This window comes from Nicotiana tabacum, chromosome 2 (assembly GCF_000715075.1).
Source record: "Nicotiana tabacum cultivar K326 chromosome 2, ASM71507v2, whole genome shotgun sequence".
NCBI classification, from domain to species: domain Eukaryota; kingdom Viridiplantae; phylum Streptophyta; class Magnoliopsida; order Solanales; family Solanaceae; genus Nicotiana; species Nicotiana tabacum.
In genome coordinates this window covers 6,953,576-7,025,664 of record NC_134081.1, presented here as the reverse complement: position 1 = coordinate 7,025,664, position 72,089 = coordinate 6,953,576, and the positions used below count along the sequence as shown (strand labels likewise).

At 38.2% G+C, this 72,089-nt stretch overlaps 3 protein-coding genes across 5 annotated transcripts; 1 reads left to right on the top strand and 2 right to left on the bottom strand.

Annotated features, from left to right (window-relative positions):
* The first annotated feature begins 26,689 nt into the window (after positions 1-26,689).
* Positions 26,690-29,304, top strand: LOC107778097 (UDP-glycosyltransferase 73C3-like). Its single transcript, XM_075230228.1, has one exon. It carries the CDS (start codon positions 27,050-27,052, stop codon positions 28,421-28,423), a length of 1,374 nt encoding a protein of 457 aa, XP_075086329.1. The 5' UTR covers positions 26,690-27,049; the 3' UTR covers positions 28,424-29,304.
* Positions 29,305-29,411: 107 nt separating this feature from the next.
* On the bottom strand, positions 29,412-33,263 carry LOC107778098 (putative pectinesterase 14). Of its 2 annotated transcripts, XM_075230232.1 has the most exons (6): positions 32,753-33,262; positions 32,301-32,472; positions 31,666-31,872; positions 30,992-31,242; positions 29,722-29,871; positions 29,412-29,641 (listed from the first exon to the last, which is right to left on the bottom strand). In XM_075230232.1, exons 1-6 carry the CDS (start codon positions 33,193-33,195, stop codon positions 29,638-29,640), a joined length of 1,227 nt encoding a protein of 408 aa, XP_075086333.1. In that variant the 5' UTR covers positions 33,196-33,262; the 3' UTR covers positions 29,412-29,637. The 2 variants fall into 2 exon arrangements, with proteins under 2 accessions (XP_075086333.1, XP_075086337.1); XM_075230236.1 differs by having other exon boundaries at positions 29,632-29,871; positions 32,888-33,263.
* Positions 33,264-35,948: 2,685 nt separating this feature from the next.
* On the bottom strand, positions 35,949-46,474 carry LOC107778093 (uncharacterized). Of its 2 annotated transcripts, none has more exons than XM_016598283.2 (21): positions 45,639-46,474; positions 44,677-44,748; positions 44,358-44,562; positions 44,161-44,269; positions 43,071-43,163; positions 42,863-42,955; positions 42,634-42,726; positions 42,448-42,540; positions 42,287-42,368; positions 42,130-42,189; positions 41,959-42,011; positions 41,669-41,835; positions 39,184-39,397; positions 39,043-39,100; positions 38,906-38,962; positions 38,490-38,735; positions 37,881-37,945; positions 37,734-37,790; positions 37,549-37,642; positions 36,630-36,770; positions 35,949-36,289 (listed from the first exon to the last, which is right to left on the bottom strand). In XM_016598283.2, the coding sequence occupies exons 1-21, from the start codon at positions 46,275-46,277 to the stop codon at positions 36,161-36,163; spliced, it is 2,820 nt and encodes a 939-aa protein (XP_016453769.1). In that variant the 5' UTR covers positions 46,278-46,474; the 3' UTR covers positions 35,949-36,160. The 2 variants fall into 2 exon arrangements, with proteins under 2 accessions (XP_016453769.1, XP_016453770.1); XM_016598284.2 differs by having other exon boundaries at positions 44,364-44,562; positions 45,639-46,446.
* Between the last annotated feature and the right edge of the window lie 25,615 nt (positions 46,475-72,089).

The window sequence follows — 72,089 nt, the reverse complement described above, 5'->3', positions numbered from 1 at the left end:
AGATTCAAGAATTAGCTTTGTTGATTATTTTATTCTATTGAGCCGTGGGGTTGGACACCAAGAATGAAAATTGAAGTTATCATGTTAATTGTGTTACTTGATTTGCTTGGATCGCTCGTAGCATGCTAGGCCGTACGTTCATTATGCAAACTTTAGGAGTTTCTATTTTAGTATCGAGGCAAGAGGTTGTCCACCTAAGTATATTATCATCCGGGGAATGCCTTGAAGAATTTATACATATTTTATCCAGGGTATACCCCGTAGTACATGTAGTTGGAGGCCATGACGGGTATCGTGGATGAAGCATTAGTATAGGCTAGCGTTAATTAAATAAATCATCACGGCTATGGGTACGGTTCCTGTGTCATAGTCGTGATACATAATCCCCAATTTTGGTGCATATATCATGTGACCCGACCGTAACTTCAAATAATAATAAAAAAAATATGTTGTAGATCGTAGGTACAGTTCACGTGACGCGATTCGCAATGTGTACAAAAACAAACAAGTACGCGACATCGCGAGTTGTTCAAACAAATTCCATACATACTAAAAGTGGTTTTAAAAGGTAAAAATGCACAATAGGTCTCAAATGTGTATTAAATCAGAGAATTAGGCCAATTATTAATAGTTGAGCAACCGTGCTAAAATAACAGAATGCGGGAATGCCTCACACCTTCTCTCGGATTAACAGAATTTCTTACCCGATCTTCTGTGTTCGCAGACCATAAATAAGAGTCAGAATTTCCTCGATTTGGGATTTAAAATGAACCGGTGACTTGGGACACCATAAATTATTTCAAGTGGCGACTCTGATTAAATAAATAATCTCTTTTCGATTAATGTCACTTTAATTGGAAAAACTCCCATACCCCCTCGGGAAAAAGGAAGTGTGACAGCTCTGGTGACTCTGCTGGAGAACAAGAACCCAGAACTTCTGGTTCAGGGTTCAAAATTCGAGCTTTGAATAACTGTTATAGTTGGCTTTTGCTTAATATATAATTTGTATGTATCTGGGCTGAATGTGCTACTTGTCCACATTTTACCTCTTTAATATTGTTGAACTGTACAAATAAATTGTATCCTCTCTCGCGCCCCTCTGAGTCTTTTGATAGTTAGTTATCTTGTGTTTGCCTACCAGCATCACAAAATTTCTGTCTTGAGCCAGTTAGCCTACCAACTTCTGGTGAAGGATTTAGTCACACATGTTTAGGCGGGAGAGCTGTTAGCTAGCCAGTGCTGTTCTACTACTGGTGACGCTTGACGCTCCTCGGCTCGGGCTGTCCGTCCGGGTAAGCCAGGTCTAGATACCATTTCTTTAGGATTTTTAAACCTAGAAGAAGAAACCTCATGCCGGATATCCCTAGTAGCTTCGCTTTATTTGCATCATGTGCATTTGACTTAGCAGCACTCGACACATGGGCCGAGTTCTATTTTAAGACAGGTACCTTGTTGAGACCATTATGCCATGTCATGTGCTACTTGTTGCATTATTTAGGAGGTTTGCATATCGACCGACTTTAGCATAAATCAGTTGAACGAAAAGAGAAAAAAGGATGTGGTCTAGCGCATATGGTTTTAAAGATTAATTTTCATTAAAAAAAAAGGAACATAGTCGGTTTTGACCAAACTACGCGGGTCTGATTCTCACCGGATGTGAGATACATAGGCAAACCTCATCGGTTCAAGCTCCCAATTTTTAAAAATAAAAAAAAACATTTTTTTTAATTACTTCTTTAGAAATCTTTCTTTGCGACGTCAAATCCAAAAATCCAAAAATATTTTCTTCCTTTTTAAAAAAAAAAAGTCTTTTCTCCCAAACTTCAAAAAAAAAAAAAAAATCTTCTGTCTTTTTAAATTTACAAAAAAAAAATGAAAATCCAAAATATTTTCTTTTTTAAAAAAAAATCTTTCTTTATAAGAAAAAAAAAACTTTGTTTAGAAGTTTTCTTTCAAAAAAAAAAATTAATATCCAAAATATTTTTCTTGTTAGGAGCTTTTTATGGGATTATTTGTATATGAGTAAAAAATAAGAGTTAGTTTATTTACTTTATTCCCGATTTTTTCGAACTACGCAAGATCTGATTCATGTTCCCACATGATACGTAGGCAACCCACATCAGGCTTGATCGACCATTAAAAATAAAGTGTTAAAAATGATGATGATCATAATAAGGACCGACTAAGTCCATTCTAACGTGTCTCTTATTTTGAATTGTAAAGAAAGGTTGAGGTGGTCAGTGTAACGACCCGGTCGTTCGTTCTGAGAGTTATAACCCCATTTCCCCCATCTATCCTTATTTATGTGTTGTTCAGATGTGTTGAGTTGTATCGGGTTAGTTGGTTCGGGTCCGAAAGGAACTCAGAGTGAAATAAGACACTTAGTCTCATAATTGAGAAATTTAAGTTAGAAAAGTGGACCGGATATGGATCTATGTGTAATCGACCTCGGAATTTAATTTTGATAATTCCAATAACTCCGTATGATATTTTAGGACTTATTGGTATATGTGGTTAAGGTCCCAAAGGGCTCGGGATGATTTCGGATGGTTAATGAGAAGTTTGGAAGTTGGAAATTTCATAAGATTAACGTTTCAAGTGAGTTCGCATAAGACCTAAATTCCATTGAGCATAACTCTCATTATAAGAAGTTTTATATGGTGTATTACCTATCAAATGAAATATCTTTGAGTCTAGTTTCCAACGCTTCAAACCGTTCGTCATTTGGACATTCCTACAAGAAGTTATGACCAAATTACCAAAGGCTGGCGGAGGAGCCTGCGGATGCGAAGCATCCGAGGTCGCGTCCGAAAGAGAGGCTGGCAGTGAAGTGACGCCATAGCGTCCAGGTCCGCATCCGACCTTCAAAGAGGAGTGAAGTGGGGATGCGAAGCATCCAGGGCTGCATCCGAAACCCAGAAATCTGGGCCTATAAATACAAGGTCGGGGAAGGGGGATATTTTGAGTATTTGGGGGTTAGGGTTCTTGAGGTGAAGGGACGATTTTGAGCTCAAATCAAGTCCAATCAACCAAGGTAAGCTGATAATGATGTTTTGGGTTGATTATTACTCAATATACATGATTTCTAACATCATTCTTACATCCAAATACAAGATTTCATCATCAAATCCTCAAGAACACAAAAATCACCAAAGTTGTGATTTTTCAAGATTGATCTACTAGAGGTAATTCCAATGCTTCAAACTCGTTTATTATGAGTAGTTAGAAGTATTTGAAGCATTTGTTACAAGTTTTAATGGTTGAAAGATTGGATTATAAAACTCTAGTTCATGGCATGAATAGTACTTTTGAGAAAATAAGAGAGAAGGTGAATGGTAATCTTGGCGATGAAATTTATGAATACAATGAACCTATGGGATTTGTTACTAATATTGGTCCCAATGGATGTTGATATTGTAGATTGAAGTTGCTTAGTATAGTAGATCTAAATGGCTTAAACTATGGAATGTGTTACTAATGTTGGTCCCAATAGATGTTGATATTGTAGATTGAAGTTGCTTAGTATAGTAGATCGTTGTATTATCATTAAGGGGTGAATTTCAGTTTAGGATTGTTGGCATTGAATTGAGGAGACAAGAGGGCTTTCAGAGGTGGATACGCATGGAGTGGAAATTTCCTGAGTATTGATTAGCTTGCTCGACGTTGGGTTCATCTTGTTGAGGTAAGTAACGATTGTAAATCTAGTCCTGAGGGTATGAAACCCCGAATTTTGTATCATTCTATTATTTTAAAGTGACACACATGCTAGGTGACGGGCGTGTGGGCGTGCACTGTTGGGGATTTGTGACTTGGTCCGCCCCGTAGCAACTGTAAAGTTGCATACTTTGTTAAAACCGTTGATACTTATATGATTTAGAAAGAATTTCTGTAAATTGGACTGAATGCCATGTTTGGGCCTTGTGCCAATGCTATTTGGACCCTTAGGGGCTGTTTTGTATCATCCTCTCACTGTTTTCGATTGAAAATCTATACTCAGTCATGGTTATACTTGTTTAATGCATAACTCAGTCTTATGACTCTATTTTGATGCATATAAATGTTTTGGGCCAAATGCCCTGTTTTACTGAAATGCCCGAGTGGCTTGAAATATTTATGACTGAGTGTGGCCGAGGGCCTGATTTGTGAGGATGAGTGTGGATCGGGGCTGCCCGCCTGCAGCATACCTGAGTGAGGCCGAGGGCCTAAATTGTGAGGATGAGTGTGGATCGGGGCTGCCCGCCTGCAGCATACCTGAGTGATTTATGCCATGATTTGGCTTGATATAGCGCTTGGGATGAAGGATCCCCTCCGGAGTCTGTACACACCCCCAGTGAGCGCAGGTACCTACTGAGTGCGAGTGCCGAGTGCCGAGTGATGAGTGATTGTGAGGTATGCCCGAGTGGCAAGAGTGATTGTGAGGAATGCCCGAGTGGCAAGAGTGATTGTGAGGTATGCCCGAGTGGCAAGAGTGATTGTGAGGAATGCCCGAGTGGCAAGAGTGATTGTGAGGTATGCCCGAGTGGCAAGAGTGACTGTGAGGTTTGCCCGAGGGGCTGTTTATGATTTCATCATTTTTACTCACATTTGCATTGAGCCTTTGTTTGAAAAAAACTGTTGGAAAAATGTATTTAAAATGATTTTATTGGAATTGGGTTTAAACGAGATGTTTGCATCCTGATTTTTAAGAGAATGTGGTATTTTGCTGAGATTTCCTGATATGAACATTACATGCTTTATTGCTCGTCACTACTGCTCAGTCTTTATTTATTATTGTTACTTACTGAGTTGGCGTACTCACGTTACTCCCTGCACCTTGTGTGCAGATTCAGGTGTAGTTGGACACGGTAGCGGTTATTGAGTGTTCTGGTTGTAGGTTTTCTCGGAAATAGTAAGGTAGCTGTTTGGCGATCGCAGCCCCTGCTCTTCTCCCTCTTATCTTCCTCTAGTTGTATTTAGCTATTTTCCAGGCTGAGTTAGCCTTGACATTGTTAGACAGATCGTAGTAGATGCTCATGACTAGTGACACCCCAATGTCGGGCTTTTCTTTTCCGCACTTTTGTTTTTCTTTGATTTGAACTCTTTAAATGGAGGTTTTTACCTTGAAATTATCTTTGAAATGAATATATTGGTTTGTTTTGGAAATGAGCCGGCTTGCCTAGTTCCACGATAGGCGCCATCACGACAGGGTTAGTTTTGGGTCGTGCCAGATTGGTATCAAAGCCTAGGTTACATAGGTCTCATGAGTCATGAGCGAGTTTAGTAGAGTCTTGCGGATCGGTACAGAGACGTTTGTACTTATCTTCGAGAGGCTGCAGAACCCTTAGGAAAATTTCACTTTCTTGTGTTCTATCGTGCGAAAATGATTCAGCTTGAGACATAACTCTTTGAATTCCTTCCACGCATCTCGTACGCGCACATGAGCGCTAGGTATCAGTTGTGCATCGCCGGCTTGTGATTCTATGAACAAGGTTGAGATGTGTATTCTGTGTTATGGTGGTGGGCCAGTCTGGAGGACTTGAGGCCATGGTTAGACCGCAGCTTAGGCTCGGTAGCTTCAGTTGTAACCTTTATATTTGGACTCATATGTCCGATAATGTCACTACAAGTTGAATTATGGCTCGATGAGCAGTGAAATGGCTTTGTGGTGAGTATGACGTGACTGTGGGAAGTGTTAAAACTATGTGAATGTGATGAGAAGTGTTTTCTTGAAATGTAAAGGAAGGCCATTGGGTGCTTGGATTTTTGTTTTGATGCGACATATCGTCTCGAGTGTGAATGTTTTGAAGGATCTTTCACGTTGTTAAACTTTGGGGCAAATTAAATTCTCATGTATGTCAATGAGTTTGAACTCAAGAAGAGTAAATGGTTGTGTAGTAATGGTGGTTGCGAATGGGTATTTTGATGTTGATGGCTCGGTAAAGATAATCTGTGAAGAGACTTAGAGTCGGTAATATTTTATTGGTTCAGGTGCGACAAAAATACATTTCGATTTGATACAGTAGTTGGGTAGCAAAGTATGAGGGAAGACATGACGGGAAGTGTTCCGCGGTGGTTGAAGTACTAGCAGGTCAAGTAAGAGAAGTAGAGGTTGAGGAGTTTCTTAAAGGAGATGATTTAACCGAAGTAAGAGTGGCAAATTAGCATATGAATTCACTAGTAGGGTAGTCGTGCGCCTTGAGAAAATGTAGAATGGTTTGGAATCATGTTAACATGTGAATCATTCTGCAGACTCTATTTGGAGTGATGGTTAGTGTACAAAGGAAAATTTAATATGGAAGAAAGGAGTGTATTTGAAATGAATAGAGGCGTGGAGATCTGATTATCGTGTCAGGTGAAATATGACTTGAGTTCGGAAGGTATTGTTGACGTACAATTGATGTCAATAGGGAAAGTGCAGACTTATACAAATGGTGGGCGAGCATGAACTCAGGAGAATTTACGGATTTAGTGGTCGTTGCACTCAGTGCAGTGTCATTGGGAGATGTCGGTAAGGAATTCCACATGTGGGTTATCTCCTGTGTGCAGCTAGCGGTGGTGTGATGTTGATGAAGCTTTGCGAGGAATATTACTTGCTACCAGGTAGGAGGTCGCGTGTGTGATTTTGGCTGGAGATTCAGAATATTCATGAAAGGCTTAATAAAAGACTTCGAGAAGTCTGGCAGGTTAACGGTGTGAGACCTTGGTAATTGAAAAGGAGAAATCCTTACAGGTTCTAATTTTATATAATTGCAGCTTAAGGCTAAGTGGGGGAGTCTGCTATCGACGAGTTGATTGCACGGTTATGGGTCGTATTAGTTTCGGTTCGGGGTATACCGGTGAATCAGTTATGAATTGCAGAGGTCGAGGTCGAGGATGACTTGGGTAAAGAAATTTCTGGACATAAGTTGTATTACACTTTATGGTTATAGGAGGACCATAAAATAATTGAGTGGTTATTCGCAGAGAATGTAGTGTACATGGAGCGGGAATTTGCTCGGTTACGTAGGAGTGTGGGTTACTCTTTATTCCCTTAGGTGTTGGTGTGCTAATGGGGCACAGGTCGTTTCAGTTCATTTGGTTGGTTAATTCGAGAATTGAGTAGAGTGGATGATTCTCGAGAATGGTTCCAATGAATTCAAGATTTATAAATATGGCTAGAAAACAAGGAGTTGCATTGAACGGTGTTGAGACTCGTGGCATCTTATATCATTGTGAATTATGCATTTCAGTATCAAGAAGGTAAAGGAAACTCTTTTAGATTCACCTAAAGTCTCTTCGGAGTAAGCATTTTTGGTTATGGAACCTTTGGAATACATAAAAAGGGAATTCAGTGGCTTATAAGCCTTAGGGCGGTGTGATTCTATGCTAGAGTTCGCAGGGCAAGTTTTAGTTAAGGATAGTAGTGTTCTAATAAGGAAATAAAATAGCAATTTGAAGGCAATTTAGAAAGGACTTGGAGAAATAGGACAGCTTGGTAGTAGGTTGGGTTAGCACAATAATGGGTATGATCGGTTCTTTGGGTACTTATGATGTGGCTAGTATCTACAGGTGTTTCGTGGCAATACTCTCGAATTTGGCAATCTGTGTGGCTTGGTGAAGTTAGAGGAATTCGGTTCAGATAGCTTGATTATGTGCAAATGGATTTCAAAGTGTTCATGATGGGTTCTACCATGGTTTAAACCGGATAATTTCTACCGATGTACGGAGCGTGTTGTGTGTTATGATTTTCTCCTAGAAAGAAGCAAGAAAGAGGTTTCTGACTAATAAGGTATGTAATTTGCTAGTGACTTAGAGTTGATAATGGAATTCTTATGCTTGTCACATGATGGCATAACAGATGTGGTGTGTTGTGCGGGAATAGGATTTACATGTACCAGGTCACAGTTCAGTTTTGAAGGGAAGGACATAAATTCTTAGGCAGCATGAATGGTTTCCGATGACTAGGTGGCACGGAAGAAGTTTCAAAGTATTTCTCGTGGGAGGATTGTGTATGAGAGAGGTGTTAGGCATTCAGACGATGGAGGTGGAATCAAATAGGGTGATTCATGTATTCTATGGAATTGAAGATTGGGAGTTCTCATGAGCAGATTGTTTCATGGTGGTGGACTGTGAAGTTGTGGACGGAGCTAGCCAGATGATAGAAGGTGTTATGATTCCGTCATTGTGATGTTCGGAGGTTGTTTATCTATTGGTGGCTGACCATAGTTGATTCGGGGCCCATTGGTAGGCCCAATTAGGATGTGTATTCTACACCGATCCGGATTGATTAGCTCCATACTGCTATTGTTGAAGGATGTGCCATTCGGTTGATGTGAAGCTTATTCTGTTCTGGAATGATATGTGAGTTACTCTTCTATGCTACTAAGAGTTGTGATTCGTTGGTTATATGCACATATGGTGCGGTTCTATTATGGCCTTATAGGAGAATTTGAGCGAGAATAGTATTGGATATTGCTTGGTTGATGACGTATTGGTCACGTTCTTTCAGATTTTATGTGGCATGGTGTCGTTTGCTTCTCTGTGGTTATAGTAATGTACTTTGGGTACTTGATGTCAAATTACGCATGGTTATTGATTTTAGCAGGGTGACTTGAGGTATTTCATATGGACCAGTATTTGGATAGGGTCGCGTATTGCAATAGAGTTATGTGGAAATATGATCCCTCGTGTAAGATTCGTGTGTTATGGTTCTGCGGTGTGTAATGGGTTATTAGCATTGCGTCGGGGTGGTACTCGTCGAGCTTGCGGAACGGTTCTCTTGTTTGGGTCATTATTACGATTGGGTACATTTGAAATGTTGCTATCTGGTGCACGGATTGCACGGGTTGTGGCTTTAAATTGTATTGATGTGTCATGTCACTAGAGTGGTCGTGCTAGAGGATACGAGGTCATTGGGCCTAGAATGGATGCTATCAGATTGATTGTGGTATAATTAGGAGGATAATATCGGAAGTCGGCTTTGAAATTGGCTATAGTTCTTGTAGAAGGAACGGGAGCTCCATGACCTGTTGGTCTAATGAATGGTTATGAATTCGGTATGTTTCTTTTATCATCGGCAGTGTACGAAGGTTTTAGAACGAGGTTTTGTCTGATATGAGGTTTATTACCAGCACTTGTTGATTTGAGTCGATACTGTGATTTGAAATCATTGCTTCAAGCATTCGAGCTATGCGGTATTTGAATTTGAGTATTTTAGTTATGATTACAGCTTTTGGTACAGATTGTTCAGACTTATACGGTATGTAGATGCAAACTTTTCATCTTATAGGAAATTTCTGATGTTGGAAATTTGATTCGAAGGCTTGTAGGCTAGGTTGAATTGAGAAATTTCAGTTATGCTATGCTATCGGACCTGTATGGGTTAGAGTGATGTGGGATAAGCCCCGGGTATGTGCATGGGAAAGTTACACAGTGATTTGATGGCTTTTGGAACAACTCTGGGCACGTTCGAGGACGAACGTATGTTTAAGTGGGGGAGAATGTAACGACCCGGTCGTTCGTTCTGAGAGTTATAACCCCATTTCCCCCATCTATCCTTATTTATGTGTTGTTCAGCTGTGTTGAGTTGTATCGGGTTAGTTGGTTCGGGTCCGAAAGGAACTCAGAGTGAAATAAGACACTTAGTCTCATAATTGAGAAATTTAAGTTAGAAAAGTGGACCGGATATGGATCTATGTGTAATCGACCTCGGAATTTAATTTTGATAATTAAAATAGCTCCGTATGATATTTTAGGACTTATTGGTATATGTGGTTAAGGTCCCGAAGGGCTCGGGATGATTTTGGATGGTTAATGAGAAGTTTGGAAGTTGGAAATTTCATAAGATTAACGTTTCAAGTGAGTTCGCATAAGACCTAAATTCCATTGAGCATAACTCTCATTATAAGAAGTGTTATATGGTGTATTACCTATCAAATGAAATATCTTTGAGTCTAGTTTCCAACTCTTCAAACCGTTCGTCATTTGGACATTCCTACAAGAAGTTATGACCAAATTACCAAAGGCTGGCGGAGGAGCCTGCGGATGCGAAGCATCCGAGGTCGCGTCCGAAAGAGAGGCTGGCAGTGAAGTGACGCCATAGCGTCCAGGTCCGCATCCGACCTTCAAAGAGGAGTGAAGTGGGGATGCGAAGCATCCAGGGCTGCATCCGAAACCCAGAAATCTGGGCCTATAAATACAAGGTCGGGGAAGGGGGATATTTTGAGTATTTGGGGGTTAGGGTTCTTGAGGTGAAGGGACGATTTTGAGCTCAAATCAAGTCCAATCAACCAAGGTAAGCTGTTAATGATGTTTTGGGTTGATTATTACTCAATATACATGATTTCTAACATCATTCTTACATCCAAATACAAGATTTCATCATCAAATCCTCAAGAACACAAAAATCACCAAAGTTGTGATTTTTCAAGATTGATCTACTAGAGGTAATTCCAATGCTTCAAACTCGTTTATTATGAGTAATTAGAAGTATTTGAAGCATTTGTTACATGTTGTAATGGTTGAAAGATTTGGATTATAAAACTCTAGTTCATGGCATGAATAGTACTTTTGAGAATGGTTGGTCACACATGTGATGTTAGCATTATAAGTTGTTAAAGAATGATGGTGGGATGAATTGTTGATAAGTGATGGGAGTTGCAAGAACTAATTCTATGGTTAAGAAATGTATAAATGTATGCCCACTAGGTGTTTGGTAGATTGTCTAAATGGCTTAAACTATGGAATGGGTTACTAATGTTGGTCCTAATGGATGTTGATATTGTAGATTGAAGTTGCTTAGTATAGTAGATCGTTATATTATCATTAAGGGGTGAATTTCAGTTTAGGATTGTTGGCATTGAATTGAGGAGACAAGAGGGCTTTCAGAGGTGGATACACATGGAGTGGAAATTTCCTGAGTATTGATTAGCTTGCTCGACGTTGGGTTCATCTTGTTGAGGTAAGTAACGATTGTAAATCTAGTCCTGAGGGTATGAAACCCCGGATTTTGTATCATTCTATTATTTTAAAGTGACACACATGCTAGGTGACGGGCGTGTGGGCGTGCACTGTTGGGGATTTGTGACTTGGTCCGCCCTGTAGCAACTGTAAAGTTGCATACTTTGTTGAAACCGTTGATACTTATATGATTTAGAAAGAATTTCTGTAAATTGGACTGAATGCCATGTTTGGGCCTTGCGCCAATGCTGTTTGGACCCTAGGGGCTGTTTTGTATCATCCTCTCACTGTTTTCGATTGAAAATCTATACTCAGTCATGGTTATACTTGTTTAATGCATAACTCAGTCTTATGACTCTATTTTGATGCATATAAATGTTTTGGGCCGAATGCCCTGTTTTACTGAAATGCCCGAGTGGCTTGAAATATTTATGACTGAGTGTGGCCGAGGGCCTGATTTGTGAGGATGAGTGTGGATCGGGGCTGCCCGCCTGCAGCATACCTGAGTGAGGCCGAGGGCCTAAATTGTGAGGATGAGTGTGGATCGGGGCTGCCCGCCTGCAGCATACCTGAGTGATTTATGCCATGATTTGGCTTGATATAGCGCTTGGGATGAAGGATCCCCTCCGGAGTCTGTACACACCCCCAGTGAGCGCAGGTACCTACTGAGTGCGAGTGCCGAGTGCCGAGTGATGAGTGATTGTGAGGTATGCCCGAGTGGCAAGAGTGATTGTGAGGAATGCCCGAGTGGCAAGAGTGATTGTGAGGTATGCCCGAGTGGCAAGAGTGATTGTGAGGAATGCCCGAGTGGCAAGAGTGATTGTGAGGTATGCCCGAGTGGCAAGAGTGACTGTGAGGTTTGCCCGAGGGGCTGTTTATGATTTCATCATTTTTACTCACATTTGCATTGAGCCTTTGTTTGAAAAAAACTGTTGGAAAAATGTATTTAAAATGATTTTATTGGAATTGGGTTTAAACGAGATGTTTGATTCAAATCCTGATTTTTAAGAGAATGTGTTATTTTGCTGAGATTTCCTGATATGAACATTACATGCTTTATTGCTCGTCACTACTGCTCAGTCTTTATTTATTGTTGTTACTTACTGAGTTGGCGTACTCACGTTACTCCCTGCACCTTGTGTGCAGATTCAGGTGTAGTTGGACACGATAGCGGTTATTGAGTGTTCTGGTTGCAGGTTTTCTCGGAGATAGTAAGGTAGCTGTTTGGCGATCGCAGCCCCTGCTCTTCTCCCTCTTATCTTCCTCTAGTTGTATTTAGCTATTTTTCAGGCTGAGTTAGCCTTGACATTGTTAGACAGATCGTAGTAGATGCTCATGACTAGTGACACCCCGATGTCGGGCTTTTCTTTTCCGCACTTTTGTTTTTCTTTGATTTGAACTCTTTAAATGGAGGTTTTTACCTTGAAATTATCTTTGAAATGAATATATTGGTTTGTTTTGGAAATGAGTCGGCTTGCCTAGTTCCACGATAGGCGCCATCACGACAGGGTTAGTTTTGGGTCGTGACAGTCAGTTTGTGGTAAGCTGACAACACAAGATCCAAGGAAAAATGATAACTGACATTGATGTTGTTACGAGTGCTCAAGAGGCTCAGACTGAAATGTGTCAAGCCTGGGCCAATGGTCAAGGACCGCCTTTTTCTATTCATGGTTTCCCAGAGTTCACATCCATCTCGACTACTACCATTCCAGTCTCATTGTCTGATCAATCCTATCCACCTGGGCTCAGTCTTTATCCTAACTATACGACTACAAATGGAATTTCTGTTGCGCGCTCCCAAAGTGTGCCATTGACAACCAATCAGACAATCACTACTGTTATGCCTATCTTCACCATCCCACAACCGACGGTAGTGCAGAGGAAAACTCATGAGTCACAATTTGCTACCCAGCAAGAACAGTACCACTTTCCTGACTAACACTCGTACTTATTTGATCTTCCTGCAAAGATTGAAAAGCCTGCCCGAAAGATGGTACATGAAGAAATGACCTAAAGAATAAAAATCTTAGAACAACAGTTGAAAAACGTGCAAGGGTTGACAGTTCAGAAGAGTATTGCCTTCAAGGATCTATGTATGTTCCATGATGTCCACTTGCCACCTGGTTTCAAGACTCCCAGATTTGAAAAGTATGATGGACATGGAGACCCCATAGCCCACCTAAAAAGGTATTGCAATCAACTAAGAGGTGCGAGAAGAAAGGAAAAATTATTGATGGCTTATTTTGGGGAAAGTCTTACGGGAGTAGCCTCTGAATGGTTTATGGATCAAGACACATCTCGCTGGTATGTTTGGGATGACATGGCTCAGGCCTTTGTCAAACAGTTCCAATACAACATCGACATCGCCCCAGACCGCAATTCCCTCTCCAACCTGAAGAAGAAACCAACTAAAAGTTTTAGGGAATATGCCATTAATTGGAGAGAGCAAGCGGCTAGAGTTAAGACACCTATGGATGACCACGAGCTAATCAGTGTCTTCCTTAAATCACAAGAGCCAGATTATTTTCAAAACATGATGTCCGCAGTTGGCAAATCCTTTTCGGAAGCAATCAAAATTGGGGAAATGGTTGAGAATGGCCTAAAGACAGGAAGAATTATAAGTCAAGCAGTTCTCAAAGCCGCAACTCAGGCTGTCCAGATTGGATCTGTTAATTTTAGTGACACGAATGAGAAGGACGAAGAAACCATGATGACATCAGGGTCGAGAAGAGGTCTAGGAGAACATCTCAAAGGTTTGACCAGCCTCGTCTGGTTTCCGATGATTCCTCTGAGCACTACTATCTACCTCAGAACCCACAATACTCTGTTGCTCCATTCCAGTATGTTGTCCAGCCGCAAAGACACCCCAGAAAGCGAGCGCCAGCACCGCAAAATCTCCACCCGCCTCTACAAAATTTTCAAGTGCCCTATAACCCACATCCAAGCCAAGGGTATAGAGGGTAACAAAGGTTGAAAGATAATTTTACACCAATAAGAGAGTCATATGCAAGCTTGTTTGAGAAATTAAAGCATTATGATATGATTGCACCTATTCTTCCAAATCATGTGGACCCACGTGCAAGAAGCTTTGACCTTTTTAAAAGGTTTGAATACCATTCCAATGCCCAGGGGCATAATGTTGAAAGCTATCGGGATTTGAAAAGAGAAATAGAAAGGTTGATCCAGGAAAACCTGATTGTGATCCAAGACAGTGACACTCAGAATATCGCGCAGAATTCTTTACCTACATATGATGATGCACACTTTGTGGGGATGATGCGTGGTGACAGGGAGTTTGAGAATCCTCTCAGGAACTTGCTGATTGAAGTTAATGATATTGAAAATTGAGAAGGTCCTAGTGATTCTAATGAGCAATTTTGTGGCTAAATGTCAAGCTTGGCAATTGAAAAGGCATCCCCTCCTTACTAGGAAGGAATCTTGGTAGCTTGTTTTGATATTTTTTCTATTATCTGGGTTATTTCAAGGTTGTGATCCAGATTTTATTTGTTTAATTGAGTCAAACCCTTCTATCCCTCTATTTTGTTTGTGTGAGTCTTGTTTGTCTGTTATGTTGCTATTTTCATTATTCGGGTTATTTTAGGATCATAACTCGGATTTTAGGTTGTTTGTCTTGCTGTTAAACCTTTTCATCCTTTACTCAATGAAATACAGTTTGTCCTTTTGTGTCATTCCATGCTTAGCTCTTTCGCCGATAGTTCTAATGACATGACATGACATACATGCAGAATTTTTGGCCAGATCTTAGAAAATTGATTTAATCTTGAATTGGATAACTGAGAAAAAGACATTTTGAGGATGAATAAAGAGTCGAAACACTTTGGAATTAAGCTCAAGTAAAATTCACATGGAACTAGAATAGTCATGCCCGCTGAGGTTAAAAAGTTCACCTTCAAATCATTGCGAAGATCGGATTTGAGGAAGAACCTATTGAAGTTCGGTGGAAAGTTTGAGATTAATGGATGGAAAGTGTTCTTCGACCACGACACACCAAGAAGACAGACATGCTCATCAATGCTTTGATCACGAAAGGATACATGATTGGCATTCTCGAGGCTCGGAGGCCCTTTATCTGCTATCCAAACACTTTATACCCTTTATTACCCCTTTTGAGCATGTGTTATTTTCTTTGACTACCCTCTTTTGGAATCAAGTTTTGAGTTAAAAGTCCAAAAAAAAAATGAAAAGAAAAGTTCATGCTCCAAGAGTACAAATTGGGGAAACTCATTGAAAGTTCAAGTGAAAAAGAAAAAAAAAGAACAAAAAAAGAACAGTCAAAGGTCCATGCCCCCGAAAAATAAAGGTTGGGGCAACTTTTTTTGAAAAGAAAAAAAAAGAAAAAAAAAATTAAAAAAAAAGGAAAAGACAAAGAACGAAAGATGAAAAAAAAAGAATTAGTTAGGTCAGATGTTTGAACTACGTTTGACCTGATTCCTTTAAAAAGGGATACATAGGTAGCCTTACACGGTTCGGTCCAACCAAATAAGAATTCAAAAAAAAAATCCAAAAATCCCAGTATCAGAAACTGGGACAAAGATTTTATTCCACTTTTGAAAGAGTCGATTCCAAGAGTTGTAAGTCTACAACCCCTCATTTTGAGTGTACTTTGAGCCTTACGCCGTCCTTTCTTTCCAATCCTATCCAAAAACCTTCCGAATAAAGACATCCTGATATGCCTTCAAGAATGCCAAGAGAAGCATGCAATGAGCGACAATTGTCACGTAACATAAAACATTATCAATTTCTCACACTAGAAAGCAAAAGAAAAGGAAAAATAAAGAAGAAGAAATGAGAGAGTTTTACTAAGGAAAACCCTCACGGGCATTGTAAGACGACAGACTTATTGGTGAAAACCCCTCGGGGAACCATTAGTCGATAGTGAGTTGTGAAGCTTATGCAAAGGATTGGCACGAATAGGCCCGATTTCAAAGGTCATAAGAGCGGTAAAAAGGAAGATTTGTTTAGTTTGATAGATCGGCCGTTAAGTCCAAAATTCATGTCATGATCATTAAGGCTAGATATTGAAAAAAATAACTCTTCTTTCTGTCCTTCCGACAGGGGCATTTCTTGTTAATACTTGTTTCTTTGCATTATTGTGTCCTTCACTCTGAGTCAGTCCTTGTCAAAACAAGCAAGAAAAGATTTTAAAATCTGCTACCAGCTTTTTAGTTGCACAAAGTAAATTTGGTCAACACACTCAGTTTTTTTACACTCAACATGCATTGAGGATTCATGTAAAGGCTTCCCCCCAAAATATTCTTGTCATCCTATTCGGGTAAAGCAAGCAAAGATAACCTCAAGGTTAATCAGGGATTCTATATAGTACCAAACAAGGACTATAAAGTGTACACATCGTACAAAAGGCACTTACCAGTTGTATTCTCTCTAACAGACGAATTGCTCCAAAAGCAAAAGCCATTCAAGATATCAGAAAAGGTTATCCAAGAAAAGAAATCTCTTTTTTGAGATAAGGTTGATTGAACCACAAAACACAAATGGCACTGGGAGTGAAATAATCAGGGTTTATACAGAAAGTAAAGGTCCCTTGAAAGCAACAATAGAGTCTTCCAGCAGTGCAACCAACTACCAATACAGTCAGTCTTACAAACGCTGGATGATCACAAAGCCAAGTTGCCCAAGACTCAAAGCCCACAACCGACCACCACTTTCAAAACTGACAGATTTTTCTTTGTTTGAAATAGGAACAAAGCAGTGCAAGGAAAGTGGTTCAAAAAAAAAGAAAAAAAAAGAAGATGAGAAAGAAAAAGAAAAAGGAAGAGAAAAGCCGACAAAGGGAAGTTTCTCAAATCTTGCCTTTATCTGTCTTGCTAGTGTGCATAAAGTTTTTGCCATTGCTCTTCACATTTTTCCTCGGATATAAAATCCTAGTCTGATGAATTTTTCTCCTAAGATAAGAAAACCTAGTCTGATAAATCTTTCTCCTGGGATAGAAATCTTAGTCTGATGAATCTTTCTCCTAAGATAACGAAACAAAAAACCTAGTTTGATGAACTTTCTCCTAGGATCAAAATCTTAGTTTGATGAATCTTTCTCCTAAGATAGAAAACCTAGTCTGATGAATTTTCTCCTAGGATAAACGTCTTAGTCTAATGAATCTTTCTCCTAAGACAATAAAAAAGACCTAATCTGATGAACTTACTCCTAGGATAGAAATCTTAGTCTGATGAATCTTTCTCCTAAGATAACAAAAAAAGGGACTTAGTCCGATGAATTTTCTCCTAAGTTAGAAATCTTAGTCTCATGAATCTTTCTCCTAAGATAACCAAAAAAAAAGACCTAGTCTGATGAATTTTCTCCTAGGATCAAAATCTTAGTCTGATGAATCTTTCTCCTAAGATAGAAGACCTAGTCTGATGAATTTTCTCCTAGGATAGAAATCTTAGTCTGATGAATCTTTCTCCTAAGATAAAAAAAAGGCCTAGTCTGATGAATTTTCTCCTATGATAGAAATCTTAGTCTGATAAATCTTTCTCCTAAGATAGAAGACCTAGTCTAATGAACTTTCTCCTAGGATAGAAATCTTAGTCTCATGAATCATTCTCCTAAGATTAAAAAAAAGGACCTAGTCTGATGAATCTTTCTCCTAAGATAGAAGACCTAGTCTGATAAATTTTCTCCTAGGATCAAAATCTTAGTCTGATGAATTTTTCTCCTAAGATACCAAAAAAAAGAGAAGAAAAGAGACCTAGTATGAAGAATCTTTCTGCTAAGATAATAAATTAGAAAACCTAGTATGATGAATCTTTCTCTTAGGATAGATGTCTTAGTCTGATGAATCTTTCTCCTAAGATAAAAAAAATCTAGTCTGATAAATTTTCTCCTAGGATAATTTTTTTTTAAAAATAAAAAATAAAAAAAAATCCTCCTTGGGTCGTTTTAGCATAGGGTACACAGTTTCCTAGTTTCATTTTCCAACATAGGGTCTCCTCTCCCTAGTTAATTTTATTTTAGACATAGGGTCTCCACTCCCTAGTTGATTTTATTTTAGACATAGGGTCTCCACTCCCTAGTCTCCTTTTCCAACATAGGGTCTCCAATCCCTAGTTGATTTTATTTTAAACATAGAGTCTCTACTCCCTAGTCTCCTTTCCAATATAGGGTATCCACTCTCTAGTTGATTTGATCTTAAATGCAGGGTACATCACTCCCTGATATCTTTGTCAATATAGGGTATATCATTCCCTAGCCACATTTTTCCAACATAATGTATACAAATCCTTAGTTGAGATATCTTTTTGACAATAAAGGAACACTAAAAAAAACAAAAAATCATCATGATCTTCTCAGGGTATACCATTCCCCACCTTTTATTGCTTTCAATAAAAAAGTAGTTTAGAATTTTATTACAATAACTCACGAAATTTTTCTAGTGAAAACTGGGGAAAAAAAATTTCGTTCGTTTGTTTATTTTGGTGTCTGAACAGGTTTTACCTCAAGGCACAAGGTTCGAGATGATCAAAAGAAGAAGTCTCGACCCAAAATAAAGAAAAAGAAAAGAAGTTAATTCAAAATGCAGAAGCAGATGAAAAGATGTGGGTTGCTCAAGACATGACTAAAGTCACAAGCTTTGCATGTCCCGTCTTGATCCGAAAAGCCGAAGAAGAATGAACTAGCACCTACAGCTAGCAAGCATCAAGGTTCAGATCAGAGTCTGCTTGAACAACCAATCAAGACTCAAGATCAAGTTTCAAAAGACTTATATATAGGAATCTTGTAACTCATAGCTAGCAAGTTTAGTTAATATTTTTCATTTTTGATTTTGATGTAATAACAGGACCGCGGACCGGAACCTCGATGGAACGGTACCTCACTCGAATCTCTCATCCTTTCCACACACTCCATCACTTTATTCATTTTTGAACTACACGTGGCCAGATTCCTTTATAGCCGAGGAACTGTAGGCAGCTCCGATACCAGGGCTCGGTCACAATCTTCTATCCATCTTTATTTTCTTTTGAATAAGTGTCGGGTCAGAAATCAATTACGTCGCTTACTTGTTTCTTTGCTCAAAAACACTTCGTGTTTCCAAGAAAAGAGGGGCAGCTATAAGCACGTAATTTCTGACCCGCACATTAGAATTATCTTTAAGAGTCTTAGTATTTTTGGAATATTTACTTAAGTTTATTTCTATAGGATTTTACTTTATTATTAATTTTAATTCTAGTTTTGAAGCACAAATATTGAACAATACAAAAAACAGTTTCATATAGTTTGCCTTAATTAAATGGAATTAATTTTATATTTAATGGTATATATTAAAATTGTTACGTTTCTTAATTGATGAACTTTAAGAGCCCAACTTGCTCAAGCCCATACCCACTCCTCATTTGACCTAACCTAATTCCTACTCCCTATAAAATGAGCTCACACTCATTGAAGGGACCTCATGGCCGCACCTCCAAAGGAGAAGGAGGGGATCTCCATCGTGACCTTAGTTTTGATAAGAAAGAAGCAGCTGCACCCTTCCTTCTCCACTCCCAGCATCAAGCACATTCCTTAGCACAATCAACCAGCCAACAACCACCCGAAAACAACCTCCAAAACTCAGCAAAATTTCCATCCAAAAACTCCAAGAAGCGCAGTACTTCAGCTCCAAAAAATCATGAAAACGCAGTTGTAGCACCATCCCTTTTAGCACACTTAAACAGCCATGTTTTCACACCAATATTCCGGCCAAACAACCTCCAAAATACCATTGTTTCAGTCTAAAACCCAGCTCAAAAATAGACGAAAACAACCTCAAAATCAGCCGGAGTTCAGCTTCGTAGTTTTGGTTTAGTTCGAATTTTCCGGCGAACTTCCGGCCGCCGTCGAGGTCCGTTCGTGGTTCAGTTTGAGTTTCGCTATTGCTAGATGAGTTCAGGTGGAGGTTCTGTACTAACTCAATATCCAGAAAGGAATTTTTGTTACTTGAAGGTTCACTCTTCCCTTTCACCCATGTTATACTATCTATCTTCCTATTATTTGTTTTGATTGGTACTCTATTACTTGGATTTGTTTTGCTTTTATATTTAATCAGCATATAGTTTTCAATTAACGTTACTGAGTTGGTTTAATGAAAGTTAAGACACAACATTTATAGGTTCAGATTGGATTGAAACAATGTTTGTAATCGAGGGAGTTAGCTTTATAAATGTGAAGTAGACTTGGATAAATATGTCTAATGGTTGGGTAAATATGATGTGACTTAGTATTATTTAGTCTAGAATTGAAAGAATCAAGAATTAGCTTTGTTGCTTATTTTATTCTATTGAGGTATGGGGTTGGACACCAAGAATGAAAATTAAAGTTATCATGTTAATTGTGTTACTTGATTTTCTTGGATCGCTCGTAGCATGCTAGGTCGTACGTTCATTATGCAAACTTTCGGAATTTCTATTTTAGTATCGAGGCAAGAAGTTGTCCCCCTAAGTTTATTATCATCCGGGGAATGCCTTGAAGACTTTGTACATATTTTATCCAGGGTATACCCCGTAGTACATGTAGTTGGAGGCCATGACGGGTATCGTGGATGAAGCATTAGTATAGGCTAGCGATAATTAAATAAATCATCATGGCTATGGGTACGGTTCCCGTGGCATAGTCGTGATACATAATCCCCAATTCGGATGTGTAATTCATGTGACCTGACCATAACTTCAAATCATAAAGAAAATAAATATGTTGTAGATCGTGGATACGGTTCACGTGATGTGATTCGCAATGTGTACAAAAACAAATAAGTGTGTGACATCGCGAGTTGTTCAAACAAATTTCATAAATACTAAAAGCAGTTTTAAAAGGTAAAAATGCACAATAGGTCTCAAATGTGTATTAAATCAGATAATTAGGCCAATTATTAATAGTTGAGTGACCGTGCTAAAATCACGGAATTCGGGAATACCTCACACCTTCTCTCGAGTTAACAAAATTTCTTACCCGGTCTTCTATGTTCGCAGACCATAAATAAGAGTCAAAATTTCCTCGATTTGGGATTTAAAATGAACCGGTGAATTGGGATACCATAAATTATTCCAAGTGGCGACTCTGATTAAATAAATAATCCCCTTTCGATTAATATCACTTTAATTGAAAAAACTCCCATACCCCCTCGGGGAAAAAGAGGTGTGACAACTATTGGCGCGGATGGTGTTCTGCGACTCCAGGATTGTCTGTGTTCCTAATGTGGATGGACTGAGGAAAAAGATCCTGGATGAGGCACACAGTTCTCGGTATTCTATTCATCCAGGTGCTACGAAGATGCATCGTGACTTGAGGCAGGATTATTGGTAGCGGCGAATGAAAAAGGACATAGTTGAGTATGTAGCTAGGTGTCTAAATTGCCAGAAAGTTAAATATGAGCACCAGAGGCCAGGTGGACTAATTCAGCAGATGACTATACGAGAGTGAAAATGGGAACGCATTACTACGGACTTTGAATTTGGGTTGTCGTGGATCTTGCAAAAATTTGATGCAGTTTGGGTCATTGTTGACAGGTTGACCAAGTCAGCACACTTTATCCCTGTTGTGACTACGTATAATTTAGAGAGGTTGGCCCAGATATATATTCAGGAGATAGTTCGGTTGCACGGTGTGCCAATTTCTATCATATCAGATAGAGGCCCTCAGTTTACTTCACATTTCTGGAGAGCAGTACAGAGTGAATTAGGGACCCGTATAGAGCTAAGCGTAGCCTTTCATCCGCAGACTGATGGGCAGTCCGAACGGACAATTCAGATTTTGGAGGATATGCTCGGGGCATGTGTGATTGACGTTGGAGGTCAGTGGGATCGTTTCTTGCCTTTGACCAAGTTTTCTTATAATAACAGTTAGCAATCCAGCATCGAGATGGCTCTATTTGAGGCTTTATATAGTCGACGATATCGTTCGCCCATTGGATGATTTGAGCCCGGTGAGGCTAAATTATATGGTACTGATTTGGTGAAGGATGACTTGGAAAAGGTAAAGTTGATTCAAGAGCGACTTCGTACAGCACAATCCAGAAAAAAGAGTTACGTGGATCAGAAAGCGCGTGATTTATCATTTATGGTAGGTGAAAAAGTTCTCTTGAAAGGTTCGCCGATGAAAGAAATCATGAGATTTGGAAAAAAAGGAAAAATTGAGCCCAAGGTTTATAGGTCCATTTAAGGTGTTGAGACGAGTTGGGGAGGTTGCTTATGAGCTTGCATTGCCTCCCAGTCTATTGGGAGTTCATCCAGTGTTTCATGTATCTATGTTGCGGAAGTATCATGCCGACCTATCACATATGCTAGACTTCAGCACAGTTCAACTAGATAATAGTTTGGGCTATGAAGAAGAACCAGTTGCCATTATTGATAAACAAGTTTGCTAGTTGAGGTCCAAGAGAATATCTGCAATAAAAGTCCAGTTGAGGGGCCAACCAGTCGAGGAAGCGACTTGGGAGGCCGAGAAAAACATGCGGAGCAGATATCCACACTTATTCAGCACTCCAGGTACAATTCTAAACTCGTTCGAGGACGAACGTTTGTTTAAGAGGTGGAGAATGTAATGACCCAATCGATCATTTTGACTTTTAGAACCTCGTTCCCCTAAATAAAATCCCTTGTATGTACTTTTACTAATTTATGACTTGCGTGGATGGTTGGTTCGGGATTTGGGAGTGTTCGGGTTGAAATAGGAACACTTAGTTTCTTAAGTTGGCCTTAGAATGCTAAGTTTGATTTCGGTCAACATTTTGAGAAAATGACCCCGAAATCGAAATTTGACAGTTCCAATAGCTCCTATGGTATTTTTGGACTTAGGAGCGTAATCGGAATTTTATTTGGAAGTCCGTAGTTAAATTAGGTTTGAAATAGCTAAAACAGGAATTTAAGTTTGGAAGTTTGATCGGGGAGTTGACGTTTTTATATCGGGGTCGGAATTCAGTTCCAAAAAATTTCATAGCTCCGTTATGTCATTTATGACTTGTGTGTAAAATTTGAGGTCAATCAGACTTGATTTGATAGATTTCGGTACCGAATGTAGAAGTTGGAAATCTTTAAGTTTCATTAAGTTTTAATTGGAGGATGATTTGTGGTTTTAGCATTGGTTGGTGTGATTTGAGGGTTCGACTAAGTTCGTATGATATTTTGGGACTTGTTGGTATATTTGGTCGAGGTCCTGAGGGGCTCGGGTGAGTTTCGGACGTCTAACAGATCACTTTTGACCTTTGGGAGACTGCTGATAGCTGCTAGTATTTTTCTTATGATTTCGTTATACGCGATCGCGTAAGTATGTCTGCGATCGCGTAGAGTAATTTGGGTAGAGGCGAATTTGTTCTATGCGATCGCGTGAATGGGGTTGCGATCGCGTAGGCTTAATTTGGGCAGCCGGAAATTTATTCTATGCGATCGCGTGGGCACGTCTGTGATCGCGTAGGTTGGTCCAGTCTGTGCATCGCGATCTCGTGGCGTTGTTTGCGATCGCGTAGGGAAAACTGGAGAGGAAGCTGGGCCATGCATTTACTCTATACGATCGCGTGAAGAGCGATGTGATTGCGTAAGGTTGGAACCTTGTGCATCGCGATCGCGTCTCATTGTTTGCGATCGCGTAGGGTCATTTTCTGGGCAGTAAAAATTTGTGCTATGCGATCGCGTGAGGATGTTCGCGATCGCCTAGAAGAAATCACTGGGCAGGGAGTTTAAGTTCTGAAAATGGGATATTTTTATCGATTTGGAGCTCGGATCAAGGCAATTTTTGGGAGATTTTCAGAGAAAATAACGGGGTAAGTGTTCTTAACTCAATATTGGTTAAATTACCCGAATCCATCACTGTTTTTATCATTTAATTGGTGAATTAAGTTGGAAAAGTTTGAAAACCCTCTTGGATAGATTTGAGGATTTGAGGGCTGAATTGTTATCGGAATTTAGTAATTTTGGTATGGGTAGACTCGTGGTTGAGTGGGCGTTCATATTTCGTAACTTTCATCGGATTCCGAGACGTGGGCCCCACAGACGATGTTTGAGTTAATTTTGGATTGTTATTGAAAAATGTAGTATTTTCTTATGGAATTGATTCCTATAATTTTTAGTGATTATATCGAATTATTTTGACTAGATTCGAGCTAGACAGAGTTGGATAATCGTGGAAAAGGGCTTCTAGTGGATTAAATTGGAGCAAGTTGAGGTAAGTCACTTGTCTAATCTTGTGAGGGGGAAATTACCCCATAGGTAATTAAATTAATAATTATTGCTAATTGTGGGGACAACGTACGCACGAGGTGACGAGAGTACGTGTGTAGCAACTATTAATGCTAAAGTACGGGTAGTTTAGGACTCAAAGCATGAATTACTTGTGTAAATTGTATGTGTTATATAATTAAATTATTTGGTATATATTGTGAATTGTTAGGGAAAAATATTAAAAGATGAAAATCTCATATGTTTAATTTTCTGTTTAAATTAATTAATTATTAAAATAAATTATTCATCCTCTCGAATTGATCTTATAATAAATATACTCTCCTTCCGGAGGTACATAAGAAAATGTCCTCCTTTCTTGTGGAGCGGACCGAACGCCTCGGCATTATAGATGCATCTATGGATTGCGCTACACGTCCCTCATCAGTGTACACGACACTCTGGATCGGGTCGTACGACCTCAGCAGAAATCGTGCCTAATAAAATTTATAATTACATGATACCTTGGTATTTTAATTGTAGCTTGTGAATCTAGTTAATAGATTGAAAATTGTTGTATTTGAAGGAATTAAATGGTTTCTGTTGTTTAAATAAATTATTGTTAATTATGTGAATCATATTGATTTAGATATTCTAGTTTTATTTCAATTATTATTATTGACCCATAGTGAGTGTCAGAGTTGGTCATCTCGTCTCTACCACTTCGAGATTAGGCTTGATACTTACTGGGTACTCATTGTTTACGTACTCATGCTACACCTGCTGTACTTTTTTGTGCAAGATCTGAGACAGGCACTAGTGGAGGATCTATCATCGCACATCCACGTTATCCAGAGGCGTAGTGGTGAGCAGACTTTTCTAAGCCGTTCTGCAGCTACTAGTGCATCTTCTTATATTTGCATTCTGTTTATTTTATTTCAGACAGTGTTTGAGATTTTTGTATAATCTACTAGATGCGCATATACTTGTGACATCATGTCTTGGCACACACATTGGTAGAATTAGGAGTTGATTATTTTTTTCTTGGATTTAAATTAATTGGTATCTTTTCTATTTTCTTTAATATTGCTAGTAAAATAATAAAATTACTTAGAAAATTATTCTGAAAATAATTGATGTATGTTTAAATTACTAGTTGGCTTGACTAGCTGTAGTGTTGGGCGTTATCACAGACCTATATGTGAAATTGGGTCGTGACGGATGAAATGCTCATTCCCACAAATTAAAACTGTATACTGATTTGCAGTTTCACATCTCCCGACTTCTCCCTCATGAAAAAGTGGCTCTGTTTCTTCAAAACTCTGCCACCATTGACTGTTTCACGAAAGATCTATAGGTTTGTCTTTCTTCTCTTTTTATTTAAACTCGTAAATCTTCTATGTTTTTCTGTTGATGTCATGTCTTTACCTGTCTTTTTTCTTTGACAAACAAAGTCATGCCTTCACCAATATGAGGCTCTTCAAGCCAAAACATGGGCGAGACACAGAGCCAAGCAAGAAGAGATCCGTGGCAAACAGAAAAAGAAACTATGCAGTCAAGAATCAAAAGATTTTAAAATAGGGTTGGTTAAAGCAAAAGCATTGAGAAATGGTGAATGTATTAAGTGTTAGTTGAAGTTTCTTGATGTTAGTTGAGGATTTGAGACTGAAATCTTTGTAAAATACAGTGTAAATGTCATATTTTTTACTCCTCTACTCATGTTTGTGTATATATTTTTTATCCTCATCTTTGTATTCCCATAATCCTGAATATTGTAAATAATCCTCTATTAGAAATAAAGATTCTGCATTTTTTAACAATTTGTTCGATAAACATAAAAATTTGCAAAAATAATGTATTATATTCAATTATAGAATATTCATTATTACTTATATAAATTCTAAATATTAAAATAATCCCTTTATCTAAAAAATGGTAAATAGTACGAAACATATATAATCATTGCCAAATACCTTTCAGTCGCAAATCGTTACAGTTCTCTATACAAACAAATTTGTCTTTAATTCTATACATTTAGGGACGAAAACGTTTTCTTAAAATTTGCATATCTTCAGTTACAAAATCACATTTTTCAAGTACAAATTAGATACCACTTTAGAGACAATTAGAATTGTCACTAATCAAGATAAAAATTAGTGACAAATTTGTTTTGTCGGTATTAAGAATTTATTTAGTGACAAAAGTTATTTTCTACTACAAAAAAATTAAACTTTTTCTAACAAACAAGCTCGTCACTGATTCAATATATTTGGGGACGAAATAACAAATTTGTCGCTAATGTAACTTCATTTAGCGACGAACCACTAAATCGTCTTTGTAAACTTTTAGTGACCCATTTATGGCTACGAAGAATTGACAAAAAAATTTGGTCAGAAAAGATATTTAGTGACGAAATAAAGCCTTTTAGTGACAAAAACATTTGTCGTTATAAATCAAATTTGTTGTATATATTAATCCAAAGGTCACTTTGGATGTTGTTTACTTGTCGTGATGCTTTGGTTAAGAAGGTTATTGCTGTCTAAATTTATGGATGGATTGTCAACTAAACTCTATCAAATTCCTCAATCAATATCAATAAAATGTTGTGACCGCTTAGACTCCGTTTATTTTGTTATAACAGAAAGTTGATTTCGTGTGAAAATTCACTAAATTTTAGTAAGTTGTTAAGTACTTTCCTTGGAAATCATTTTTTTTATGTAACTAATAAACATATCTAAACTAAAACATTAGATTTTGGTAAGCTAATTATAACCTTTCTCAATTGATAGTACAGGTCACACTACTATAATTCAGAATTCGATTGCATATGCTATAGATCTCGTGAATTTTTGGTAAGTAATTAATCCATTCTAATTCAGAATTTAATTTCTTTTTGCTATAAATTTCACCCATGAGAGCTAGTGAAATAAACATTACTTAGACCATTATATGCAAATTAAGCTTTATTATTCACAATGATTTCCCAAGATAAACAACTCCATTTCCTATTGATTCCCCTAATGTCCCAAAGCCATATAATACCTTTAACTGATTTTGCAAAATTACTAGCCCAACATGGAATTAATGTCTCTATTATTACCACACCCCTCAATGCACAAAGGTACAAATCATTAATCACTCAGTCTTTGAAATTTAACCTCAAAATCCAACTCATTCCCCTACATTTCCCATGTGAAGAACTTGGTTTGCCTAAGGGATGTGAAAATATGGATTCACTTCCTTCAACAAATTTATACAAAGAATTTTTTTTAGCTTGTGAAACACTAAAAAAACCACTAGAAAAAATAATTCAAAAATTGGAAACAAAACCAAGTTGTATTGTTTCAACAGGTGGTCTATCTTGGACACAAGAAATAGCTGACAAATTCAAGATTCCAAGGTATGTTTTCCAAACAATTTCTTGTTTTGCTCTCCTTTGTTCTCAAGAAATTGAAACTAGAAATTCCCAGCTACCTAATGAGACTACAACAAAGCAATCTGATGATGTTCAAAGTGTTGTACACCAAATTAAATGGTCACAAAATTTGGCACGAGGTACGTTGATTAATACGTTCGACGAATTGGAGCCATTTTATGTTGATGAATACAAAAAAATCATGAAAAATGTTTTTTGTGTTGGTCCAGTATCATTATGCAACAAAAAAGTGGATGAGATAATTAACAGAGGTAACGAGGGTTCTGTCGATAATGAGCATAGTTATTTGACTTGGCTTAATTCAATGAAGCCAAAATCTGTGGTTTATGTTTCATTTGGTAGCCTTTGTCACATGTCATTCTTGCAAATAAAAGAAATTGGATTAGGGTTGGAATCATCAAATGTGCCTTTTGTATGGATAATTAGAGGATTAAATGTTTCATCAGAAGTTAAGAAATGGCTAAGTGATGAAAATTTTGAAGAGAAGGTAAAAGGAAGAGGCATAATTATTAAAGGTTGGGCACCGCAACTTATGATCTTATCTCACCCGTCGGTCGGAGGATTCTTAACGCATTGTGGATGGAATTCGACTTTAGAAGGAATTACTTGTGGAGTACCAATGATTACTTTTCCAATGTTTGCTGATCAATTTTACAATGAGAAGTTAATAGTGGATGTTTTAAAGATTGGAATTCGAGTTGGGATTGAAGAGAAGAATAAAGTTTTGGTTAAGAAGGAGGAAGTCAAGAAAGCAATAAATCAACTCATGAATGAAGGATTTGAAAGTAAAGAAAGAAGAAAAAGAACAAAGGAATTAGCAATAATGTCAAAGGAGGCAATGCAAGAAAGTGGATCTTCTTATTTGAATATCAAGTTATTGATTCAAGATGTCATGCAACTAGTCAACAATTAGGGGGTCATAGCACTGCATTAGTTATTCAGAGTTTTATACCAGAAACTATGTTACTATTAGTTATGCAGAGATTATGTTAGTAATGTTGAAATCCGAGTTATATGTTGCAAACTTAATATGTATTGAATTTTATACCAGAATTATTTAACTTATACCTTAAATTTAACGGCCCTTTACAGTATTTTGAATATCGAATACTACTATTAAGCAAAAACAATTTTATGTTTGTGTCATTTTTCTTGAGCGGAGTCTTTTAAAGAGTATCGGTTTGAAATATAGCGCAGAGCAACACACTTGGGCCCAACGTTGGTAACTCATTCTCTTACATCCGGAGCCGGATTTACTGTTTAATTTTTCTAGTCGGTACACATAGATTTATACTAATTATATACAGTTTTACACATATTATATATATATTAAACATCCGTTGATTATTTTTTGTTTAAGCGCGGGCGGTTATTTAGGTTCATTTTTCTTCATTTACATTTCTTTGGGTCCAGAAGCATTGGGCTAAACCTATTTTTCAAATTTGAGCCTTTTATTGGGCTTATTCAATGTGACTTGTCTTGTCTAAGTCTCGAATTTCAATCGGGTTTGTGTTTTCTCGGACGGATTTTTTTTTTTTTATAAAAGCTAAGTACTTTCTTTAACAAATGTTTTACCAAAGGAAATTATCATCAATAATTTTACAGTGTGTGTTTGATGTAAAGATAGATGGCATATGTTGAATTTTGGAAGGTGGAGAATGAAGCATGGGCTAGCTTTAAATTTTTGTTGATAGTTAATGGCTACATTTGTTATATAGTATAAAATGGTTAGGCACTTCTTATGAAAATTTTAATCTAATTTCAAAGTACAATGACTAGATGATAATATCTCGTTAATTATAGCTTTTCTAATGAAAAATTTAATCTAATTTAATTTAATGAATAGGCGAGGAGGATAATTAGACTAGATAGATGTATTTCAGAAGGATTTGCAAATTGGAATTTTTAACACAACTGATGTAGGACAAATATATTCTGATTTGTAACATAAGAGAAAATGTATTCATATATATTGATAAGATTAGGTTGTCTATATCATACCTTTTGGAGTGCGACCCTTCTTCGGACCCTGCGTGAATGCGAGATGTTTTGTGTATCGGGTTGGCCTTAATATACTAGCAACGTATTTGCAATAACAGCTACGCCTCAATTCGAAACAAATCAGGATCAACTAAGAAATTAAAATATATTAATCAGTAAATTTTCTTTAAACTTTTACTTTTTGAGCCTATGTTAGTGAATTGTGTTTACTCCATTTTAAGAAGCCATTCTTGTCCATCTATAAATGAAACATCCATGTAAAGTGCTGCCTCATTCTGCTTCAACTGCTTTGAATAGGGTACCCTAAATGTGTAGTTGGCTCCTGCTCCATAACACTCGTACTCCCCAAAGAATACTCTTCTGTAAAACGTATGCATTCAAATCACGAGATTGTTAGTTAATAAAAAGATAATTATGAACTGCGACTGTACAAAAATTTACAGATCTGTTGACTCTGATTGTGTTTGGTGCATGTGATGCAAAAGGGAAAAAAAAAATCCTCATTTTGGAGGAAACTTATTTTCCTTTACAATATATTATTTCAGCTCTTAAACAGGCTCGGGCCTAAACGGGCTAAGTGGTTCGGTCCAAACGGTCCCGATCCCGGGCCGGTCCCAAATTAAACGGGCTAAACGGTCTTTTTGTAGGGACCGATCCGGGACCGTTTGGTCTCGGACGAAACGGTCTCGGCCCGCGGGCTAAATGGGCTAAGTGGGCGCAACGAGTTTTTTTTTAAAAAATTAAATAGAAATTAGAGACAAAAGGATGTTAAAAATAATATCTAAGGCAATGCCTTGTAAATTTTGTTATAGAATTGTGACCTAAATTTTATTTAACATCCTAAATTTTAATATTCAATATTTAATTATGAATATATCTTATATATATATATACTCTTTAGTAGTAACATGAAAAGACCAAAGTATGGTACTTTTTAGCTAGTATAAATATCGGATGATGGAAGATCAAGTTTTAGCTCAACTCAGATTATAGTTGTGTAGCTAGCCGATAGAGAGGATAATATATCTAAGAGTGGGAAATTAGTTAAAACTGTAATCTGAGTTGAGCTAAAACTTGATCTTCCATCATCCCATATTTATACCAGCTAAAAAGTACCATACTTTGGTCCTTTCATGTTACAATAAAACAAGCAATAATAGTAATTATAGAAGAAAATAATAGCCCGTTTATTTATTCAATTTTTTAAATATCAACACCGCTTACGAAAAATTCTGCATATGCCCCTGCTCAGCGTGGCCTATAGGTCACGGGTTCGAGCCGTGAAAGCAGCCACTAATACTTGCATTAGGGTAAGCTATCCGTATCACATATCTTGGAATGCGGTCCTTTCCCGAATCCTACGTAAGTGTGGGATGCTTTATGCACCGGACTACCCTTTTTAGGGGAGGGGAGGGGAGGGGAGAGGGATGTGCATGCAAGAGGGATATGTAGAATTGGAAAAGTTAAGATCACCACTTACTGGTCTCTAGTAGGATCTCTCCAATCATTCCAGCCATCAGAGGAAACCACATCCGACATATAAGTTTTGGAGAAGACGACAGTAGCAAAAGCACCCCAAGCACGGCCAAGCCACACTTTTCCATTGCCACTAATACTGCAATTCACAAATGAAAATCCAGATTTCTCTGTCTCTGAATTCCTTCCTTGTGCTGTGATTGATCCTCCAACTCCACTTGTTCCTTCTTTTGCTATTGAACTTATTGTGCAATCCTAAAAAAATGTATCATGTCTACGTCAAAGTCTAATTAATAATAAATTAACCTTACTACAATCAAATCTCCCCATAACAATCATCCTATGTAACAACACTTTACTAGTCTAAGTTTTATTTGGAATCAATTTTTCATGTTATGTTATAATATATGTTCTATATAACAACACTTCACTATAACAGCTAGAATACATGGGGACAAATAAGGTTATTACAAAGAGGTTTTACTGTATAAGGAGATTACGAGCAACAAACGTAAAAATTTTACTATATTTGATACGTGTACATACTAGCAAATCTCACGCATGTGTGTTATTCTATTTAGAAATTATGTTTAGCCTGAAAATTTTCACCTTCATAATGTACCATAATAATCTTGTCAGTTGTGATGCAACATCTTATACTTAGCACAATACATTTACCTCATAGAGTGATCTACCATTTCCAAAAATAAAATCAATGGATCCTTGAATAAAGCATTCTTTAAAATAATGTCTTCCTCTATCATCATTAAGAGTATCTTGTGCTCCATAAAATCCACAACCATAAAATGCAGCTTGATCTCCTCCTACTCTTACAGCCACTGCCTGTGCTCCAACATCACCAGGCAAAGGACTAGGCGCTGTATTCTTTAAAAAAAAAAAAATTAAGAACACTGATAGGAGTTAGCAAGGTTAGACCTCTATATAACAGTCATTCTTTATAACAGTACATTACTATCCTTTATAACATCACATCACTATAACGGCCAAGTTTTTTTTTGGAACCAACTATTCATGTTATGTTATATACAATATATGTTCTTTATAATATCAGAACATACTAGCTTGTTATAGTAGGTTTGTCTTGTATCAATTGGAGTCGTCGTGGTGCAGTACACCACTAGCCCAGATACCTCCATTGTAAAAAAATAATAATAATAATAATAAGAACATAGATCCAATCGACAACATCAAATCCAGAGATAATTCAAACTCTATAAAAGTTACATAACACCAAAAAAAAAAATCAATAAAGTTAAACATTGATTATTTTACCTAAAGAAAAAATATTGTACCTGGAAGCTGATATTATATGCTATGAAGTTTGAAGCATAAATAGCAACAGTAAAGCTATTGGCAGTTCCACCAGTAGAATTAGCAGTATCATTCCATGAGATAATAGTATTAAGGTAACCTTGGCCTTCTATTATCAAATTTGTCTTGTTAGGGTTTATCACCACTTTCTCCCTGCCAAAAATAAATAAGTTCTTAATAAACTTTATATGCTGAAAATTTTTAACTTGACTATACAATAGGTCAAATTATACAATTTCATTACACATCACAATATAACATTAACAGCAACAAATCCAGTGTAATCCTACAAGTGGGATCTGTGAAGGGTAGTGTGTATCGTAGACTTTACCCCTACTTTGATAAGGTAGGATGTTGTTTCCAATAGACTTTCAACTCAAGGAAAGATGAAACATCATAAGATAACATCGAGGGAAAAATTAAAGATGATTACTTGTATGTTCCCGAATCGAGTATTATAAGTGATCTAGTAGAGCTAAAATCAGGAGCAGCATCAATGGCCTTTTGTACACTGCTAAAATTTGCACAACCATTTAAATCAACAGTAATAACACGTGAAACGCCATACATAGATACAAGCTTGGAGTTCCATTTAGAATTGTCACATTTAGGTTTATGCCTCCTCCTTCTATGGTGGTGATGATGGTGGTGGCGACGAGCAATAATAATCTCTTTGAAAATATTAAAGAAATCCTCTAGGCCATTTTGCTTGAAAACCCTTAGTAGAATAGCAAGTCCAGAACTACTTTCTGTGCTAGTATTTTCAATAGCACTATTTGTGGAAGAGTGGTTGGAATAGAAGGAAAGTATGATGGAAAAGAGGGCAATGACTAAGGTGATAAACCAAAAGAGTATGGTCCTTCTAGTAGTACTCATAGTTAGATATTGTTTTGATTGATTTGTTTTTGTTTTGTGTTTCTATGGTAGATTTGAAGAGTTAATATAGTCAGAGACGAATTCTCTATTTAAACTTGATGAGTTGAATTTTAAAGTTCTTCTCGCTAAATATATTGTTCATTTGAAATTATGAATTCAGATAACATAGTCTAATATATTTGTGGAAACTTTGATACGAAATATAGTTTTTCTCATTGAATATAAGTTGAATTCGCCTTTGTCTATATATATATATATATATATATATGCGTTAAATATAATTGAAAGGGTAGTCATTGTTTTTATTAGCGTAGGAGGTAAGAGAAGTGTGGAGAAAGGGTCTCTATTGACATACATTTTGTGGTGCAAAAGAAGGAAAAAAGTGGAGATTGGATGATTGACACGCCAAGAATTGTACTAAGGAGAAATCAGAAATGACATTTTAATTGCCCATTTTGGTGTGAGTTCAATGATGAATGTGTAATGCAAAGTGTCACTTATACGTGTTGTTTATTTGGAAAATTTAAATTTTTCAAAGGTAGAAGTTGGATTTTGGCCAGTGGAATAATGCCTGTGTTAATATGGCATCAAAAGAGAACATTTTCTTCAACCAAATAATGATACAATATATGCACAATAAAGAAAAATGAATTTTTTTTTAAACCAACGAATGAACATCTAGATCTGCTATTATTATGACATAATCAACCTTTGTTTTTTCTGCTTATTTGAGGTACTCATATTTACACAGCACAAATTGACGAATTGACACCCTTTAGCAAATTACACTAATAAGAAGTGTACCAAACATAGGAATTGGATATAAACAGACAGTGGGGGCATTTGCACAATTAGCCTTTTTTTAGGCAAGTATTTAATTTATGTCCTAGTTAGCCAAGTAGTCTAAATTTGTCTTCAAAAAGAAAAATTCATCCAACTACTTTAAAGACCAAATTTAGTTTACTGAACTGATACGAACAAAATTTAAAGAGTGACCTCAGAAACCTCCATAAAATGCAAATATTTCCTACGGTAAATGGAAACTAACCTCAAGACAACATATTTTTAACACATTTCAGTTGATAACCTCCATTATGGAAGAATCTGCCAAAAAACCTGATTTAAGTTGAAAAGGACACCCATTCTCTTCCTTTTTTTCATTTTTTCAAAATTTACTTGATTTCAATTAATTTCCATGCATCGTTAACGAAACTTATAGCATTTTTGGCCAAAGCTTTTTTTGGGCCAAAAGTGCTTTTTTGGCAAAAGTATTTTTTTTTCTAAAAATTGAGGTGTTTGGCAAGCTTTTAGAAGGAAAAAAAAAAGTGATTTTGAAGAGGAGCAAAAGCAGTTTTTGAGAAGCATAAAATAGTAGCATCTTTCCAAAAGCACTTTTCTAAGAAGCACTTTTGAGAAAAATACGCTTAGAAGCAGTTTTTAAAAGCTTGGCCAAATACTAATAACTGCTCAAAAGTATTTTTCAATTTAATTAGTCAAACACAAACTGCTTATCACCAAAAAATACTTCTCTTTCTCAAAATAAGCAGATTTTAGAAGCTTGGTCAAACAGGCTATTAGTATTATTTTGCATATCCGAACTCGTTTCTTGGTAAAATAGCAAAATACCAAATGCACCCTTAGTTTTCGGAAATGGAAAAGGGTCAAATTTATTCCCTACTATGCGAAAAGGATCAATTTTACTCTTCATTATATTTTTGTGTAAAAATACCTCTAATATTTGCTAAGTAGCTCAAATCTAATCTTCTTCCGTTAGGACGGTCCAAAATGAAAACTCAATCCCGTATGGCATAATATTTTAATGAGGCGGACATGAGGTGACATGTCAACTCCCCCCAACTCATTTTACCCCATCCCCTCCACTTCTTCTATACCTTGCCGTCCACCACCATGACCACCAATGTAACTTAAGAGACGGATTTTTGGTCACTACAACATTTGTCCGTTAAACCCTTCGGGTTGCCCAGTTAGTTTGGAGGGTGGTCATCCATATAGATGACTTGGAATCGGATCCCTCTTAATGTCTTCTGGATTGAGCATGTTGCACAGGGCTTGCCTAGTGCGGTTTACATTCCCTGTGTGGTTTGCAGACTATTACACAGGGGAGGTTTACCCAGTGCTCACCCGAAGGGCAGAGACTGTGACAGGGATTGTAGCGACTCCGGGTTTCCCCTATTACCAAAAACATTTGTCCGTTAGTGATGATTTTTTGGTTCTTCCGCCTAATGTAGCCGAATGACCCTTCTTATATGATTTAAAATCTATCAAGTGAAACATCAACTCATTTCATTCTTCCATCTTAAAAAAGAATTCTAAAAACATAAAAAAGAATGATCAAGTAAAACTTGCTCGTAATTAAAGAAAAAAGGGGGAATATATATCTAGACGACAGAATATTTTGACCCCAATTTTCATTCATATATTTAAATGGTATACATTTCCCTCTTACGTGATTCTCTTGCAGTGGCTCGATCAATACCAGTACAATATTACAGCTGATTATTATCTTATCTTAAGTAAAATTGAAATTGAATTTTAGAACTTTCACATCAGACTAGCATCTCTTATTTGTATTGGAACTTTATAAATATCTTAATATAAGGTCTCGAGTTCCTTCTGTATCATCTGAGAAAATAGTGAATTGTTGTTGTATGTAGATAGCGAGCAATTTAGTAACTTGAACATTTTCAAATGCAAAGAATTAAAATGGTGGCGGCCAAATAACATGAATCTAACTTTAAAACATGTAACCAGCTTTGACTTTAAGCAATAAGAACCTTCTTTACACAATATTTTACCCTCTAAAGTTCATAATTTGTAAATTTAAATTCATCTTGTTTGATCAAATAAAATTCTAATATACATGTGATCAGAAATCGCTCTACAAAATGTGATCAGAAATCGCTCTACAAAATGGGTTAATAAATGGAAAATCCTCTTTGGCGACCTACTCATCTGGTGCATCAGTTTCAGTTCCCCCCTGCCGAATGATTCGACATTTAGGAACCATTTTTTCCAGCATAGATGTTCCTTTGAAGGTAATCATCTGCCAACAGGTTTTTTTGTAGTTGACAAGCTACAAAAAGAAAAAAGGGAACCCGAACTAATTAGAACTCCCAAAAATAAAATAAATTAATTAAAAAAACAACAACAATAACTACAACAACAAACGTGCTATTTGTACATCATGCCCCTTTACAATTTTAAAATTAAGAAAATGTCCTTTTTAGATCTACCAATCTGACAACCGAAGCGAAAATACAAAAATTAATACTAAGTAATGCAATCAGAAAACCGAAACAAAGGCAGCAACAAGTAATAACAGAAATCTAGGGATAAGAAAATACACGAAGGACCAATTAAAAAAGAGGACCAAAAATAGATGCATCAGAGGCTGGGTCACATGCAAAATATACCTGGTCTGGTGGTATCTCTTTGAATCCGAATTTCGTCGTCCATATTGACATTGCTTCCACAGCAGAAGGTAGTACAAATCTTCGTACATTTAAAAATGCAAGCAATTTTTCTATGCAGGAGAGCAGCAACTGAAAGTAACCCTGTAAACATTCAAAGCATACATTCAAAAACTTGGACATTTCAAGAACGATAGCAGAAGACATCACCCATAAGATGTATTTACTATCTCTAATTACTTGACAGGCCCTAACACGGAATAAGCAAGTATCATGATTCATGAGAAGCATCATCAAAATTCACAAACTAGTCAACATGAAGATGCTAGATCATTATGTTCCCAATCAATGTTCTCCACCGTGGCAAAAATATGGATTGGGGTAGAGTGGGTGTTAAGTGACACCAAGTTTGGGTCTAAATGAATCTTAGTTTACCAAATTAGACTCCATCACGACCATCTTGAAGAGAAAAGACCTGATCAGTGAAGACTAATATAAAACTAAAATGCTGCCGACCACCCTGTGGCCTGTAGTCCAGCAGAAGTCAAACTTCTGCAGTTGGCCAGTAAATTTTAGAGGCTGTTGTGCATCTTCCTCCAGTTTTTGAACAAATTCTTCATATCTACATCCACTAGGAGTATTAAGATCAAGCAGGAAAATTGTCTAAAAGAAATGATCCAGTCAGTCAACCAACCATTTTTGATACATTAAGCAACTCCTGATCTTGAAAGCCTAAATCCGTATAAATAAGGCAATACATTCAAATTTGGGCCTTCCGGTAATGCAACTATCTGTAACCCAATCAAATACTGAATGGACTTTAAGGAGTATTTGAAAAATGTAAAGCAGTGAAAGTTGAGAGAAAGTCAATTTGATAGAAAATAAGTGGGGCCTTTTTTAGCGAACAGTTTCAAAGCTTTACCTTGCCTTGGCTATCAATACGTGTTGCCACTAGAGGAAGCTCTGCCATATCCGGACCAAAAATACGGAGGATCCCAGCTGATACTACTATTGAGCTGCAACAATAACCAAATAGCATGTTAAGTTGTGTAATCAAAATGTGCTTAAACAAGTTTCAAATGAAACAAACAGCAACACTTCTCTTACTTTACAGTCAATATAGCACAGTACATGCCCCCAAAGTCTTGGCCCCTAATATTCCTTCTGCAAAGAAGAACAAATATCTTAGATAACAGCAATGGCGAAATAAATGAAAATCCACTTCACCCTGCATAACAACCAAAAAAAGCTTACCCATAGACCATAGATGGAATGAAATCACGTCCAGTTGCCGAATCAACAATAGGATCAAAGCAATCCTGAAAAGTCAATGGTTATGCTACTGATGCTAACTTTTTCCACCCATTTCTCATTAAAAAAAAATACAATCTACAAATAGTTGAAAAACACCTTTTAGGAAACAGAGCGAATCTGGAATAAACTAACCACAAATAATTGCAAAAATAAATATCATAAACCTCTATGTGTGCATCCAAAAAAAAACGACGAAGTAACATCGAGAGAATATTAAATCATCTTGGACTACAAAAACGGCAGGTAAAATTCCAAGAATGAAAGTTTACCATGAAATATAACTATGACAAGTCTGTTTCTCGGGATTATAGATTCCTTGAAGCAACAATTTTCATTTCTCAAAAATAAGCTTAAATTTGGTCATATAAAAATCACAAAAACAAAGTTACAAAAATGAAGAGCAGACAACTGAACTCTACACAGCAATCCATCCTGTCTCAGATAAGTTGGAAACTAAACAGTCTAAGTAACACCACAGTGGACATGGTCATCATAGCCAAAGTCTGCTCACTGAAAGTTTGAACAAACAAAATTAAGGCTAGTGCTTACATGGAAGATTGAAACGGCTTCTGCTAATAGCACTCTGGTTTCACGGGAAGTAATTTTGCCACTTAGAAGTCTCCATCTCACATCAAGATCACCAACTGAATCCAAACATTTTTCCTTTAGCTTCATTCTTACAGCACCCAGGCAAGATTCTGACAGCTTCTCATCTCCCGAGTTCAGCAACTTTTGCAGTGCAGAATAGATCCTCTTGCAATCCACACAACAGAACCATTTTCCTTTAGGCAACTCCTGCGATGCAATTTGCACCATATCTTAACATGAGAATCCAAATAATATAATTTTTAAAAGGAAAAGAGAGAGGGAAAAAAAAGGGAATGAAACAGAATAAAAAGGAGCAGGCATCCTGGACAAAGAAAAGAGACTTCCATGAAATAATCCTAAAACGCAAGTGGACTAACCTTTAAATCTGCTATCTTGCGTTTCTTCAAGCAGCCAACATGATATTCCTTCTCACACTGGATATGAAATGTGAGTAAACCATTTTAATCATTTACTTGGTTGAATAAGGCAGTTATAAAGAATGTAGAGGAAATACCTGGTCACAGAGGATAACCGTGCGTGGACCAAATCCAGACTTGCTAAAATCATAACATCTGTGTACAAAAAATATACACTTCATCAGACTACAAAAGCTAAGACATTAGGCTTTGAACAGCTTTACAAAGCAGACAACCACCTGCATAAAACACATGCTATAACTTCTGCCTCTTCTGGGTTCTTGACAGTACGAATGCAACGTTTAGTTATTTGCTCTATGGGATCAATACCAGAAATCCTCCCAGCAGCAACCGCGTTTGCATTGTGCTCCACAAACTTCTCCCTCTGAAACTTGTTTTCACAATATTTACAGTACCATTTACCACGGGGAACAGCTGACAATGATGCACACCCTGCAATAGACAATTGAAAACACATATCAATACCACTTAAATGGAATATTGAATCTTACCAACAAAGCAACCATAATTACTAAGTGGTGAAAGAAAAAGAAACAAAATAGAGGCAAATCTGAATTTTCTCAAAACTAATCCATAGCTACGTGCTGCTCATGTAAGTAGAGACATGGAACCAATTGTGCAAAAGCACAGCTTATTTCTCATTATAAGTAAATCTATAGGATTAAGAGGACAACTATCAGAGCCTTATTTTTATTTTTTTCTATTTTTATAGGTGAAGTAATAATCGCTTTTGACTTAATAGTTGTTTCTTCCTTATAAAAGGACCACCAAGAACTCACAGAAGCAGTCCACATTGCAAACTGGGAGAAAATATTTCACCAGAAACACACAAGGCAAGTAAAAATAATTTTCAAGTTCAAGTTAATCAACTAGGCATTAGGATAATCTTCCCAAGTGTTTGTACTGAATTACATCAACGTTTCAAATTTAATGTGTTGGGAATCATTAGACATAAAGTGGCTCTCATCTAAAACTAAAAGGTCCACTTCAATCAATTCATATTACTTAAAGGCTCACTGCTGTAAACTTAGGCTCATTTGTTTAATTAAAGATAGTCTGAATCTCAATCATCCATAGTTAGCCTATTAAGTGTCTTAGTTTTTCTCTTTTTACAACTATTTCTGTACACTTAAAATCACCAAATGTTATTCGCTTAAAGATTCATGTGATGTGACCTTTTAACACTACTTTATACATTATCATTTATCACTGCATAATCACTACCAGCCTTTACCACACAGCAGCCAACCATCTACCTCCACCACAGCATAACCACTGCCCCAACCATCACGACCAACAATAATGAATGGCCAACCACCTCCACCACCAACCTCAACCCCACCTCCTTCGCATAACTACCTCCACCGGTAGCCACAACCATCAGCCATGCACCACCAGCTTTGGCCAGCATCACACAATAACCACCAACCACTGCACAACCACCACAAGCAACCTTCACCACCATCACGACAACCACCTCAAAACCATCATCGTCGACCACCACCATTCCCGTTAGCTTTTAGAGTGTACTTTATAAAACAAACAGTTTTTACAACACCATGTAAATTAATATTTTCTCTAATATTTTGTGGATATCTATTTAATTATTAGTTTATTTGAATTTCTTATTTATTAGCTTTAAATAAAAATATATTAATACTCCCTCTCCCATTTTGTGCAACACTTTTCTTTTTAGACTGTCCAAAAAGAAATGACGCATTGCTCTCTTTTGGAAACTACTTAACCTTAGTATCCCGATTTTACCCAATGACATGACTTCTTGGAACACACTGCCACTCGTTTAAAATGAAAAGACATGTGGAATTCTTACCACCACTTGTTTAAAAGGATACTTTTGGTACTTTACATATATTTGGTCAAGTCTTCTTTAATTTCTTAAACCCCGTGCCCAATCAAACACCATCACATAAATTGGGGCAGAGCGAGTATATGTTCGATGCCGAGGAAACATGATTTTCCAATGGTCAGATTTAGAAACAATACATTAATAATCAGATAATGTATTCAAACTCAAACATCTTACTCTTAATAAAAACAAACGAGGCTTTGGCCCACTTGAGAAATCCTTATTCATCATCAGACTCTTCTAAAATCTTCTACACAACTGAAGGAGATAGTTCAGATGAGAACAGGTGCAGAGCATCACAGAATGTGAACCCTGATCAAGTTGAAATTGTTTCGGGCATATTATCTTGCTCTACCATATGTTTATACTATTTCCTCTCTACTACCATTCTGTCCTCCCAAAATGTGATGAGCACGCTAAGCTTGAACAAAAACTAAGGAGTTCTGGGCCTACTACAAACTAAACAATCCTGGAAGTTAGACAGTAACTTCCACAATTAGAGATATATGGTTTCTTTTCTTTATCTCTTTTTGCTTATCTTGCTCATGCCTCTAGTTTTTTTTCCCTCTTTTGGGGGAGGGTAATGTGGTGAGGAACTGAGGATGGGGCTTGGTGCTCTAATGCCCAACAACAAATTTATGAGCACTTGTCGTAACCTGACCCCACACACCCAAAATGTTTTTTTGTTTAAAAATCAAAAAAAAAAAAAAAGAGCTAGACAATGCATGGATGATGAAATAGAACTTGATGGTTTTAATCATCAATTAGAAAGGAAAAAAAACCACATGCACAAAAGAAAGTATCTTGTGGAAATATTAAGGCCCTACGACTTTAACCTTTATGGAAGGCCCTTGGACATCCATCACAAAGCACCAGTTTTCCACCATCTGCGCATATGGTGCACAAGTCATCGCTGTCTGTGACAGAAGACTTACGACCTCTCAATAGGGATAAAGCAAATTCATGAAGAGACACCCCATTGGAAGTATATATGTATCCATAGCTGCAGAGACATGGTACAATGTCAAATATCTAAACAGGAATGCATCAGAAAAACTAAGTAAGCTAAGAGCTAAAGAAGATAAATATTCCTTGAAAGACAATTAAACAGAAGAATGACACTGACGGTTTTTTGCGAGACGCCCAACCTGCATGAGCTTCAAATTGTGATGGACTAACCTAACCATGAGAGGAAGCCAATCAGTATGTCTTACATGACGTTTATGAAACTCTATGAGAAGAGCCTCTTTTTTCTTTTCTTTTTTCTGAAAAATTATGCACGCTACAAGAAATGTACCTCACAATTGCAGCAAGAACAAAATATACCAGATCCCTGCTTATAACCAACGAGCAATTTCTACCAATGACAAATGAGAAAATCACAATTATAAGACACGTATAATATTTATGTCTCAACTACTAAAGAAAAGGGTAGAAAAGGGAAGGCTCGGTACCTTTCCACGAGAATAATAAGCTACTTCAGTCCCATCGGGCAGTCCACCTTCCTCAAAAACCAACCAATGCATCTTTTGATCCCTAAATGCAATGACATCAAGTATAAGAAATGTGCTGACAGAAATTCAGAGTAAGCAAATGTCAAAGGAATGGTACCAACTTTTTTGTAATTTTCCATTGGGTCCTAGAGTGCATTGAAACACCAAGAGGACCAACTTTCGAGGAATTTGAAGCTGCAATGGATTTCGACAATCTGAATTAAAGAATACAGGCACCATACAAGTGAGAGGTTATATATCAGATAAAAGAAAAATAGTGGCAATTAATTAGCCAAATATTCACCAACTTTTTCGAGATCTTGCCCTGCATATTATCTTTGAATGAATTGCACATTGTGGCAGCTCCATTTGACTGTAGAGCAAAAGCTGGACTGGATAACCTTGATGATTCCGAATAGAAGTGCATAAGAAGAGAGAGATGACAAACAAATGCATTTTTACCGAGTAAAATTGATTTTCCAGACCAAAAACACAGTGAAAATATCAAATAGAGAAACATTGAGTAATATAACACACTTGTTTGGTGTCTCCAACTGATCCTTCCTTCTTGAGATTATATGTGCCGAAGATATTCTGGTGGACTTTTTCCTTGAATATATTTCCACAGCCCTTACAGCAATAATAGAAGAGCATTATTACATGTTTGCTAAACCATTTCGTCGCATTGAAAAAGTCCGCACAGTGCAAAATAAAGCAGAATTAGTCAACTGGAAAAGATACCAACTTTCTCTTTTTTCTTCCTCTACTCCTTTTTAGTGAAGTATCTGACATAGTTGAAGTTTCGGAGGAATTTGAGTTAGCAGCAGGATCAAACATCCTAAGTTTGCAAAAGACAAGATTAGCAATGTCATAACAGCAAAAACAGAGAGTCAGAGACTACTAAGAGCTTCTGACATACATACACAACTATACAAACCAACAACAACGACAACAACAAAAAACCCAGTGTAATGTCACAAGTGGGGTCTGAGGAGGGAAGTGTGTACGAGCCTTACCCCTATCTTGCGAGGTAAAGAGGTTGTTTCTAATACACAACTATACAAACCAAAAAGCAATAAAAATTGCCACATAACAATTCGTCAAAGGACATCAATTATTTCTTACATGAAAAAAATCATAAAGTCAACTCTCAAAAAGATCTCAATTGTAAAGAAACATGAGATGACAACAGAGTCATTAGGTTAGTGTGATTAATAGTCTTAAATCCATGTCACTCGTCCAAAATAATAACAAATACTTATAAGTTCATGATAAGCATTCTGTTTCTGGGCATATATGATCTTTATAACCAAAAGGGAAAACAAGTTTGATTCCACTCATCAGAAACATTAATCCTGAAAGCCAGCTGAGGAAACAGAACTACCTGCCTCACACCAAGTAGGTCTAATAGATCATCTTCCTACAAAATTTAGCCTTGCTTGGACCATCGAGAATGAGAACCTAACTTGCACTAAATAAGTACTCTCTCTGATTCAATTTATGTTATTTACTTTCTTTTTCAGTCTGTTTCAAAAGGATGACTTTTTTATGTTTAAGTTTTTGATTCCAACATCCCCATTACTCTTAAGGAAGCTCCCTTATAGGAATCGTGTGGCATGTTCAGGAAAACAAAATTCAAAGGGTATTTTTGGTATGTTATACACACTTTAGTTTAAGGTCACAAGATTCAGAATCTTCTTTACAATATATTAAACTTTGTGTCAGTCAAACTAAGACACACAAAATAATATGGAAGGTGTATAAGAAAATTAGAGTCTAGTGAAGCACCCAAAAGTATCAAAGCAATCATAAGCTTTTTTTCATTCAAAACATACCCAGCTTCAACTGTTATTGACTGAGTTGGAGTGGCTTCAGATTTTGAAGAGATTATGCATGAATCACAAATTTGGTCAACTTTTCCCGCTAAAGTTGCAGAAAAAGACCCTGGCCACCACAAGAAATCAAGAAAAAGATCATTTAATTGCACTTCAAGAACATGCCACAATGTTCAACTTCACATAAGAAAGCTCACCATTACATTTCTGACAAATGATAATTTCCTTCACAGGAATCGGACCAATGAAGCTCCGAATTGTTGCTTCCAATTTCTTCAAAGAACCTTTCCGACATTCTTTGACCACATCAAGGAGGCTCTTTCCGTTTTCCAGGCAGATATACTGTGATGCACGTCTATACGCTTTACATGCATGGATCTCAAATTTGCCAGGAGGAACAACCTAAAAGAACCAAAATTGGTATAGAACTTAAAGTCATAATGGAAATATTAAGACCCAAACAAGTACAACGTCAACAAAGAGCAAAACAGAGAAATAGAAATAACAAGTACTCACCCTGGCTCCCTTGCACAGATCACAAGAGCATAGAATTCCATTATCTTTAATTGTTCCCCTCAGTGGAATTCCCTAAATTAAGACAACTTTAGCCTTCAGAATAAGATAAAACTACTCAGACCATATTTGAGCTTTCAGTCCAAACTAGATGAGGAACAATCGATCAGAAAAAGCTAGATAAGCTTTTTGGTAAGAGAAAACTGCACAACAAGCTAAATGACGTATCTTAGTGCAGTAATAAATCCATGTAACACGTTGAATGCTGATGCTGCTTTAATGTTTTCAACTCTTATGTCTCCCATTCATGTTCAAGCTATAATAAGCAGAAAATGCTAAACATATAGTATTTTATTCTATATTCATATTGAATGATATAAACTGGGTCCAATTCTTTTCTCCCATAACTACCCCAGCAAGAAACAAGGTTGACCACTGGGCAATACCAAAATTTCTACACAGCTGGTGTTTCCCATCCTTTCTTCTGCCAATAATGAATATGTACCTCTCTGTTGTGTCTGTAACAACTACTACTAAGCCTCTATCCCAAATCATTCCAAATACGAGTAAAACATAGTTAATGATCATGTATTGGCATTTTCATGCCAGAGTTAATGCATAAGAAAATGACAACAACTAAGCCTCAGTCAAGTTAGGATCGGCTATATGAATCTTTATTGACCATATTACTTGCTATAAACTCATCTCAAACCAATATTATACAAACTAAAATAAATAAACAAAATAATAAAAATACTGGAAGTTCTTTATATTTTCTTAAAGATCGTATAAATCTCAGAAAGGCTAAGAATAGGACGTAAAGTGAAAGTGCTACCATGACTAAAACATTTTCTCAATTATAGGTCTATACATAAATAATCCACATTTAGGCCACAATTAAGCCAATTCTAGGAGAATAATTAATTTAAATAATACACATTTTAAGCTAAGAAAGCATTAATTACCCTCTTGCCACCATTATAGAAAACAGGATAGCCTTCGAGCAAACCAGTCTCGAAAAGCTCCTTAACCGTAGTAGGCCTTCCTATAATCGAAATCCTCTTCTTTGATCCACCATTATTACTATCATGAACTTCACCACATGTGATCAATTCCTCCTCCTCCAACACTTCCAAATTCTCATCGAGAGGCTCCACATTCAGCTTCAAAGCCGACCTCGTAAACCTCCTACTACCACTACTACCTGTAACACTAACATCACGGTTTGCTGCCGTCAACGTTGACTCCTCTTTGACTTCAATCTCCACCATCTCCGGAATTCCGGAAATACCCTCCGTTTCATCCTTACTTACAATTTTACCACCGCTTGAATTACACTTGGACGCATCACTCGGCTCTACGCTGCCGCCGCCGTCGTCAACATTAGCGGCTCTCTTTAACCGCTTATTCCTCCTGTACACAACGAGTCCATTCCTATCACGAGCCCTAACCGGAACAACTTCCTCGAACCGAACACCGTGAACCGAACCGTGAACCGAACCGTTCGATTCCGGTTTACCGTTACATGGATCACCGGTTTCGATATCAATTCCGGGTTCGAGTTTGGACCGGGGTAACGACGGCGAATCGAATTCACTGATCATCGGTGCCGTTGAAACTGAGCTACGGATTTTTGAAAAAAGGAGGATTTGTTAACATGAATTGGAATTTGTTCGGAATTTGGGGAAGAAGGAGAGTGAAACTAAAACTCTTTAGGGCCAATGGTAGGGTGATTATTTGGGGGGGGGGGGTGTGGTTAAGGGGAGAGCGTGTGAGTGTGAAGATTATGAGAATCCATATTAATGAAGCTGAAAAAATAAAATAAAAAATTTAATGTAAAATTATTTAACGCCTATAACTAACTAGGAGTGTAGGCTGCAGTACTGACTAATTACAATAAAATATTTCCGTTTGAGGAAATTTTGCAAAAGCACTTTCGTCATTTATGTACTTGAATAATAAAATGCAAAAAAAAGAAACTTATGTCATTTTTTTCATGCAACAAGATATATATATATATATATATATATATATATATATATATATATATATATTAACTAGCTACTTGGTTGTTTGTTACAACAGAATCATTTGGAGAGGTATCAACCTCCACAAAAAGCGTGTAGTCTGTTGCTACATTATAAATATTACAACTCTTTTTTTTTTCAAAAATAGTTCCTAATATGTCTGTCCATATTGCTTCGTTGGCAAGCACCGCAGGAACTACCAAAAAGTTTGTTGTTATTTCATTCATCTTCATTGCTTCTTTGGCCAGCTTGTCTGCCACCCTATTAACTTCTCTGTAACTGTTATTTACTTGATGATGCCCCAGTGCTGTTAGTAGTGACATGCATTTACATACAATAGTCTCATAAATCAGATTGCCTTTATTGATACTGTGCATTACCTCAGTTGACTCAATGTTAACCTCCAAAGGCATGAATTTATTTGAGACTGCCTTCTTAGTCCCTGCATTAGAGCTATCAGTTCAGAGTGCAGAGTATTGGTGTAATTTATTTTTCCCATGAATCCCATCACCCAATCCCCATTGTTGTTTCGGATTACCCCTCCTAATCCTCCTATAAACCCATTTTGAAGCGTTGCCCCGTCTGTGTTGAGTTTACAGTGGCCTCTCCTGGGAGGATACCACTTGATATGTAAGACATTGGTAGGGATGTCAGTGCATTCTCTAGCCACATGAATGAATTCAACAGGTATAGTTATGGCATTCTTACAGGAAATTGGCTCTCTTTTCCCATTAAATCAGTTGTTGTTTTTTGTGAGCCAAATCTCCCAGAAGCAGAATGGGATCAACTCATCCCATTTTAGGAGAAAGCTGAAGTTTTTGTTGCGAGTTGTGTTGGTGGTGCATCCCCAATTGTTCTGCTCATTCAGGAGGGTGGTGATGCTATAGTTATTTAGGCTCATGTGGGATAGATTGTCCCATAATAGCTTGGCATTGTCACAATTGACTATGACATACTCAATAGATTCTTCCTTTTTGTCACAGAAGAAGCACCTGGGTTCAGAGTGATCCCCATGTAGTGCAGGTGTTTGGTAGTAGAGAGTCTGTCATGGGTCAGCAACCACAGAAAGTACTTTATCTTGTTTGGTACCTTCTTTGACCAAATCCAATTGAAATTTATCTCAGAACTTTGGCACAGATTATCAGTCTGCTCAAGGACCATGGAGTCGGCAGACTTGCTAGAGAAAAGTCTATCACAGTTCTTGTTCCACACTATTTTATCTATTCTAAGAAGGTTAGCATTGGAAATTATGGAGATTATGCTAGAAACCACACTGTCAGGCAGGTTAAAGGAAAGGCTGTTAGGATTCAACTAGCCATTTAGGAGACAAGTGGCCAGAGTTCTGTTCTCCTCTCCCTTGTTAAGGGGTCCACTAATCAAAGCTCTAATAGGTTCTAAATTTTGGATCCGTCTGTCATTATAAAGGTTGATTCTATCACCCTTATGCACTATCCGCCTATTGACATCTCTACACACTTTTTACCCATTTTTTATGCTAGTCCAGGTTCTAGAGGCAATGTGCTTGTTATGGTGATTGCTAGTGCAGTGTTTGTGAAATAACACTCTGGCCCAAAGGGCACTAGGGTTGTTATACATCCTTCATGCCAGATTAGCATGGTTTGCAGTATTCCTAAGGTTAGCTTTATGCAAACCAAGCCCCTCTGCATCTCTAGGATTAGTAATGATACCCCACTTGATTAAATGCATTTTCTTCTTAACAGCAGTAGTGTCCCAGATGAAATTCCTCTGAATTCTATCAATTTGGTTGCACACCTGGGCAGGTAAAATAATGTAGATGCATCCCAAAGAGGATTTGGATAAGGTAGTTCTCCCAACCATGTTCATAAAGTTAATTTTCTAGCCAGCTAGCTTAGCTTACATACTATCAATGATGAACTGAAAATCCCTATTGGTTGGCTTCTTATGGAAGATTGGAAAGCCTAAGTATTTACCAAAAGAAGTGTTGGCCTTAATCTCCAAAGTCCTAGCTAAGCTATCTATTGTATCCTGATGGCAGTTAGTGGAGAAGACAGCTTTGGACTTTAGGGTATTGACCCATTGGCCAGATAGGCTGCTAAAATGGCGCAGTGTCTCCATAACGGTGGCACAGTTCTTGGTGTTTGCTCTAGCAAACAGGGTTAGGTTATCAACAAAGAATAAGTGAAGATTTTTGGCCCATTGTGGCTAATTTTGATAGGAAACCTACTACCATGTTGCACTTGGGCCTCAATGCTTTTGGATAATCTTTCCATACACATTATGAAAATATAAGGGAACATAGGGTCCCCTTGTCTGATACCCTTACTAAGATGGAAGAAAGCGGTCCTACCCCCATTCACTAGGATAGAGATAGAGCTTTAAGAGATGCAAAACATGATTAATTTGGTCATATTATGGGGAAAATCGAAGGACACCAAAGTGTCTTTGATAAAGGACTATTATAATCTGTCAAATGTATTTTCTAAGACAATTTTGAGGATCATGTTAGCGTTTTTCTCTTTCATCTTAGTGAAATGACTGATGTATTCATGTACTATGATGGTATTATCACTGGCCCTCCTATTGGACAAGAAACTGGCCTGGCTTGGGCCAATAGTGGAAGGGAGGACATGCTTGATTCTATTGACAATTATTTTAGCAATCAGTTTGTACATAGTGTTTTATAGCCCAATAGGTCTAAAATTCTTAAGGATTGTGACATTGGGACACTTAGGGATCAGCCAGAGATAAGTTGTATTAACTTCAGGCTTCATTTCTAGGGTATTGAAAGTCTGATTACAGAAATGAGTTATTTTATTCTCAAGGATATTCCAGTATATTTGGTAGAAAAGAGGGTGGAGACCATCAGGTCTAGGGGCCTTTGTAGGTTTGAAAGAGAACATGGTCACCTTAATTTCACTACTCCTTAGGGGGCATTTAGTATAGATTGCTCTCTAGTGGTCAGGGTATGTGCATTATAAGGTGTGCTTTGCCAGGGAGTAGATGAGACTAAGTTGTCCAGTGGTGAATAAATTGTAGTAATGATAAATAGTGTTTTGGATTTCATGCTGCTTTGCAATCCAGTTTCCTACCTCATCTTGTAGGGTCATGATTTTTTTCTTTCTTCTCTTATTGAGGGTTGATGTATGACAGAACCTAGTATTAGCATCTCCCTCCATCAGCTAGTTGATCCTAGATTTAGTTTTCCAAAAGACCTCTTTACACTTAAGAATAAAGGAATATTTCTCTAAGAGTTGACCTTCTAGATTCTGGAGGAAGGTGTTCCAGGGGTAGGTATTAGATTTCTAGATGCCTCCAAGTCTGGTAGTAATATGCTTTTTTATAAAATATATTACCAAACACAATTATGTTCCAGGTCAACACTTGGGACTGGAACTGAGCAGTACCCCTTTCTAGGTTACCACTCTCTTCATAGGCTTGTTGGACAATGGTAGAGAAGGATGGGTAACAACACCACATGGTTTCAAACCTAAAAGGTCTGGATGAAGTATTGAAGGCATTGGGCCACAGGCTGATCAGCATAGGGCAATGATCAGAATGTGTTCTGGGGAGGTAGCTCACATTGCTAGAAGGGTAACCTTGGATACCCTCATCATTAGCAAAGCACCTATCTAGTCTTTCCAAGATTAGTTGACTCCTATTCATATACCTCATGTTAGTCCAAGTGTATTTATTCCCCTTAAAACTCAAGTCAATAAGTTTACAATGGTTTAGGCAGTGCCAGAATAGGTTTGCTCTTGGGTCAGAGATACAGTTTTTCCCTGCTTATCTTTGGCCCTTAGGACTTCATTGAAGTCCCCCATACCAGCCAACTTCCCCTATAGCCATCAGAAATGTTTCTAAGTTGGTCCCATAGAGCCCTTTTGTTAGCATATGTGTTGCTGTATAAATTGCAGTGAAAAGCTAAGGGGTGGAAGACGGAGTTACCTTGACCATGTTTGATGCCCTGGGAGGTGATGAAGACTTCATCAATCTTCATAATGTCATATTTCCATATGATGACAATGCCTCCTGACATGCCTACAACAGGGTTTTGAATTTGCCCTATGAAACCCAGCTCCTGAATCAGGTGCTTGTGCTTAGTCATCCTGGTTTTCAGGAGAACCAGCATGGCATATTTGTGCAGCTTAACCATTTCGGCACAATGTCTCCTAAATTCCCCACTATTAGCACCCCTAGCATTCCAGATGATAAAATTCATCAATAACCTAGGGTTGGTTTGTGGTTTCCTTTTCAGGCATTTGGCTTTCCCCTTCACTGTTAGGCTCTCTTGGTTCTCCATTCCAGAAGGAGTCTGGGTAGTCAATTGGGCCATCACTTGTTTTAGGTTCACAACTGAGTCTCCTAAGTTTGGCTCTAAGGCTGATCTTAGGCTTAATCCATACATATGATGGCCCAAAAGGCCATCTTATATTTTAGAACTTGAATCTGCACTCTTAAGCCTTAAAAATCTCATTTTTACCCTCCTCAATTTGCATGCGCAGTCCGACCAGGTTTCCGGAAAGCTTTTATTTTGAAAATTGATGAAAATAAGAATTTATGCCTTAAAAGTTGATTTTAGTTGACTTCGGTCAATATTTTTGGTAAACGGACCCGGATCTATATTTTGACTATCTCGATAGGTCCGTATCAAATTATGGGACCTGAGCGTATGCCCGGAATCGAATTCGGAGGTCCCTAGCTCAAGTTATAAATTTTTTCATGAAAATTAAAAGTCTGAAAATTAATTATTTTTAAGAATTGATTGATGTTTGGCATTGTTAGTATCGGATCCGTATTTTAGTTCCGGAGCTTGGTACATGTTTGTTATGATATTTAAGACTTGTCTGTGAAATTTGGTGAGAAACGGAGTTATTTTGACGTGATTCGGACGTCCAGTGGAGAAGATATGAACTTTAAAGTGTTCTTGAGAATTTCATTTGATTTGTTGCTAAATTTAGAGTTCTACGTGTTATTTTGGCGATTTGATCATGCGAGCAAGTTCATATGATATTTGTAGACTTGTGTGCATGTTTGGTTTGGAGCCCCGAGGGCTCGGGTGAGTTTCGGATAGGCCTCGGGATGTTTTGGACTTTGAAAATCCGGTATTTTGCTGCAACAGGTGTTTTGGCATGTCCTTCTTCGCGTTCGCGAAGGTACTCTCGCGAACACGAAGAGTAAACTGGGAAGCTGAGGATTTCTTCTTCGTGAATGCGAAGGCTTGGTCGTGAATGCGAAGCGATGGGGGCGCTACCCTTCGCGAACGCGACAAGCCCATCGCGAACGCGTAGTGTTAGGCACTGGGGAGGGGCAGACAACTTTTTATTCATCGCGAACGCGAACAATGACTCGCGAACGCGAAGACCAAGGAAGGGTAGCCTACGCGAATGCGAGTACTGTCTCGCAAATGCGAAGGCTTGGTAGCCCATACACTTCGCGAACGCGAAGGTGCTCTCGCGAACGTGATGAACACTGTCGACCAACACTTAACAGAACCAAAAAATGGAATTTTTGCCAAAAACTCATTTTTCTCAAAAACCAAACGATGAGAGGCAATTTTTCAAGAGTCATTTCTTCCCCAAATTGTTGGTAAGTGATTCTAAACCATTTTCTTTCAATTACCCATTACATTTCTTGAATTTTCAACCTAAAAATCTAGAGTTTTCATGGTAGAATTAGAGGTTAGGGTAGAAACTAGGGATTTCGAGAATTGGGGAATTTAGACCTCAATTTGAGGTCGGATTCCAAAACCAATTATATACTCGGGTCGGGGATGAATGGGTAAATGAATTTTGGTCTGAACCTCGGGTTTTGACCAAGCGGGCCCGGGGTCAATTTTTTCGACTTTTGGAGGAAAATTTGGGAAATTTAATTTATGCAATATAATTGATTCCTTTAGAAATATTTGATATTATTGAGTCATTTTTGAATAGATACGAGTGGTTTGGAGGTGAATTCCAAAGAAAAAGCTGTGATTGAGAATTAAGTGGCCTTTGGAGCGAGGTAAGTATTGTGTCTAACCCTAACTTGAGGGAATTAGGAACCTTAGATTACTTGCTAAGTGAAATTCATGTGAGCGGCGTATATGTGAGGTGACGAGTACTTATGCGCCGCCAATTTACCTGTTTTTCTATGTTTCTCTATTTTTCTTATATTGTCCCATTCCTATGCCAAATTGCTACGTGTTATACTAGTGTTGTTCAATTTATCGTTCTTATCATGTTTACGGATTTTCTGGTGATAATTGACTTTTTTATTTCAAAGTTGAGATTGATATTATGGAACCAAATGTTGAAGTAAGGTTTGTACTTATTATTCTATCTCCCTGTTGTTATTTATGCATTGCATTATGGTAAGGGAGAGTGTTAGTGCACGAAGGGTGATGTCGTGCCATATTGTGAGTGTTAATGCACGAAGGGTGATGTTGTGCCATATTGTGAGTGTTAATGCACGAAGGTTGATGTCGTGCCATATTGTGAGTGTAAAAGCACGAAGGGTGATGCCGTGCCATGATATGAGAGTTAATACACGAAGGGTGATACCGTGCCGTTTCTATTGATTTTATGGTGAGATTGAGAGTAAAAGTACGAAGGGTGATGCCGTACATTTTTCCTTACTGTATTCACTATTTCTGTTGATTCATGATATATTGACTGCTCCGTGATCATTCTATTGTAGTTCTTTATCTTGTATTCCCCTCGCTATGTTTTTCCTCCCGACATTTCCTGTTTAGTTCTTCATTTCTGTTATTTGCATATACACTGTTAAATTGTACAGGTTGATTTGTAGGTGCCTTGCCTTAGCCTCGTCACTACTTCGTCGAGGTTAGGCTCGACACTTACCAGTACATGGGGTCAGTTGTACTGACGCTGCACTTTACACTTTCTATGCAGATTTTGATACCGGCTCAGGCTGATTGAGATTTGCTACTGGTCCGCTGTCCGGAGACTCAAGGTAGATCTGTCGGCGTTCACAGACCTTGAAGTCCCTGTCTATCTTTTATGTCCTACTGTTTTCTTTCATTCAGACAGTTGTATTCTTTCAGACTATTACGTGTAGTAAATTCTAGAATGCTCGTGAATTGTGACTTCAAATCCAGGTGGTAGTAGTTAATACAATTTTATGATATTCCGCACTTATTATATTTCATCTTAGTTAATTATTGTTAATTACTGAATGGAAATAAGGAATTGTTTAATGATTCTCTAACATTGGTTTGCCTAGCAAGTGAAATGTTAGGCGCCATTACGGTCCCGTCGGTGGGAAATTTCGGGTCGTGACAGTTGGTATCAGAGCGCTAGGTTGCCTAGGTCTCACGATTCACGAGCAAGCTTTGTAGAGTCTGGAGGATCGGTACGGAGACGTCTGTGCTTATCTTCCAGAGGCTATGAAGTTTAGGAACAAGTTTCACTTCTTTTCTTCTCTGTCGTGTGATTTTGCTTTCTCAATGCTGATTGAACTCTTCTCCTCTTATTCTCTCGCAGATGGCGAGAACACGTACTGCTTCCTCAGATGAGAAGCAGCCAAAGCCTCCAGTGGTAGCTCCTACGCGGTGCAGAGGTCAAGGCCGAGGCTGTGCCAGAGGCCGGGACAGGGGCAGGGGTAGGGCTCAGCCTAGGGCCCGAGCAGCAGCCCCAATAGTGGAGCCTCAGATAGAGCTTGATGAGGAGGTTCGAGCCCAGACTGTTCCTGCCGGACCAGCTCAGGTTCCGGAGGGGTTCATTGCTACCACAGTACTTCAGGACGCTTTGATCCGTTTGGTGAGCCTTATGGAGAGTGTGGCCCAGACTGGCGCATTTCCCATGGCACCAGCAGTCTCTCAGGCTGGAGGAGAAGCCCAGACTCCCACCACTCCCGTTCTGGAGCAGATAGCTCCCCAATATCATGCTCCAGCAGCTCAGCCAGTCGAATTAGTTCAGCCGGTTATTGCGGCACAGGTCGGAGATGGGCCAACTATGTCTTCTGAGGCTTTATGGAGATTGGACAAGTTTACCAAGCTCTTTCCTGTTCACTTCAGTAGTGCTCCTTCAGAGGACCCCCAGGAGTATCTTGACAGCTATCACGAGGTTCTACGAATCATGGGTATAGTGAAAACCAATGAGGTTGATTTTGCTGCATTTCAGATGACTGGTTCCGCCAAGAAATGGTGGAGAGATTACTTGTTGACCAGACCAGCTGGGTCGCCTGCTCTTACTTTGGACCAGTTCTCTCAGCTCTTCATAGAGAAGTTTCTGCCTATCACATTGAGAGAGGAGCGTCGCCGTCAGTTTGAGCGTCTCCAGCAGGGCAGTATGACTGTTACTCAGTATGAGACCCATTTTGTGGATTTGGCCCGTCATGCCATTCTTCTGCTTCCCACCGAGAGATAGATGGTGGGGAGGTTTATTGATGGACTTGCTCAGCCTATCAGATTGCAGATGGCTAAGGAGACTGGGAGTGAGATTTCTTTTTAGGCGGCTGCTAATGTCACTAGACGAGTCGAAATGGTTCTTACTCAGGGAGGTCAGGGGTCTGACAAGAGGCCTCGTCATTTCGGTGAATTCAGCGGTGCCTCATCTAGAGGTAGGAGTACTTTTGGTAGAGGCCATCCTCCCAGGCCATTTCATTCAGCGCTCCAAGCATCCCACGGTGCCTCAGGTGGTCGTGGACCTCAAATACATTATTCCGACCAGCTAGCCTACAGTGCACCACCATCTCCTATTAGTGCATCTCCACTCCAGAGTTATCAGGGTGGTTATTCAGGTCGACAGGGTCAGCAGTCACAACAACCGAGGTTATGTTATACTTGTGGTGATCCGAGGCACATTGCTAGATTTTGCCCTCGGGCAACGGGTAGCTCACAGCAACAGAGTTCTCGTGCCATGGTTCTTGCACCAGTTGCTACACCACCTGCTCAGCCAGCAAGAGGCAGGGGTCAGGCAGCCAGAGGTAGAGGCCAAACTGTTAGAGGTGGAGGTCAGGCAGTTAGAGGTAGAGACCAGACAGTTAGAGGTCATCCCAGGGACGTAGTTCTGGATGGTGGGGCCCATCCCCGGTGTTATGCTTTCCCAACTAGGCCCGAGGCTGAGTCATTTGATGCTGTTATCATAGGTACTATTTCAGTTTACAGTAGAGATGCTTCAGTCCTATTTGATCCGGGATCTACTTACTTCTATGTGTCATCCTATTTTGCTTCCTATTTGGTTGTGCCCCGTGATTCTTTGAGTGCTCATGTGTATGTGTCCACATCAGTGGGAGATGTTATTGTTATAGATTGTGTTTATCATTCATGTATGGTCATCATTGGGAGTCTTGAGACTCGTGTTGATCTTCTACTTCTTGATATGGTTGATTTTGATGTCATACTGGGTATGGATTGACTGTCACCTTATCATGCTATATTAGATTGTCACGCCAAGACGGTGACCTTAGCCTTGCAGGGGTTGCCTCGATTAGAGTGGAGAGGGAATCTTGTCCATTCTGCCAGCAGTGTTATCTCTTATGCGAAGGCTCGGCATATGGTCGAGAAGGGATGTCTAGCTTATTTGGCTTATGTCCGTGATTATAGTGCGAAGGTTCCTTCCATAGATTCGGTGTCGGTTGTTCGTGAGTTTCCAGAGGTATTTTCTACAGACCTACCGGGGATGCCACCCGATAGAGATATCGATTTCTGCATTGATTTGGCTCCAGACACTCAGCCTATTTCCATTCTGCCATATCGCATGGCCCCGCCAGAGTTGACAGAATTGAAGGAGCAGTTGAAAGATTTGCTTGATAAGGGCTTCATTATACGTAGTGTCTCGCCCTGGGGTGCACCGGTGTTGTTTGTGAAGAAGAAAGATGGATCGATGAGGATGTGTATAGATTATCGGTAGTTGAACAAAGTCGCCGTCAAGAACACGTATCCATTGTCGAGGATTGATGATTTATTTGATCAGCTTTAGGGTGCCAAGGTGTTTTCAAAGATTGATTTGAGATCTGGCTACCATCAGTTGAGGATTAGGGCATCCGATGTTCCTAAGACAGCTTTTCGGACTCGGTATGGGCATTATGAGTTTCTAGTGATGTCATTTGGGATGACAAATGCCCCAACAACATTCATGGATTTGATGAACCGGGTGTTTAAACCCTACTTGGATTTCTTTGTGGTTCTGTTTATTGATGATATCTTGATCTACTCCCACAGTCGAGAGGAGCATGAGCAGCACCTTCGAATCGTTCTTCAGACTCTGAAAGACAGCCAGTTATATGCTAAGTTCTCAAAATACAAGTTTTGGTTGAGTTCAGTTGCTTTCTTAGGTCACGTTGTATCAGCAGAGGGTATTCAGGTGGATCCTAAGAAGATTGAGGCAGTCCAGAACTGGCCTAGACCCACATCAGCTATAGAGATCCGCAGTTTCTTGGGTTTGATGGGATATTACCGTTGATTTGTGGAGGGGTTTTCATCCATAGCAGCCCCGTTGACCAGATTGACCCAGAAGGGTGCCCCGTTCAGGTGGTCAGACGAGTGTGAAGCGAGCTTTTAGAAGCTCAAGATTGCTTTGACCACGGCACCGGTATTGGTGTTACCCACAGGTTCAGGATCTTATACAGTATATTGTGACGCATCTCGTATTGGTCTGGGTGCGGTATTGATGCAGGGTGACAAGGTTATTGCATATGCTTCACAGCAGCTGAAGGTTCATGAGAAGAATTACCCTATTCATGATCTAGAGTTGGCGGCCATTGTTCACGCACTGAAGATTTTGAGGCACTATCTTTACGGCGTGCCATGTGAGGTATTCACTGATCATCAGAGCTTGCAGTATTTGTTCAAGCAGAAGGAACTCAATTTGAGGCAGAGAAGGTGGTTGGAGCTATTGAAAGACTATGATATCACCATATTGTATCATCCCGGGAGGACAATGTGGTGGCCGATGCTTTGAGTAGAAAATCAGCTAGTATGGGTAGCCTTGCATATATTCCAGTGGGTGAGAGACCGCTTGCATTGGATGTTCAAGCCTTGGCCAACCAGTTCGTGAGGTTAGATGTTTCTGAGCCCGGCCGTATTCTAGCTTGTACAGTTGCTCAGTCTTCTTTGTTTGAGAGCATCAGAGATCGACAGGATGATGATCCTCATTTACTTGTCCTTAGAGACACAGTGCGGCACGATGGTGCTAAGCAGGTTACTGTTGGACGATGGAGTTTTGAGGATGCAGGGTCGTATTTGTGTGCCTAATGTGGATGGGCTTCATGAGTTGATCATTGAGGAGGCTCATAGTTCTCGGTATACTATTCACCCAGGCGCTGCCAAGATGTACCAGGATCTGCGGCAGCATTATTGGTGGAGGAGGATGGAGAAAGATATAGTTGCTTACATAGTTCGGTGCCTAAATTGTCAGCAGGTAAAATATGAGCATCAGAGACCCGGTGGTTTGCTTCAGCAGATGGAGATTCCTGAGTGGAAGTGGGAGCGTATCACTATGGATTTTGTTGTTGGACTCCCACGGACTCAAAGGAAGTTCGATGCAGTTTGGGTCATTGTGGACAGGCTGACTAAGTCAGCGCACTTCATTCCTGTGGCAGTTACCTATTCCTCGGAACGGTTAGTAGAGATTTATATTCGTGAGATCGTCCGTCTTTACGGTGTGCTCGTGTCTATCATTTCTGATCAAGGTATGCAGTTTACCTTGCACTTTTGGAGGGCAGTTCAGCGTAAGTTGGGCATGCGGATTGAGTTAAGCACAGCATTTCATCCTCAGACGGACGGGCAGTCCGAGCGCACTATTCAGATCTTGGAAGATATGCTCTGCGCTTATGTTATAGACTTCGGAGGATCGTGGGATTAGTTCTTTCCCCTTGCAGAGTTCGCCTACAACAACAGCTACCAGTCGAGCATTCATATAGCTCCCTATGAGGTATTATATGGTAGGCGGTGTCGGTCGCCAGTTGGGTGGTTCGAGCCGGGAAAGGATCGGTTGTTGGGCACAGACTTAGTACATGATGCCTTGGATAAGGTCAAGATTATTCAGGATCGAGTTCGCACAGCTCAGTCCATGAAGAAGAGTTATGCTGACCGTAGAGTTCGTGATGTTGCATTCATGTTCGGAGAGAGAGTGTTACTTGGGGTATCACCCATGAAAGGTGTAATGAGGTTCGAAAATAAGTGCAAGTTGAGCCCTAGGTATATCGGACCTTTTGAGATTCTAGAGAGAGTGGGAGAGGTAGCTTACAGGCTTGCGTTGCCACCTAGTTTAGCAGCCGTCCATCCGGTATTCCATGTGTCCATGCTTCAAAAGTATCACGATGATCCGTCCCATGTGTTAGATTTCAGCTCTGTCCAGTTGGACAAGGATTTGACTTATGAGGAGGAGCCGGTGGCAATTCTAGCCCAGCAAGTTCGCCAGTTGAGATCAAAGAGTTACCCTTCAGTTTGAGTGCAGTGGACAGGTCAGCCTATTGAGGCAGCTACTTGGGAGTCCGAGTCCGATATGCGGAGTAGATATTCCCACCTTTTCACCAGTCCAGGTACTTTTCTATGTCCGTTTGAGGACGAACGGTTGTTTTAGAGGTGGAGATTGTGATGACCCAAAAGGTCATCTTATGTTTTAGAACTCGAATCTGCGCTCTTAAGCCTTAAAAATCTCATTTTTACCCTCATTGATTTGCGTGTGCAGTCTGGGAAGGTTTCCGGAAAGCTTTTATGTAGAAAATTGATGAAAATAAAAATTTATGCCTTAAAAGTTAATTTTAGTTGACTTCGGTCAAAATTTTTGGTAAATGGGCTCGGATCCGTATTTTGACAATCCCGGTGGGTCCGTATCGAATTATGGGACCTAAGCGTATACCAGGAATCGAATTCGGAGGTCCCTAGCTCAAGTTATGAATTTTTGATGAAAATAAAAAGTCTGAAAATTAATTATTTTTAAGAATTGATTGATGTTTGGCATTGTTAGTATCGGGTCCGTATTTTGGTTCCGGAGCCCGGTACAGGTTCGTTATGATATTTAAAAAACAAAGTTGATTTGACGTGATTCGGACGTTCAGTTGAGAAGATATGAACTTTAAAGTGTTGTTGAGAATGTCATTTGATTTGGTGCTAAGTTTAGAGTTCTAGGTGTTATTTTGGCGATTTGATCGCGCGAGCAAGTTCGTATGATATTTTTAGACTTGTGTGCATGTTTGATTTGGAGTCCCGAGGGCTCGGGTGAGTTTTAGATAGGCCACGAGATATTTTGGACTTTAAAAATCTGGTATTTTTCTGCAGCAGGTGTTCTGGCATGTCCTTCTTCGCGTTCGCGAAGGTACTCTCGCGAACGCGAAGAGTAAACTGGGCAGCTGAGGATTTCTTCTTCGCGAACGCGAAGGCTTAGTTGCGAATGCGAAGTGATGGGGGCGTTACCCTTCGCGAACGCGACAAGCCCATCGCGAACGCGTAGTGTTAGGCACTGGGGAGGGGCAGACAACTTTTTCTTCATCGCGAACGAGAACAATGACTCGCGAACGCGAAGACCAGGGAAGAGTAGCCTACGCGAATGCGAGCACTGTCTCGCGAACACGAAGACCACGGAAGGGTAGCCTACGCGAACGCGAGCACTGTCTCGCGAATGCGAAGGCTTGGCAGCCCATACACTTCGCGAACGCGTTGAACACTGTCGCCCAACACTTAACAGAACCCAAAAACGGGATTTTTGCCAAAAACTTATTTTTCTCAAAAACCAAACGGTGAGAGGCAATTTTTCAAGAGTCATTTCTTCCCCAAATTGTTGGTAAGTGATTCTAAATCATTTTCTTTCAATTACCCATTACATTTCTTGAATTTTCAACCTAAAAATCTAGAGTTTTCATGGTAGAATTAGGGGTTAGGGTAGAAACTAGGGATTTTGGGAATTAGGGGATTTAGACCTCAATTTGAGGTCAGATTCTAAAACCAATTATATATTCGGGCTCGGAGATGAATGGGTAAATGAATTTTGGTCCGAACCTCAGATTTTGATCAAGCGGGCCCAGGGTCATTTTTTTGACTTTTGGAGGAAAATTTGGGGAATTTAATTTATGCAATATAATTGATTCATTTAGCAATATTTGATATTATTGAGTCATTTTTGAATAGATACGAGTAGTTTGGAGGTGAATTCCAAAGGAAAAGCCGTGATTGAGAATTAAGTGGCCTTCAGAGCGAGGTAAGTGTTGTGTCTAACCCTAACTTGAGGGAATTTGGAACCTTAGATTACTTGCTAAGTGATATTCATGTGAGCGGCGTATAAGTGAGGTGACGAGTACTTATGCGCTGCCAATTTACCTGTTTTTCCATGTTTCTCTATTTTTCTTATATTGTCTCATTCCTATGCCAAATTGCTACGTGTTATATTAGTGTTGTTCAATTTATCGTTCTTATCATGTTTACGGATTTTCTGGTGATAATTGACTTTTTTATTTCAAAGTTGAGATTGATATTATGGAACCAAATGTTGAAGTAAGGTTTGTACTTGTTATTCTATCTCCCTGTTGTTATTTATGCATTGCATTATGGTAAGGAAGAGTGTTAATGCACGAAGGGCGATGTTGTGCCATGATATGAGAGTTAATGCACGAAGGGTGATGCCGTGCCATATTATGAGTGTTAATGCACAAAGGGTAATGCCGTGCCATATTATGAGTGTAAAAGCACGAAGGGTGATATCGTACCATGATATGAGAGTTAATGCACGAAGGGTGATGCCGTGCCGTTTCTATTGATTTTATGGTGAGATTGAGAGTAAAAGCACGAAGGGTGATGCCGTGCATTTTTTCTTACTGTATTCACTATTCCTGTTGATTCATGGTATATTGATTGCTCCGTGATCATTCTATTGTAGTTCTTTATCTTGTATTCCCCTCGGTATGTTTTTCCTCCTAACATTTCCTGTTTAGTTCTTCATTTCTGTTATTTGCATATACACTGTTAAATTGTACAGGTTGATTTGTAGGTGCCTTGCCTTAGCCTCGTCACTACTTCGTCGAGGTTAGGCTCAATACTTACCAGTACATGGGGTCGGTTGTACTGATGCTGCACTCTGCACTTTCTGTGCAGATTTTGATATCGGCTCAGGCTGATCGAGATTTGCTACTGGTCCGTTATTCGGAGACTCAAGGTAGATCTGTCGGCGTTTACAGACCTTGAAGTCCCCGTCTATCTTTTATGTTATACTATTTTCTTTCATTCATACATTTGTATTTCTTTCAGACTATTACTTGTAGTAAATTCTAGAATGCTCGTGAATTGTGACTCCAGATCCGGGTGGTAGTAGTTAATACAGTTTTATAATATTCCGCACTTATTATATTTTATCTTTATTAATTATTATTAATTACTGAATAGAAATAAGGAATTGGTTAATGATTCTTTAACGTTGGCTTGCCTAGCAAGTGAACTGTTAGGCGCCATCACGGTCCCGTCGGTGAAAAATTTCGGGTCGTGACAATACATTATCATGCTTCTTGGCCATAGTATGATCTCCCCCATGCCCTCTGAACTCTATTGTTTCCTCCTGTTGTAAGAGCATAGCTTTGGTTTTTGGCACCCCCATCGTTGCTATCATTTCCTTTAGTTCTGTGTTGGTTGCCTCTAGGTGTTCGTGGACATTTTCTGACCCTGTCATTAGTGATGGGGTCATTGTCCTTGCTGGTGTCCATGGAGAGAAAGGAGTTGGGGATCCCCTCCCCTAGGGAGACTACTAGGAAGAAGGGGATGATGTGACTTATCTTCTGCATGAGAAGGCTCAACTGGTCTGTTGTCATTGTCTGTTGGCTCTGTGAAAACTAGGCTTGCATCAGTGTTGCCAACCACAACTAGTGGCCATAGTTCAGGGCATGGTTTGGGCTGGTTGTGACCAGTTTGGCCAAGTAATGTGGAGTTTGAATGAGCATTGTCTCTATTGAGAAGTTCAGGGGAAATGCAACACCCTGCAGAGCCACCTCCAACCTTGAGGTTGGGATGTGATTCGTGGGAAGTGGGTAGATGATACCAGTATTGGGTTTGGATCCTCTCCTTGGCTTTGCATGTTGTTGTTGTTGTTGTTGTTTGTTGGGTAATTTGACTTCCCCTCCATTGTTGGTGTCTAAATTGGTGGTGGTCTTTATCCCAACTATTATACATTCTTTCCTTTTTTAAACAAATACCTTCACTGTTGGGTTTCCGTGCATGGAGATTTCTCATCATTAGAGATCTTTTAGAGGCGATGACGTCAGTCAAATCAATAGAGGGGGAGTGATGATGTGACACAGAGTGGGTTATGGGGTAAGAGAGAAGGTGAAAACGCGTAATTAAATCCCTTTCCCTTTTCCCAATATTAGTAATGTTAGTAGTGAGGTTATGTTTAGCCCCATTAATGGACCCCAGAAGTTGACTTGTGTCAGAGCAGGAAGGTATCAGATTTTGGAATTTATTTTGGGTATTATTCTTACCCGATGTGGTGCGTGTTTTCCCCCTTGGGTTGTGTGAGAGACAAGAGGTACGTGTGTAGTAACAGGTCACGTGTCTTGCGTGTGTTCTCAATTTGTCACAGGTTGTAATTTGTGCATTTGGTTTGGGTTGTGTGCTAGTGGCCCAACCAATTGTAACTTGGGCCCTATGGGCCTAAGTTGCCTGTCCCGTTGGAGGCTGGTTAGACAAGGCCCATATGGTATCTGTTGGACCTGTCTTGTTTGGCTCATTTTCTCCGCATCCCTAGCGTCGCCCTGCTCCACAGCCCTACTGCCGCCCTCACCCTACTTGATGTTACTCAGGATGGAAAACTTACTTGAATCCGATAGCCGTTTTCTGCTTAGCGGTTTGTTCTCTGCTCCATTCTCCCTTGCCTTTTTTATCTCCGTAGGAATTCTGCCACTTTTCAGCCTTCGTCCCCGTGGGCACTATATACCGTCGTTGACGTCCCTGCTGTGCCGTTTGCTTATATTTGCTATTGATTTAAGCATTTTTTGAGCAGGTGGCCTAGTCGCCCACACCTTTTGCACATGATGCCCTCCCCTTCATACTTAATTGGCTGCTTATGCTCACCAATTAGCACCATCATTTGGAGGGGTACCTCTATGGGTACTTGGATACAGATCCGTGCATATCTACCTCTTAAGGTGGTAAAGGCATACATATCGATTTTCAACAGCCTACCAAGCCTTCTCCCAACCCTTTCCAATATCTCTCGATCGTAGAACTCTGTTGGTAATTGGGGAAGCCGGATCTAGATGGTAGTGGCATGTATTTTTTATTCTGTCGGTACGTAATATGGTTCCCAATTCCTGACAGAGAGGAAGTGTCCCATGATGAATCATGGGCCTCCGTGCAGGACGATCTTCATGTTCTCTACTTTTTCAAATTTTACCACAAAGAAATTCCAGCCCAGATCTATGAGTGTTAGTTGTTTGCTGGATTATATAAGTGTTGCAATTTCAATTTAAATAGGTAGTGGGGTACCTTTTTCCCAAAGATCTTGACGATTATTGACAAACGCCATGGGAGGTAGAGTCTACATTTTTGTTCTTGGCTGAGGATGATGGGCCCAATGGCGTTATCAGAGGTTAATTTGGCCACTGCCTCCGATTGATAGTACTGGCTGTTGTATACGCTTGACTTTATCAAGTTTTTTTCCGTTAATATCTCCTTAAAGGTGTTGATTTTTTCTTTTTGTGTTGATTCAACTTCCATCGATGTTGAATTAGTGTCCGGTGGGTCGAGAGGTTTTAGTGCTCCTAGTGGTAGTTAGTCCTGTGCGATCGGTGTGGTTGGGGCCATCTTGGGGGGGGGGGGATAATTGTGGAGAGAGTTTTCTCTTCAATGTCCAAAGGTTTTTGTCATTTTTGTACTAGAGTAAAATACAAATTATGTACTCCTTTGAGTAAAATACAAAAATATTGTCACACACTAAGGTATTAGATTTGTAATTTTGGACTTTTTTGGCATTTGTTTAGCATATAAAAAAATTTACGAGTTGGATAGGTAGTTTGAATAGAATTCGGTTAAATGGATTGCGCTTAATGTTTTCTATTTTTTGGCTTAAAAATCAGGACCGCGTCATTAAAAAGTGGTATGATATATCAAATTTAGACTTAAGCAACCTTTTGAGTAAAAAAGAAAAAGATAAATGTCTTTTCAAATATTTTTTTTTAAAAAGGTGACCTTATTCATCTATTTTTAATAATTCAATAATTATTAAGCAATAAACTCCTTATTTATGCATGAAAGTCATTTTAACAAATTCGATGAAATCATTTGACCTAATCAAATTATCAAAGTGAACTAGGTTTAGTGCAATGAGTTTAGAGAATGATAAGTCCTTCTATCCTCGTACAAAAAACTTGTCTGAATATGTAAACTATGTGGTGAATACGATAACAAATAAGCCTTCTACATCTTATTCAAAATTTTCACTAATTTGATTCAATATATATGTTATTAATTAATTGATGATTTAGATATCTTTATTTGTGGTTCTACTAGATTAAATAAGTTAAATTTACATTCTGAAATTTTAAAACTAAAAGAAACAAAAATAAGAATACATATTCTATGTTAATTTTATTTGATGTATATAATTAATAAATCGATGTAGTTTGTTTGATCCTTTTTCTAAAAAGAAACCAATCAAACTGAAGCTCGAACATTCATAATTTGGTGGCTATGCTAAAATGTTTCACGAAAGAGAATGTCTAATAATTTCATGTTATGAAAAAAATTCCCCAAAAGTTCAAAATAGACATAAAGTCCGCCTTTTATTTTGTTGGATTTAATCACTTTAGGGGGCAAGTGTATAGATAGCCATTTTTAGGGATGCTATTTAGGGATTAGCCCGCTAAAATTTTAAATTAAAAATATTAACTTCAGGACAATTTAGGATATTTTGGTCCTTAAAAATTGAACAGAAAAATTAAAATTCAAGACGCACTGGCTATTCTTAAATAGCAACACTTTAGAGTGGCTACATAGTGTCATTTCTACTTTTTTTTTTTTTTTAATTACAGAAATAGTCCAAATGTGGCACAATTATTTAAGCTAGCATTCTATAGTCTAATTCTAAGATGTCTCGACCTCTCCTTTTTTGAGCACATCTTTCTTCTCAAATTTGGGTTAAAAACAATTCATATTACTGCTATATGTCATCTTCTTACCATTCTTCCTCTAAAGTTGAACAACAAAACTTGCTTTGAACTTCTTTTGGCAAATTACCTTCATATTATCATCTAATAGTTTTTTTTTAAATTGTTCTTATTATCCTAGTTTAATATTTAGAAGTTTGTTGTGCATGTCTATATCGTATTCTTTCTCATCTATATTATATATGTAATCTCCTTTACTATTTTTTGAACTGTTGATTATTGGTAATTAATTTGATATACTCTCTTACTTTTCTGTAGAATATTTTGGGCTTATTTATTGAACAACAAGAAAAAAGTTGGGAAAACTATACAGTATAGTACATAGCAGGTAATATATATCTTTTTGTATTCTAACATATAACATACATATTGTTTATATATTTAGCTAGTGAATATAATTATTTTGATCGACCGTCCAAATATATAACTTGAGCAAAAAAATTCATCAGCCCATTTGCTAATGGGCTGTTGCCCTTGACTCTATTCTAGCCCTATGTGGTTTATGGGTTTCCTATTCAGCTTATTGGTACTCGAAAAATTTTCATAAAGCACTATAGTTTACAGACTAATAATTATAATTTATCTAATTATCATTCGTAATTATTGTTCAATTGTTACCAGTTTGTATCACTTATATTCAAACGCGCATTGAATTCTGCCTACAGTTGATACAGGTTGTGTTCGTTTGGCTTCACAAATACAATATATATATATATATATATATATATATATATATATATATATGTGTGTGTGTGTGTGTGTGTGTGTCGCTTAAATTTTCCCTTGCTATTCTTGTGGTTCAATGGTTCACCAATTCTGTTCTTTGAAATTACTGTTTGGTTATCAAGTGAGAGAATTACTTTTTGATGTAACAACGTGTAATTAATACCAAATCAATTGTACAAACTAGTATAATTTCAAAGGTATGAAGTTATTCTGTAATTGTCTATTTAAATAACGAGCTAACGAATAACTGCATCTTCTTTTTGCTGAGATCGTTATTGTAACTTATTTATGAACGATGCCTCTTACTTAGGATAAAGGAAATAAAACGTTATAAGATCCTCTTAACACAATGAATTTGGATTTATTACATCATAGTGGAAAAAACAAAGTACACCACCACTCTTAGCATAAGATATATATGTATGCAACTCTTTTTTTATACGTGCTATAGCTAGTATTTTTATTTGTGTATTATATTAGAATATGTCAAAATAAAAAAAGAGGCCATTTCAATTTTTAAAGGGAACTACTCATGATCATGACCAGAGAACGAATCTAGGATTTAAAATTTATGATTTTCTATGGTAATGTCAAGTTAATAACTAGGTTCACAATTAATATTTAGTTATTCAGAGCCAGCAATTGGCTGTAGGATTTCATCCCGCAACTAGAAGAAGATTGCTTCAGGATCACTGTGGTGTGGCTGAATGTAGCGTAGTCCGCCCTTACAACCTTTGATCAGTAAATTATTTAGAACTTCGAATAAATATTTAATAAATTTTTTTAATACATTTACAAAGTATATGCCAAAGTTACTGAGTTTTCGAAAACCCGTATATTAACCTCTAGATCCGCCACTGATCATGACATGACGAAAGAGAGTATAAAAAACTGTCATAAGGAGAGAATGGAATAAGTATATATCAACCCTTTCTTTTTCAAACAAGATTATATATGTCCTCTTTATGCATGACACAACATTTCAACTAATGTTTATAATGCATTCAATTAACTATCAAGTATCAACTATTCATAAGTCAGCTCAAAGCACAAATGTACTACAAGCTTCATTCTTACACCCTTGTTTCACGTAGGGAACATAATGCTTTTAAAAAACCAATCATAAATCGTAATAACAAACCACACTCAGACATTATTAATACAACACTAAATCATTATTCTGGCCATAGGCCTAATACATAAAACAAGGTTTTTTCATTAAGTAACTTACAAACACACACACGAGTTAACAAAATACTCAATAAGAACTAAGTAAGGACAGGATAATTAGCATAATCTGCCTTGCCTTTGAGATTAATATATTCTCTTTTTCTTATTTATTAAAAAACTATAATTCAATTCCTAGAGCCCATCAAAATAGACTCCAAATGCCAAAGGAGTAGAAGTTGCCCTTAATTTTGACCAGAAAACCACCACCATTAACATGGCAATTACCTTACCAACATGCTTAGATAACAAGCACCATCTTTTGCAGCCCAACCTTTCATTATCTTGAGTTGACGATTCCAGTCTTTTCTGTTTACTTCATTTGACGATTCCAGTCTTTTCTGTTTACGTAGGAGTTCTTCGTCTTCCTCCATCGAAAAATCTAGAAAAAGGGAAGTTGCTAACCAAGAAAACTAGCCTAGAAGTTTGATTAGAAGACTTGGCTAGTTTTTATTTATAAGGATGGATTGATTGGTGATGTTTTTATGAAGATAAAATAAGAGTGAGGTAATGACTTAAGTAGGGAGAATGTGATCAATTTTGGGTAAAGTAGGAGGAAAAACGAAAGTAGGAAAAAAGAGTGAAAATGGAGGGGTGAGTTGGCAAGTTAAGAATCTAATAAGGGATATGCCATTGGTACTTCCTCCACTGATCTTACATCCTATATGTTATTTCTTCTAATGGCCTCATATTCCTTTCTGACCCTTGATTTTTTATCTTCTCATGCTTTACTTTTTGTAGCTAGTTTTTAAATTATACTATAAACAACGTACAATTTTGCAGTTTAATTTATTATATTTAGAGGATGAAATCATCATTCACATGGCAGAATTTTGCGAAGACTCATGAATTAGGTTTTCAGCAAAAGTGATTAATTAGTATGTACTAAATTTCTCCAAACTATCACATGTACACATTTTAAGTATTAGAAATATTACCAACGGAGTGTGGTGTGACGAATGTGCTACATCACTCATCTTTAAACAGAGATTTCGAATACGAGATTTGAATTAATTACCATTTTACTAGCTTATGAATTAATATTTATCAAGAGTTAATTATTTACTAAGTGACCTGATTGCATTAATATTTTTTTTTTTTTCATTTTTAGTGTATAGAATTTAAATTCTATATATAGAGAGAGATTACGAGTTTTTAACCAAAATTGTCCCTTATGTTTGGGGGTAAGTCTAACTTTGTCCTTTATCTATTGCTCTAAGCACTTATTGTCCTTTAAGTTTGCTAAACTTGAGTATATTTAGTCAATTTAACAAAAGACCCCAAAGAAGACCTAAAAACTAACAGTGATTTATTTTACTGAGTCAACTGGGTAAAGAAACTTTCGATACTCAAATTTTATAGAATCGATGTAGTGAACCTAGACCTGTTTAACGGGCCAGGGTTGACCTGGTTCCGGACCGGCCTAGACTGGAATTAAACCGGACCGGACCGGTGGAAGGGGGCCAGGTAGGGTTGGATTTAGGGGGTTAGGGGATTGGTCCGTATATATTTTTCTTACCGGTTAATCGGACCGGTCAAACCCGCTCAATGAAAATTACTGCTGAATCGGTTAACCAGCGCGGCCTGGTTCAACGATTATTTTTTATTTTTTATTTTTAATTATCACACTTGTTTCTATAATCTTAAAGGTGACAAAGGGGTGGGCCGGCCCGGGCCGGCCCCTTAGGTCCGGAACCGTTCCGGTTCAATTTTTCACCGGATGGGTCCAGACCCATTAAACCCGATTTTAAAAACTCGGTAACTGGACAGGATTGGTGACCGGTCGGTCACTATTTTTCTCAACCGGGCCGGGCCGGGCCAGTTAACCGGTTCAATAGTAATTTTTATTGACTGGGTTTGACCAGTCCAATTAACCGGTAAAAAAGTATATACGGACCAACCCTCTAAGCTCCCAAACCCAGCCCTACTCGGCTCCCTTCCACCGGTCCGGGTCAGTCCGGTTTACTACCAGTCTAGGTCGGTCCGGAATCGGGTCAACCCGACCCGTTAAACAAGTCTAGGTTCACTACATCGGTTCTGCAAAATTTGAGTACCGAAAGTTTCTTTACCTAGTTGACTTAGTGAAATAAATCACTGTTAGTTTTTAGGTCTCCTTTGGGTCTTTTGTTAAATGAACTAAACCTGCTCAAGTTTAACAAACTTAAAGGAGAATAAGTGTTTAGGGCAATAGATAAATGACAAAATTAAACTAGAACGGAATTACCATGCAGTTACTTTATAGATGAGCTGATTCTATAACGATGTATGTGTCTTTATCTAAATGTTGAATAGAATTTAAAACGCTTTCTGAGCTGACATAACCAGTACTATTATCAATTAGTACTACCTTGGAAGCTTGTACTAATATACTTTAATTTGATTGCGTAATGCTCTTTCTAGGAAGGATCTTGATCTTTTGATGACTCATGTGGCACATTTAGCCAATGGCCACTAGGTCAATATTTTTTAAAAATTTATAGATCAAATAATATTTATTATAGAATTTAACTTATTTGCATTGGGAAAATCTTAGACATCCCGTATTTGTTAGTTTTGTGACATGAAGAAAAGTAGACAATATAGCTATATCACAGATACTAGAGTGTTTCTTTCTATTTTTTTTTGTTCTTTATTTTGATAAATTAATTTTCTTTTATTAAAAAAAGAAAAAGGGGGTATCCTGATGCACAAGCAATCTTGCGTTCATGTAGGGTTCGGGGACGATAACCTGTCCTAATATAAGTATTAGTGGCTGTTTTCACGGTTCGAACTCGTGATATATAGGTTACACGAAGGTAACTTTACCATAACTAGAAGGCTCTCCTTCAAGAATGAAAAATAAGTATAAATACACGTACCAGCTAGCTAGGACAAGTTTTGTGTAACGTTTGATGGATTTTTTCTTTTTACTTGCATGAAATTCGAAACTCATTGATTGAATTAATTTTAATTCGCGCCGAGAAGGTATGATGACCTAACAAATAACAATGGAAGCTTTTACTGCATTAGAGAATAATACCTGATGCCAAAACAAAAAGCAGTCAAATATATTCCCATACAATAGTTTATGCTTGTGTGTGCCTGTCTTCCAACATCCACTGCTTTTTCTTGTTTCTGTTTTGCTCATTATCCTTTTTTTTTCTAATTGTTTTTGGTTTGCTATGTACTTTGGGGCTAAATCCTGACATCAACAGCCAACATATATTTAGCACCTTCACAGGCATATTCAGAATCTTTCTCTTGATCCTTCAAATAAGTTTCTCTCAATCTCTGGATTAGGAGCTTACTAGAGCTATTTGGATTAGGTTTGTACTTATGTGGAATTTCAACTTAATTAGGAGGGACATTCCAAAATTAAAACCCCACATAGCCCGTGGCAGAGTCAGAATTTTCATTAAATGGTGTCAAAATTGTATACGGGTGAAGTCGAGCTCGTGGTGCATCCCGGCCTCCGGCAAAATAAGCCAGGCTCGAGACATGGCGGCAAGGACCGAAATCGAGCCAAAGTCACACCGTGCCAGAACCCGAGGGAATGACGCCTGCCCTCGAGAATATCGAGGCCATGGTCCCGGAATCGGCCCTAGTCTCGAACGATTTCGAAGAACATTGTCAGACAATCCAACATAGCCAACAGAAAGCCGAAATACCCGTGACCTACCGAATATCACGGTGGGGATCCCGACATGTTTCGATAAAGAACCGGCAATCAGTAAATCAGAAGATTTTTTACCTTTTATAGAGTTGTACCTAAAGTAGGACTCCCCTACTATATAAAGGGGGTCTGATAATTCATGAAGTACATTGTAACATGCACTCAAAAGCAATATATTATTATTTTCTCTGTCTCTTGCTCTTGCTCTTTTCCATCTGTACCGGTCGTGGTGAGCCCGGCTCGAGAGTGGCTACTTCACTAAAGCTTAAATTATCCAACTCGTGTTGTTTGAATTTATTTTATCTTTGTTTGTTCAATAGTAACTTAATTTATCGCTTTGTATCAAGTTAATCTGCATATCCTTAAAACCACTTACAAATTTAATTGTTATTCAATTTTGAGAGTAAACAGTTTAGCGCCCACCGTGGGGCTAAGTATAATAGCGGAAATTTGATACAAATTCCCGTAACACACCATATTTTACACTTGTTCTTTAAAGTGTCTTTGATTTCAGTTTAAAGTCGAAATGTCAAACCCCTAGTCTATCCTTTTAAACATGGATGTCGAGTCCAACCACCATGGCGAGAACAACAATGTAGCACCCAGTAACGAGGTGCCTCCAGTCGATCTCGGCGAAGTTCCGGTCGCGAACCCTATCGACGCCAGTTCACATGTGGCCATCAATATAAATTTGCCTACCGATCCTAAGAACAGCG

What these genes read in the sequence shown, in the direction of transcription:
- LOC107778097 (XM_075230228.1), top strand. Translation starts at nt 27,050, where the DNA reads ATGATTTCCCAAGATAAACAACTCCATTTCCTATTGATTCCCCTAATG.
- LOC107778098 (XM_075230232.1), bottom strand. Translation starts at nt 33,195, where the DNA reads ATGAGTACTACTAGAAGGACCATACTCTTTTGGTTTATCACCTTAGTC. An exon ending in CTCGATTCGGGAACATACAA is followed by an intron (nt 32,473 to 32,752) that starts GTAATCATCTTT and finishes TATTTTTGGCAG; the next exon opens with GGAGAAAGTGGTGATAAACC. An exon ending in AGAGATCCTACTAGAGACCA is followed by an intron (nt 29,872 to 30,991) that starts GTAAGTGGTGAT and finishes TACGTTTTACAG; the next exon opens with AAGAGTATTCTTTGGGGAGT.
- LOC107778093 (XM_016598283.2), bottom strand. Translation starts at nt 46,277, where the DNA reads ATGATCAGTGAATTCGATTCGCCGTCGTTACCCCGGTCCAAACTCGAA. An exon ending in CATTTGTCAGAAATGTAATG is followed by an intron (nt 44,270 to 44,357) that starts GTGAGCTTTCTT and finishes TGTGGTGGCCAG; the next exon opens with GGTCTTTTTCTGCAACTTTA. An exon ending in TCAATAACAGTTGAAGCTGG is followed by an intron (nt 43,164 to 44,160) that starts GTATGTTTTGAA and finishes TTGCAAACTTAG; the next exon opens with GATGTTTGATCCTGCTGCTA.